General features: G+C 38.9%; 1 protein-coding gene across 1 annotated transcript; it reads right to left on the bottom strand.

Annotated features, from left to right (window-relative positions):
* Positions 1–36,004: 36,004 nt before the first annotated feature.
* TMEM229A (transmembrane protein 229A) lies at positions 36,005–38,137 on the bottom strand. The gene has a single exon (XM_050785065.1). It carries the CDS (start codon positions 38,071–38,073, stop codon positions 36,928–36,930), a length of 1,146 nt encoding a protein of 381 aa, XP_050641022.1. The 5' UTR covers positions 38,074–38,137; the 3' UTR covers positions 36,005–36,927.
* Between the last annotated feature and the right edge of the window lie 33,952 nt (positions 38,138–72,089).

Below are 72,089 nucleotides of genomic sequence, written 5' to 3'. Positions count from 1 at the left end.
ACAGAGCTCCTGATCACCTGTGTGCGTCCTTTGAGTGGATGGCAGCCGCATCTCTGCATTACAGCTAGTTAGAATGATGAGTCCTTGCTATGCCCCAAGTGCTGTTTCGGGTGTTTAGTGTCTATTATCTCACTTCATCCTCACCATGACCCATCCGAGGTAAGTTCTATTATTGCTATTTTACAAAAGAGGACACTGACACACACAGAGATTTAGTAACTTGCCCCAAACCACATAGTTGTTACTTGGCAGAGTAAAGATTTGAATCCAGGATTTCACTCCACAGCCTGTTTTAAAATTACATGAATTTACCTCTTTTCCTATCTGGATGCCCTGATGAAAGGAGAGTGTAAAGCCACACTCCGGTGCTTAGGGGATGGAATCTCCCTTGAAAGGGATAAACATGCTTAATGTTAATCCCTAACGAGAGCAGGGTTTGGGCAGGAAAGATTGGCGTTGGTTAGGCTGGAGAAGGAATTTCTGGCCCCACACTTGGCCTTTTCCTTTCTAGGCTAGACTTTTACTTTAGTTATTGAATGTGGGCTACCACAGTCAGCTCCTTTACATGGAAATAAGGCCTTGAGCACAAAGAGCATGAGGTATCCTGTATTGCAAATTAAATAGTTTCAAGTTACTTAGTGTATTAATTTCCCTTTTGTTAATCCCTGACAAAGTCTTATTTAAATATCCTGGCCTCATTTCACTTAGGTTAAGGGGTATCAAAGGGAAGAGAATGGTGCATACTGAACCAGAATATCTAAAGGGAGATGTCTCAGAGTCATCAGGGCATATGGTGCTTTAAAAAGAAAAAAACCCAAAACAAAAACAAAAACAAAAACAGAAAGAAACCTGGAAGATCTTCTAGGACATATTCGAAAGAAAGTTGCAGAGTCCAGTACAAGCTGTTGCAAATCTGCAAAAAGGAGGAACAGGAGAGCACAGTGCTAGGTGCTGCTGCTAGCCCTGCTGCAGGGAGGTCCAGGAAGATGAGACTGGTTGACCACTGATTTAGCAACTGGAGGTCATTTGTGGCAGTGAAAAGAGAAATTCCCTTGAGTGGTGGAGACAAAACTTTTCTTCAAGAGAAAAAGAACAGTGAGGAAGACTGTATGTGTGGAAATTTTCTTCACAGAGTTTTGCTATGAAGGCTAGCAGAGAAAAGCTGTAGGAGATTTGTGAAGACAGGGGAGCTTTATTTTGGTGTGTGTGTGTGTGTGTGTGTGTGTGTGTGTGTTTTAAGAAGGGAGGGAGCTATTAAAGTACAGTTGTTGGCTGATAAGAATGATCCAATGGAGAAGGAAATTTGATGATGCAGGCAGTAGTGAGATTAATGTAGGTACAAAATCCTTTAGTATGTAAGAAGTGATTGGATGCAATGTGCAAGGAGAGGTTGGACTTATATTGGAACTCTGATGTTTACTCTTTAAGTAAGAGAAAAGCCAGGATACATGAATTTGTAGATGCAGTGAGGTTGAAAGTTTGGTGGTAGGTAGATGAGGCATCTTCTAGACTGTCATTCTTCTATTTACTATATGCATCTAATTGCTTCTATTTTCTCAGTGCATAAGAAGTAGGTCTTCATTTGTTGTGAGAAGGGGTTAGCAGTATCAGAGATCTGAGGGAAAAAGAGAAACTGAAATAGTAAGAGAACTACTTGACTAGGGAAAACTATTTGTATTGCCTGCCAGCATTGTGGCCCAGGCTGGTTTTAAACTTAATATAAGGTCTCTTAGCTCCATTCTATCTCTCATTAGCTGCTTAAGTGAAAGTATGAAATAAGCAGACTGTGGACTTTTGAACGTTTGAAATTTTGGAAATGATTTATAACAAGAGGGAGAGACAAATGAGAGTGGTGAGGGAATGTATACATACACTAATTATAATGATGGATTGTGTCATCCAAGCTGAGTAGAATGCGGTGATGACAAGAATTAGAATGGAGGAGTGAGGTGCAAAAATAAGAGGTGATACCTCTCATGCTCACATATATCAGGGCCAGTCACCTAATTTCTGGGGCTTAGTGTAAAACAAAAATTTAAGGCCACTTATTCAAATATTATTAGGAATTTCAAGAGCTGGGCATGTTGGAGCATGCCTTTAGTCTCAGTTACTTAGGAGGCTGAGGCAGAAGGATTACTTGAGGCCAGGAGTTCGAGTCTGTAGTGTGCTATGATTATGCTTGTGACTAGCCATTGCATTCTAGCCTGAACAACATAGTGAGACCCCATCTCTAAAATGAAAAAGAAATGAAATAAAATAATTTCAAGACAGTAACAACTCAGCATTAAATGAAGCATAGAGACTGTAAGCATGGGACAGTGACTGCTGCACAGGCGATAGACCCATGTAGCTGGCCCCACATATGCACATCCATATATAAAAGTCTCTTTTTGAAAACCCGTTTTTATTTTTTAGGCCCCAATAATAAATGATTAATTATTAGTAGTTAAAGAAAAAAAAAAAGAAAAGAAAAGAGGAGGTAACTAGAGAGAGGGGATGATTAAAATTAGTTTGGGAGAGGCCAGCTGGTCTAAGATGTAATCATGTTAGCGATGGACAGGATTACTGACATTAAAAGGCCAACGGACAGAGAGGCTAGGATCTTGGTTGTATTAGTTATGGGGCTGTTATAAGTGCTAGGATTTGTGACTTGAGTAGCATTGAGGGTGATGATGGGGGACCTGGCAAGACAGCAGATGTCTACAGCAAGAGGAGGGATGGGAAGCTGCCCTGATGGCATAATCATCAAGGTTGCTGATAAAATGGGGAAGAATAAGAAACAAAGGTTTGGAAATACGAACAAGGGGCTGGGAGGTTATTATCACACTTTCAGCCAAGAGGCACACGAAATGCTGCAGAAAAACTGCCACATCCTGAGGCGGCTGCAGGGGAGGCTGTGTTTTTAGAGGGAAGTCAAGTTCAGTGGAGCAAGAAGGGGCATAGACTATTCAAAGAAGAGTTTGAGAATATGTGAAGTTTTACTTATGACAAATTATGTTTTCCAAAGGGTACAATGAAAGGGCTTGGGAGGTTAGGGATGGGTAGAAGGTGAAGTCAGACTAGCTCTATTAGGATGAGAATCCAGCAGATAAAGGAAGACCTAGAAACTTGGATTTCCTGTGAGTCACCAAGGAACATAGGAACATAGGGTACAGTAAGGTTTATCCTGATGTTTTCTTAGGTGTAGGTGACAATCAGGTATAAATTTTTAACTAAGTATACAAAAGCAATTGCAACAAAACCAAAAATGAACAAGTGGGACCTAATTACACTAAAGAGCTTCTGCACAGAAAAACAAACTATAACAGAGTAAAGAGACAACCTATAGAATGGGAGAAAACATTTGTAAACCATGCACCCTAAAAACGTCTAATATCCTGAATCTATAAGGAACTTAAATCAACAAGCAAAAAACAAATGCATTAAAAAATGGGCAAGGGGTAGGGGGGCGCCAAGATGGCTGAATAGGAACATCTCCAGCCTCCAGCTCCCAGCGTGAGCAACACAGAAGATGGGTGATTTCTGCATTGCCAACTGAGGCACCGGGTTCATCTCACTGGGGTGTGTTGGATAGTCAGTGCAGGACAGTGGGTGCAACCTGTGTGAGAGCTGAAGCAGGGTGAGGCATCGCCTCACCTGGGAAGCATAAGGGGGCAGGGAATTCCTTTTCCTAGCCAAGGGAAACCATGACACATAACACCTGGAAAATCGGGTCACTCCCACCCTAATACTGCGCTTTGCCAAGGGTCTTAGCAAATGGCACACCAGGAGATTATAATCTGCACCTGGCTCAGAGGGCCCCACGCCCACGAAGCCTCCTTCATTGCAAGCACAGCAGTCTGAGATCTAACTGCAAAGTAGCAGCAAGGCTGATGGAGGGATGCCCACCATTGCTGAGGCTTAAGTAGGTAAACAAAGTGGCTGGGCAAGATGCTCAAACTAGGTGGAGCCCACCACAGCTCAAGGAGGCCTGCCTGCCTCTATAGACTCCACCTCTGGGGACAGGGCATAGATAAACAAAAAGAAGCAGAAACTTCTCCAGATGTAAATATCCCTGTTTGACAGCTTTGAAGAGAGTAGTGATTCTCTGAGCATGGAGGTTGAGATCTGAGAATGGAAAGACTGCCTACTCAAGTGGGTCCCTGACCCCTGAGTAGCCTAATTGGGAAAACCTAACTGCGAGTAGCCTAACTGGAGTGGACCTCAAGCAAACTCCAACAGACCTGCAGCTAAGGGTTTTGACTGTTAGAAGGAAAACTAACAAACAGAAAGGACATCCACACCAAAACACCATCTGTATGTCACCATCATCAAAGACCAAAGGCAGATAAAACCACAAAAATAGGGAAAAAGCAGTGCAGAAAAGCTCAACATTCAAAAAATCAGAGCACCTCTGCCCCTCCAAAGGAACACAGCTCCTCGCCAGCAATGGAAAAATGCTGGACGGAGAATGACTTTGATGAGTTGAGAGAAGAAGGCTTCAGTCGATCAAACTTCTCAGAGCTAAAATAGGAATTACAAACCCAGTGCAAAGAAACTAAAAACCTTGAAAAAAGATTTGACAAATGGATAACTAGAATAACCAATGCAGAGAAGTCCATAAATGACCTGATAGAGATGAAAACCATGACACGAGAACTATGTGACAAATGCACAAGCTTCCGTAACTGACTCGATCAACTGGAGGAAAGAGTATCAGTTACTGAAGATCAAGTGAATGAAATGAAGTGAGAAGAGAAGTTTAGAGAAAAAAGAGTAAAAAGAAATGAGCAAAGCCTCCAAGAAATATGGGATTACATGAAAAGACCAAATCTATGTCTGATTGGTATACCTGAAAGTGACGGGGAGAATGGAATCAAGTTGGAAAAGGTTCTTCAGGATATTATCCAGGATAACTTCACCAACCTAGCAAGGCAGGCCAACATTCAAATTCAGGAAATACAGAGAACGCCACAAAGATACACCTCAAGAAGAGCAACTCCAAGACACAAAATTGTCAGATTCACCAAAGTTGAAATGAAGGAAAAAATGTTAAGGGCAGCCAGAGAGAAAGGTCAGGTTACCCACAAAGGGAAGCCCATCAGACTAACAGCAGATCTTTTGGCAGAAACTCTACAAGCCAGAAGAGAGTGGGGGCCAATATTCAACATTCTTAAAGAATTTTCAACCCAGAATTTCATATCCAGCCAACTAAGTTTCATAAGTGAAGGAGAAATAAAATCCTTTACAGACAAGCAAATGCTGAGAGATTTTGTCACCACCAGGCCTGCCCTACAAGAGCTCCTGAAGGAAGCACTAAACATGGAAAGGAAAAACAAGTACCAGCCATTGAAAAAACATGCCAAAATGTAAAGACCATTGACACTAGGAAGAAACTGCATCAACTAATGAGCAAAATAACCAGCTGACATCATAATGACAGGATCAAGTTCACACATAACAATATTAACCTTAAATGTAAATGGGCTAAATGGTCCAATTAAAAGACACAGACTGGCAAATTGGATAAAGAGTCAAGACCCATCAGTTTGCTGTATTCAGGAGACCCATCTCAGGTGCAGAGACACACATAGGCTCAAAATAAAGGGATGGAGGAAGATCTACCGAGCAAATGGAAAACAAAAAAAGGCAGAGGTTGCAATCCTAGTCTCTGATAAAACAGACTTTAAACCAACAAAGATCAAAAGAGACAAAGAAAGTCATTACACAGTGGTAAAGGGATCAATTCAACAAGAAGAGCTAACCTAAATATATATGCACCCAATACAGGAGCACCCAGATTCATAAAGCAAGTGCTTAGAGACTTACAGAGAGATTTACACTCCCACACAATAATAATGGGAGACTTTAACACCCCACTATCAACAAGAGACAGATCAACGAGACAGAAAGTTAATAAGGATATCCAGGAATTGAACTCAACTCTGCACTAAGCAGGCCTAACAGACATCTACAGAACTCTCCACCCCAAATCAACAGAATACACATTCTTCTCAGCACCACATCGCATTTATTCCAAAATTGACCACATTGTTGGAAGTAAAGCACTCCTCAGAAAATGTAAAAGAACAGAAATTATAGCAAACTGTCCCTCAGACTACAGTGCAATCAAACTAGAACTCAGGACTAAGAAACTCAATCAAAACCGTTCAACTACATGGAAACTGAACAACCTGCTCCTGAATGACTACTGGGTACATAATGAAATGAAGGCAGGAATAAAGTTGTTATTTGAAACCAATGAGAACAAAGATACAACATACAAGAATCTCTGGGACACATTTAAAGCAGTGTGTAGAGGGAAATTTATAGCACTGAATGCCCACAAGAGAAAGCAGGAAAGATGTAAAACTGACACCCTTACATCACAATTAAAAGAACTAGAGAAGCAAGAGTGAACACGTGCAAAACCTAGCAGAAGGCAAGAAATAACTAAGATCAGAGCAGAACTGAAGGAGATAGAGACACAAAAAACCCTCCAAAAAATCAACGAATTCAGGAGCTGGTTTTTTGAAAACATCAACAAAATTGATAGGCCACTAGCAAGACTAATAAAGAAGAAAAGAGAGAAGAATAAAATAGGTGCAATAAAAAAGATAAAGGGGATATCACCACCGACCCCACAGAAATACAAACTACCATCAGAGAATACTGTAAACACCTCTACACGAATAAACTAGAAAACCTAGAAGAAATGGATAAATTCCTGGACAGGGGTGTGGGTTGAAAAACTACCTGTTTAGTACAATATTAGTCAGTTCTTTCACTGCTATAAAGAAATATCTAAGAATGGGTAATATATAAAGAAAAGAGGTTTAATTGGCTCATGGTTCCCCAGACTGTACTGGAAACATGACTGGGGAGGCCTCAGATAATTTACAATCATAACAGAAGGTGATGGGGAAGCAGGCACATTTTACATGGCCAGAGCAGAAGAAGAGAGGGAGGGAGGAGGCACTACACACCTTTAACAACCAAATATAATCACTTACTGTCATGAGAATAGCACCAAAGAGGAAATCCATCCCCATGATTCAGTCATCTTCCACCAGGACCCACATCCAACACTGGGGATTACAATTCAACATGAGATTTAGATGGGGATAGAAATCAAACCATGTCATTCCACCTCTGGCCCCTCTCAAATCTCATGTCCTTCTCACATTGCAAAATGCAATCATTCCTTCTCAACAGTCCCTGAAAGGCTGAACTAATTTTAGCATTAACACCAAAGTCTGCAATTGAAAGTCTCATCTGAGAAAAAGAAAGTCCCTTCCACCTATGAGCAGGTAAAATAAAAAATAAAAAACAAGGTAGTTACTTGCAAGATACAATGGGGGTATAGGCACTGGGTAAATACTCTCATTCCAAAAGGTAGAAATCAGTCAAAACAAAGGGGTTGTAGTCCCCATGCAGATCTGAAACCCAGCAGTGCAGTCATTAAATTTTAAATCTCCAAAATAATCTCTTTTGACTCTGTGTGTCACATCCAGGGCACACTGGTGCAAGAGATGGGCTCCCAAGGTCTTGGGCAGCTCTGTCTCTGACGTTTCTCAGAGTACAGCTTCCACAGCTGCTCTCAAGAGCTAGCATTGAGTGCCTGTAGCTTTTCCAGGTGCATGGTACAGGCTGTCAGTGTATCTACCATTCTGGGGTCCGGAGGACTGTGGCCTTCTTCTCACAGCTCCACTAGGCAGTGCTTCAGTGGGGACTCTGTGTGGGGGCTCCAAACCCACATTTCCCCTTCATACTCCCCTTGTAGAGGTTCTCCATGAGGGCTCTGCCTCTGTAGCAGGCTTCTATCTGGACGTCCAGGCTTTCACATACATCTTCTAGGGTTTTTATAGTTTGGGGTTTTACTTTTAGGTCTTTAATCTATCTGGAGTTGATTTTTGTATATAGTGTAAGGAAGGGGTCTAGCTTCAGTCTTCTGCATATGGCTAGCCAGTTATCCCACTACTATTTATTGAACAGGGAATCCTTTCCACATTGCTTGTTTTTGTCAGCTTTATCGAAGATCAAATGGTTGTAGATGTGTGGCCTTATTTCTGGGCTCTCTATTCTGTTTCATTGGTTTATGTGCCTGTTTTTGTACCAGTACCATGCTGTTTTGGTCACTGTAGCCTTATAGTATAGTTTGCAGTCAGGTAACACGATTCTTCCAGCTTTGCTCCTTTTGTTTACGATTGCTTTGGCTACTGGGGCTCTTTCTTGGTTCCATAAAAATTTTAAAATAACTTTTTCTAGTTGTGTGAAGAATGTCATTGGTAGTTTGATAGAAATAGCATTGAATCTGTAAATTGCTTTGGACAGTATAGTCATTTTAATGATATTGATTCTTCCAATTCATGAGCATAGGATGTTTTTTCATTTGTTTTTGTCTTCTCTGATTTTTTTGAGCAGTGTTCTGTAATTCTCATTGCAGAGATCAAAGAGAAAAAAATGTTCCCTGTCTTTTTTGATCTTTGTTGGTTTGAAATCAGTTTTGTCTAAAATTAGGATTGCAATACCTGCTTTTTTGTTTTCTATTTTTATCCATCCCTTTATTTTGAGCCTGTGAGTATCACCATGTATGAGATGGGTTTCTTGAAGACCACTGGGTCTTGCTTTTTCATCCAGCTTGCTACTCTGTCCCTTTTAAGTGGGTCATTTAGTCCATTTACATTCAAGTTTAGTATTGATATATATGGATTTGATCCTGTCATTTGTGCTGTTGGCTATATGTTGGCTTGTTTGTGTGGCTGCTTTACAGTGATACTGGTCTGTGTGTTTAAGTGTGTTTTTGTATTAGTTGGTAGCAGCCTTTCCTTTCTATATTTAGTGCTCCTTTCAAGATCTCTTGTAAGGCAGGTCTGGTGGTAGTGAAATCCCTCAACATTTGCTTATCCGAAAAGGATCTTATGTCTCCTTCACTTAGGAAGCTTAGTTTGGCTGGATATGAAATTCTTGGTTGAAGATTTTTTTTAAGACTGTTGAATATGTTTGCAATTCTCATTGTAGAGATCTTTCACCTCCCTGGTTAGGTGTATTCCTAGGCATCTTACTTTTCTTGTGGCAATTGAGAATGGGATTGCCTTTCTGATTTGGCTCTCAGTTTGGTTGTTGTTGGTGTATAGGAATGCTAGTGATTTTTGTACATTGATTTTGTATTCTGCAACTTTGCCAAAGTTCTTCATCAGTTAAAGGAGCTTTGGGGCCAATAACATGGGGCCAAAATCTCTTCTAGCTTGTAGCATTTCAGCTGAGAGTTTCACTGTTAGCCTGATGGGGAACCCTTTGCAGGTGATCTGCCCTTTCTTTCTCTAGCTGCCTTTGACATTCTTTCTTTCATTTTGACCTTGGAAAATCTGAGGATTACATGTCTTGGGGAAAATCTTCTTGTGTAGAATCTTGCAGGATTTCTCTGTATTTCCTGAATTTGACTGCTGGCCTATCTAGCAAGATTGGGGAAGTTTTCATGGGCTATATTCTGAAATATACTTTCCAAGTTGTTTTCTTTCTCCCCTTCCCTTTCAGGGATGCAAGTGATTAGTACATTTGGCCTCTTTACGTAATCCTATACTTCTTGGAGGCTTTTATTTATTCCTTTTTTCTTTATTTTTTGTCTGACTGTCTTATTTCAGAGAAACAGTCTTCAAGTTCTGAGATTCTGTCCTCAACTTGGTTTATTCTGCCGTTAATACTTGTTATTGCATTATGAAATTCTTGTATTGTGTTATTCAGCTCTGTCAGATACATTAGATTATTTTTTATACTGGCTATTTTGTCTTTCAGCTCCTGCATTGCTTTATCGTTATTTTTATTTTCCTTGGATTGGTTTTTGCCATCCTCCTGAATCTTGATGTTTTTTTTCCTGTCCATATTCTGAATTCTATTTCTGCCATTCCAGCCAGTTTGGCCTGGTTAAGAACTCCTGTTGGAGAAGTGGTGTGGTCATTTGGAGGACATATGACACTCTGGCCATTTGAGTTATCTGAGTTCTGGCATTGATTCTTTCTCATCTCTGTGTGTGTTTGTTTAACTGCAGTGTAGATTGAGTACAGTCAATAGACTTCTGGATCTTTTCACAGGGTTGAGGCTTTATGCAGGGTCTTTATTTGAAGCTGACTTCTTGTCTCTGGTTTCAGAGGTGGGTATGTTAGTGAGGTAATTTTGATGTGGAAGTTTTAGGGTGTGATCCAGAAGGTGACACTTAGGCCTATTGGTCAGTTGGTAGATTCTTGCTCGGTTGTGTGGCTTCCCTATATTTCCTCACAGTAGCATCTGAAAGTGTGGATTCCTCTCCCCATTGAGTGCTGGCTGTAGTTCATGACTTGGCACTCCTGGGCTGCCCACTGCAGCTCTGGGGCAATCCTAGTTTTTAATGTTCCTTTCCCAGCTTAGAGTCAGCAGAGGAAGGGACCTTAGTAGTCATTGTGGCCAAGGGTCATTTCCTTGACTCCTGGGGCTCCACCCCAGAGAGATGCAGGTCAGGAATGACGCAGTGCCGTCAGTCCAGGATGGAGGGTTTGTGCTATGGACCCAAGCCAGGGGTTCTCTGTCTCGTGATGAGCCATGGGTGGTGGGGGGAGTGGCACCCACGGGAGATGAACTGGCCTCCTCTCTTTGGGTTGACTGGAGATTGTTGGAGGTGTAGGTGCCTAAGGATAAGGCACTTAGGGTCTTTGCGCCTTTGTTAGTCCAAAGGTGCCAAGGGCAGTTTCTCTGCAGAGGCAGGGGCCAAGAGGCTTTCAGTTGCCCCTGGAAGCTCTGTCCAGGGAGCTGCTGAGTTGGTGTTGGCTCAATAGCTCTGGCAGGGGGTGGCTGGTGGCTCAGGCCTAGAGGACCTGTCTGGTGAGGAGATATGGGAACAGGTACCCATGTAACAGTCTGATCACCTTTCTGTATGGCTGCTGTGGTATGCTTGGGGCCCACTCCAGTCTCTGGTCACATTGGATTTTCCAGAACCTAGAGGTGTCACCAGTGAAGGTTACAAAACAACAAAGAAGGCAGCCTGTTCCTCCCTCTGGGATTTTTGTCCCAGGAAGGTATGAACCTGTTGCCAGCCCAAAGGCACCTGTAGGAAGTGGTTGGAGACCCTTGTTGGGAGGTCCCACCCAGTAAGGAGGACTGGGATTAGGTACCTGCTTAAAGCAGCAGTCTGGCTACATTTTGGTAGAGCAGCTGTGCTATGCTGGGGATCCCTTCCACCCCAGGTTGACTCAGACACTCCAAAGCCCAAAGACTAGGCTTTATATACCTTTCCTAAAGGTATATACAGGAGTCTAACCTCCTAATTTCCACATTCTTAAGCTTACCAATTAGTCCCAAGTTATTTTTCTCTTAGAGAAACCACCTTCCTGGAACGTTCTCTCTCTCTCTCTCAATCTCTCTCTCTTTCTCCTTTTTTTAAAGTCAGGAAAACCTGTCACGCAGGCTGGACTGCAGTGGCACAATCACAGCTCACTGCAGCCTCAAACTCCTAAGCTCAAGTCATCTTCCCACTTCAGCCTCCCGAGTAGCTGGGACTACAGGAGGGTGTCATCACATCCAGCTAACATTCTGTTTTTATGCTCCAAGTGGAACAGGCTGTGAAAATGGGATCAAATAGATTCAATGTGCAAAGGTCATACAGCTAGTGTATGACAGAACTGGAACTGAAACCCAGGCAGGCTGTTCATTGCATTTCCTATTGGTGGTTGTATTGGTTATCTATTGCCAAAATAATGCTGTGTAACAGACTACCTCCAAATTCAGTGCCTCCAGAAACATTTACTTGTTATTTCTTATGTGTCCAGGCTTGTCTGGACTTGGCTGACGTAGCTCATCAGAGGCAGATCTGCTCCTTTTACCTCCAGTCTAACCCAGTCCTGTTCTCATGGGGATAGCAGGATGAAGGAAAACAAACAATTGTGCCAGTGCTTTTCCTTTCCAAACTTTGATCCTTACATCCTCTTAATGTCTCATTGATCAAAGCAAGTCACATGGCCACAGTCAAAGTCAAAAGGCAGGAAAATTCAGTCCATCCATGCAGTGGGGGGAGAGGAGGGAATCAATATTTACTGATAATAACTGAATCTATTACAACGCCTAACTAGCAAGATATATAAATGACATGCAACTCCACTAAAATGTCTAATGATTAAGAAATTAACTAACCTTAAGATTTCTCAATTAGTTACTTTTTGCTAAAGCATAAGCAGTTTCCTCAGTTCTAACCACAAATTCTTACATAAAATATGTAAGCATTAAAATCATATATTAATACAGTATTAAATGTACTTCAATAATATGTCAAAATATTTCAATTTGATTTTATTTGCTTTCTTCTCATTCTCCTTTATAGTTTCTGAATTTTGTGCCATATGTATGCCAAATGCATTTGAGAAATGAAATGTTATAAAAAAAAAGTTTACAAATTTATTTGAACCTTAAAACAGAGCACTAAAGTATCTTGCTCTGAGACCATATCTATATTTAAATGGTAAAAATACACAGATCAGTTTTATTCCAAATTAATATTCCTAGAGTTAAAACTATATCCATACTTTTTACATTTATAACAGGGCATATTTTAAAAATATATATTCAACTATAACATGCTAATGTAATCATTCCTTATGGGCCACTGAATAATAAGTATATCTGAGAAGAAAGCAAGGATATTTTAAAAGGTGAAAGACTTGCAAATTTCTGTTTGAAAATATTAAACTAATTACTTTAATATATGCTTGTCTGTGAAAAAAAGTGTAAAAGTTCAGCTGTATAAATCACTTAATATCCCATGCAAAGTAATAAAAAAAAACCTGGACTAAAACATGAAAGTTACTATTATACATTTATATATATTGTGTTTGTATACAACTGTAAATCCAGTAGGAAACAGTCTACTACTAAATCTTTTCTTCTTATTTACACTTCTACAGCCTATGGCTAAATGGGTTTTTCACTTTTTGTTTGGACAATGTGGAAGTACCAGGTATCAGGACTCTCACTTGTCGTAACTCCCATGTAGGTGAATGAATTGAGCACGGTCAGTCTCTAACAGGCTCTAGTACACATGCTCGGTGGGGTTAAAACAGTAGAGACCCGATGGAGGATTCTCAGCCATTAAACTTGGGATTTTACCCAGGATGTCTGTGCCCTACTCTAAAAGTATCCGTAACTTAGCTCTGATCACAGTGCTTTCCTGCAAGCTGCAATTAGGTGGGATGTCTTAGCTGTCTTGCTAAAAATATACACTTTGAAATCCAGTCTTCAGCAGCCTGCAGGAGGATAAGAGAGGGTGAGGCACAAACAGTCTGTGTACCTTGCTCAGGAGTGCTGCTTGTGCTTATTTTCTGACCCCAGGTCCTGGAACTTGCCAGCACCAATCTTTCAATTCTGTTCTGTCCTCCCAGGGAGAGCCTAAAATTGCCCAGACCTGCTTTTTGTTTAGATTACTTCTGAAGCCACTTAATTTTCAGTTGCCAATAGTTGCTTTGTCTTTCTCAATTAGGCTCTAAATTGGTGTGAAAACAGTAGGATTATTGTGCTAATTAAAATATCTTTTGCACAGCTGTACTTTCCCAGGAGTGGGTCAAGGAAAGCCCCGTGGGCAGCCCCAAAGCCCCTCCAGGGAGCAGGTTTGTGATCTCAGGTGGCCCAATGTGACACCTTGGGGGGCTTCTCCAATGCACCTCACCCTCAACCACTACCTTGTCAGGTTGTCTGGGACCCTTGGTCTTTAAATATCACACGATATATACAAAACACCTTAGAAGATGTGACAAACCAGCATCTGGCCAAGTGAATGTTTATTAAAATAAAATACAAGAAAAATAACTTATGCAAGCTGTCTAATATTATAGAATCGGAAAGGTCATGAGATATTTTTACATAAGGTAATTCTATCAGCTTTGACAGTACTATGTTTTAGGACAAGAAACTAGCTAAAAATGTGAAAAAAGAAAGGAAGAGACAGAACAAGAAAGAAGGAACAGGATGCGGATGATGCACTGTTTCATCTGTCACATACTTAAAGCTAAAAATCTTGAAGTCACAACCCTTCCTGTCAGGTCTCTGAGCCCAAGCTCAGCCATCATATCCCCTATGACCTGCATGTACACATCCAGATGGCCTGAAGTAACTGAAGAATCATAAAAGAAGTGAAAATGGCCTGTTCCTGCCTTAACTGATGACACTCCACCACAAAAGAAGTGAAAATGGCTGGTCCCTACCTTAATTGATGACATTACCTTGTGAAATTCCTTCTCCTGGCTCATCCTGGCTCAAAAGCTCCCCAACTGAGCACCTTGTGACCCCCGCCCCTGTCTGCCAGAGAACAACCCCCTTTGACTGTAATTTTCCACTACCCACTCAAATCTTGTAAAATGGCCCCACCCTTATCTGCCTTCACTGACTCTCTTTCTGGACTCAGCCCGCCTGCACCCAGGTGATTAAAAAGCTTTATTGCTCACAGAAAACCTATTTGGTTTTCTCTTTACACAGATGCGAGTGAAACTTCATATGCCTTTTTGCCATATCCAGGATGTTTCCAGAGCCTACTTTCCAATTAATTTCCTCTTCTGCTGTAACCTTAACTCAGGCTCTCAACATTTCTTACTTCCATATTACAGTGACTTCCTGGGTTCTCTTTCATTTACTATATCCCCCTGCTAATAGGTGTAATTTTTCTAAAACCATATCTGGTTACAGAGGGTTCACTTTCCTGTTTCAATTAATACCCAATGTACTCAGGATAAATTTGACCTCAGCATGGTAAACATATCTCTTCATAGCCTGACCCCTATGCCGGTCTCACCACTCCTACCTTGATTTCCTACCTCCCTGCCTCTGATTGGAATCAGAGGCATTACACTCCATTACACTCCATCTCTATGCTAGTTAAGTGTTTATCCATATGCTTGGTTAAAAAGAGAATCTGTGAAGGATTCTATTACTTATTTCCTTGTAGGTACAGAGGGGATACTCAATACATAGCTACTTCCATCAATCAACTTGGAATTATGGTATAATTCTAATCAAACTTTAAAAGAAGTCTTACAAGTGTAGAATTTTGAGATAAATGAGTGTGTTTATGGAAGCTAAAATGATTCCTGACTCCATTATAGTTTGGATGTCTCTTCCAACTCTTATGCTGAAATGTGATTCCCAGTGTTGGAAGTGGGGCTTGGTAGGAGATGTTTGGCTCTTGGGGGCAGATCGCTCATGAATGGCTTGGGCCATCTCCTTGGTGATAAGTGAGCTCTCACGCTGAGTTCACATGAGACCTAGATCTGGTTTTTTGAAAGTCTGTGGCACCTCCCCTCCCCACTCTCTCACTTCCTCCTGCTTTTGCCGTGTGAAACACCTGTTCCTACTTTGCCTTCTGCCACGAGTAAAAGCTCCCTAAGGCCTCCCCAGAAGCTGAACAGATGCCAGCACCATGCCTGTACAGCCCGCAGAAGCATGAACCAATTAAACTTATTTTCTTTATAAATTACCCTGTCTCAGGTATTTCTTTATAGCAATGCAGAAATGGCCTACTGCAACCCAGTAGATAAAAATATACTTAAAATTTTCTATTAAAAAGTGCCTGGTATTTAAATTAAATTAGATCTGGCCCATGGGAAGGAAGAGGGAAAGTGCAGTTTTATATACAACAGAGAAAACATGTTGTTAAAAAAAGGTAATGGCGGCCGGGAGCAGTGGGTCATGCCTGTAATCCCAGCACTTTGGGAGTCCAAGGCCGGCGGATCATGAGGTCAAGAGATCGAGACCATCCTGGCCAACATGGTGAAACCCTGTCTCTACTAAAAATACAAAAAATTAGCTGGGCGTGGTGACAGGCTCCTGTAATCCCAGCTACTTGGGAGACTGAGGCAGGAGAATCACCTGAATCTGGGAGGCAAATGTTGCAGTGAGCCAAGATTGTGCCATTGCACCACTCCAGCCTGGGCAAAAAGAGTGAAACTCTGTCTCAAAAATAAAAATAAATAAATAAAAAAGTAATGGCATTTTTTAGTGTGATTTATAAAATAAGTTTTCATCCCTGATAAATCATAGCTATGGATTTCATTAATTTAAGAGCAAATTTTTAATGGGAAGTGAATTAAAGAGTCAGCTTAAACACTTAAATACTTAATTTTAAATTAACCTACTTAATCTCTGTGTGAAAATTTGACATCACTATTTAATTGGCCAATAAAGAAAGAACTCAAAGATGGATTAATAGAAAGAGATAGATTAAATCTAATTTATCTGGATACCAACATGGACTGATCTTGGGGGAGAGGACTGTTCACCTTAGCGTCCAACTGGTTGGCACCACATCTGGGTGAGTGCATTCCACAGAGAAGACACAGGAGGGAGCAGGGAGCGTTAAAAGGCCTTCAACAGAGGAAAGCCTCTAACAAGAAAGAGAAGAAAGCGATTATGGACCTCTAAAAGGCACCATCAGATAGGGTAATACACATCCTATTGTTTCTGAACAATGGTAGGCTTTCTTTTCAGGGTCTCTCTCGTTTCTATTCCACGTATTCATTGATATTAAAACATGCACTTACACTCATTTCCTTCAAATTAATAATTTTGTTTTCATTTCAAAGTTTGGTCTCCTAAGGACTTTACTGTGTGAATACAGAAGACTCTAACAATGTATGAGGGTTTGAATTTCAGACTTACCCAATCAGTTTACATTTCTTCGTTCTTTTCATCTCCACTTTTCCAATTCCCTGCTAGTCTCATAAGGAGAATAAGAAATGCAGTGGTGTATTGAGTGGTGTATTAAGAAGAGTATTCTATAATGCCTAGTAAACGCCAGGCATGCAGATGTAGCCGAGTTTGAAAACATTTTAATGGGTTGTTTAAAAGTTTTATTCTGATAAAGTCACAGCTTGGGGTATGAAGCTCTTCCACTAATCAGATTATGTCAAAAACTGAAAGTTGCAAAACTGTTTCTGAAATTTATATCACATACTTCCATTAAAGAGAAAAAATTATTCTGGGAATAATATCTATCATTAATTTGCTTAAATAATAAAAACAGGGGCAAAACCTTGTGTTTATAGCTCTTACACAAATATAAAACTTAAATGAATCTATACATTAAGATAAAGCAAGCCATAAAGCAATAATGTTAATTTAACATGATGGATGATATTGCTTGCTGAAAGTCAATTATAGATATTGGGTGTAGAGTAGGAAGATATAGCTTCGGATATTGTCCTCTATTTGATCTGTTTCTATGCATTGGTTCACATAAATGTTGTATTTCCACAATTCACTAGTATTGGTGCCTTTGAGATGCTTATAATGTTGTTACTTCAGGATAACCAAATCCACTGAGTAATCGAAAAGGCCACTTTGAATGAGATGGTACTAGGCAACTCTGAAAAGCTGTTCTTTTGTTTACTTGAAGATAAATTTGCATGTAGTGTTAATTAAACTTACTTTGATCAGTGATCTAATTAAATTATTACCACAATTGAGAACAGAAAAATATTTTTGGTGCCAATAAAGTGAAGTGATTTGGCAATTCATCCTGTAGAATGAGTATGGTAATCGTTCGTCGGGTTCAATTTCCCTGTAATATCATGTATATTGTGATAAATCAATTTTCCTGTCGTGAACCTTAGTTCATCTAGTGTACCTTAAAGTCATTAGTTTTTCACTTGGCATAGCCTCAAGAGCGACCCCCATAATAACTAAAATTATAAACATGGGCAATAATATTATAATGCAAAATTATAAGATACAGGACTTAGTTACATCAATAAGATAAAAATGCAAAGATTAACAAAAAAAAAACCTTAGAAATGAGAAATAACAACCTTCAGATCACATTTTACAGTAAGCAAACTTCCAAAGTAATCCATCTTGGAGAGGCCTTGTGACTCTATGGTGACATTCTGTCTTCCAGTAAATAATAAATTTCTCAAATGGTTGTACTGATCAATGTATAACCTGCAGAAACTAAATAGGATGCTGATTTATTTTAAGATTTGCTGAAGCATGAAGTTCTGCTGATGATCCTGCATGTAGACACTTTTAGTCCATCTGATGTTATCTGTAGCTGATGATTATAACTTTTGTATTGTACTCTCTAATGAAGAGGGGACAATTACATTAAGAGGAGTTTCACTTTTTGCTTTAAAACTTTTTTTTTTTTTTTTTCTGGAGATAGAATCTCTGTTACCCAGGTTATAGTGCGGTGGCCTGATCTCGGCTCACTGCAACCTCTGCCTCCTGAGTTCAAGTCATTCTCTTGCCTCAGCCTCCCCAGTAGACGGAATTACAGGTGTCCACCACCATACCCGGATAATTTTTGTATTTTTAGTAGAGATGGGGTTTCACCATGTTGTCCAGGCTGGTCTCGAACTCTTGACGTCTGGTGATCCACCCGCCTTGGCCTCCCAAAGTGCTGAGATTACAGGTGTGAGCCACTGCATCTGGCCTAAAACTTTCTTATAAATATCTTTCACCTTGTGACAGACTGTGGAACACCCCCAGCTCTGCTGGTGTGTCTTCCTGGGTCAGTCCTCACATTTGGCTTCCTTTATGTGGCCAGGCGTGGTGGCTCACGCCTGTAATCCCAGCACTTTGGGAGGCCGAGGTGGGTGGATAACCTGAGGTCAGGAGTTTGAGAACAGCCTGGCCAACATGGTGAAACCCTGTCTCTACTAAAAGTACGCAAAAATTAGCTGGGCATGGTGATATGTGCCAGTAATCCCAGTTACCTAGGAGGCTGAGGCAGGAGAATCACTTGAACTGGGAGGCGGAGGTTGCAGTGAGCCGAAATTGCACCACTGCACTCCACCTGGGCGATAGAGTGGGACTCCATCTCAAGAAAATAAAAATAAATAAATAAATTTTTATGAAATTAATTCTACCTCAACAGCCTTAATTTCAGTTGACAGTAACTATTGGATCCCCAAGAATGTATCTGCATATTGGGGGAGAAAATACTATTAGAGGGGAATAGAAATGCTACTAAGGTAAGTTTTTGTGATATATACACATGTATTATGCAAAAAGATATCAATATATACAAATATTATAATTATTATAAAAATATATGATTACATAAAATATATATGATTTTTCTAGTGAGAAGTAAGCTTGTTGTAACTTGCCCTGAAAAAGACATTTTCTTTCATGGAAAAACAGCCACATGATTTGACTGTGGCAAACTGACCTTTCTTTATCTGGAAAGAGAAAAACAACTCTGAAGACATGGCAACTAAAATCCTTTGGAGACTTATTCAATTAAAGAGTTGTAACAGAGGACAGTTAGAGAAATGAATCCAAGCATAGCTGATTGTCATGTAATGCCAGCTTCAGAGGAGCCCTGGAGTTTAAGTGATAAAAAAAAGACATGATAAGAAATGGTAGGCTCATCATTTTAAGTGGTAACCACTGATAGTCCTCACAAAGAAAAGTCAAAATCAGACAGAAAAATCTATTTGGACCTCTAAGAGCTTTCCTAGGAAGTATTTGATTCCAAGCCAAATGATTAAGTTGCCTTTGTTCTACTCTAATTTGAGAATAAATCAAGAATTGAAAAAGCAATAATTCACAATTATTTAATGACTAGTTAGTTAATAGTGGCTAATCTAATTATTTTTCCACTAGACAAAATTTGATAAAATGCTGCTTTAATTTCTTCTACAATGTGATGACTGTGGTCATTTAAAGTTTTGTTTAGATAGATTGAATTACATAGAAATGGGCACAAGTAACACAAACTATATGATATATGATTTGGCTCTGTGTCCCCACCCAAATCTCATCTCAAATTGTAATCCCTATGTGTCAAGGGAGGGACCTGGTGCGAGAGGACTGGATCATGGAGGCAGATTTCCCCCTTGCTGTTCTCGTGATAGTGAGTTATCACAAGATCTGGTTGTGTGGTAAGTGTCTGGTGTTTCCACTGCTTCTTGTCTCTCTCTCCTGCCACTTTGTGAAAAAGGTGCTTGCTTCTCCTTTGCCTTCTGCCATGATTGTAAGTTTCCTGAGGCCTCCTGAGCCATGCAGAACTGTGAGTCAATTACATCTCTTTTATTTATAAATTACCCAGTCTCAGGCAGTATCTTTATAAGCAGCGTGCAAACGGACTAATACACTATAAAACTGTTGCATTAGATTCTATTCCTTCTGAAGACTGAAGGAATGAAAAGAAATGAATATAAACTATAATTTCAAAGACGTGATAAGAATTGATTACTGGTTGCATATATGGTAGGCTAGAAGGAAGACTTTTTTTACTCTTCAGTTTTGATACTTTTTGAATAAGTTTATGTCATGGGCAAAAGGGCTGTTTTAGAGTTACCAAGAGTAAGAAGATTAGAGTGAAATACAGGATAGGTAGAAGATTAGTTGATACATTTAGGGAATGTTTCCCAGAGCATATTGTGTGAGAGACCGAAACATAAGACAAAATGAAAAAAACTCAAGAATTTTTTTCTGTGCTCAAAAAGTTTGGGAAATAGTGTATGCTATATTAAGCTCTTGGAAGCTCACAATGAGCATTAGCTAAGATGATTTCTGGTAAGTTCTACAGTAAGGAAACTTCTTGATTTTTTTAAAATCAGAGTTTCTCAAATTTATTTGGATGTCAAACTTTTTTATTCCCAAGTGCTGATTTAGGGAAAAGCAACAACAGGTTCACAAAACTCCAAGAGGAAAGGAATTAAATCAGTTTTCAACTTAAAAGTTTGTAAGTTAAAAACAATCTTATATACTTGCTTTTTTGGTTTTTAGATGGCAAACACTATCTAACAATCTGGGTAATCCGAAGTTATTTAAAATACCGTTTGTTCTGAAATTCTTTTCTGAATTAATTTTGTTTCAACTGAACTGAATTGAAATATTTTGAATACAAATTGAAGTCAAAATTAAGGAGATCATAGACCTAAGTAAAAATGGTACACTTTCAGTAGCTTTAATGATAATGATTAACTTAAGAAAACATCCTTTTTTTTCAGTTTTTTATTTTTCAAAAGTATGGGTTTATGGTTTGAATTAAGTTTCCCTAAAAGGTATGTGGAAATCCTAACCCCCAGTACCTCAGTATGTGACCTTATTTGGGAATGGGATTGTTGCAGATGTAATTAGTTAAGATGAGGTCACACAGGAGTAGAATGAACCCTTAATCTAATATGACTGGTGTGCTTAGATGACGAGGAAAATTTGAACACAGAGTGCCTTAGTCCATTTGAGCTGCAATAATAAAATACCATAAGCTGGGTAACTTATAAACAACAAAAGTTTATTTCTGACACATCTGGAAGCTGGGAGGAACCATATCAAGGCAGATTTGATGTTTGGTGAGGGCTTACTTTCTGGCTGATAGACTATGTCTTTTTGCTGTGTCCTCACGTGGTGGAAGGGATGAGCCGGTTCTCTGAGATCACTTTTATTTGGGCACTAGTTCCAATCATGAGGGCTTTGCTCTCATGACCTAATCACTTCCTAGAGGCCCTACCTCCTAATACTATCACACGGGGGATTAAGATTCCAATATATGAATTTTGTGAGTACACAAACATTCAGCACAGCAACACACAGAGAGAAGATGACCATATGATGAAGAAGGCAGAGATTGGAGTGATACATCCACAAACTGAGATACGCCAATGATTGCTGGCAAATACCGGAGGCTAGAGGAGGCAGAAAGGATTCTCCCCTGCAGGCTTTAGAGAGAGCATGGGACTGCTGACACCTAAATTTCAGACTACTAGCCTCTAATAGTGTCAGACAGTAATTTTTGGTGTTTTAAGCCACCCAGTTTGAGTCACTTTTTCTAATAGTCCTGACAAACTAATATATATAGTCTAGAGCTGCAGAATTCAATACAGTAACCACTAGCTAGATGGGATAACTTCATTTTAAATTGGTTAAAATTAAATATAATTTAAGATTTAGCTCCTCAGGTACACTACCTCTATTCCAGCTGTTCAGCTACCACATATGGTTAGTGGACATTGAATAGTGCAAATGACATTTGTCATTACAGAATATTTTGGACAGAAGTGGCATAAAGTTGATTTTCAAATTATCTATCAACATTTAACTGGTTTAGTGAGTGGGTCTATTCAAGAAAGTTTGGTAATGGAAAACAAAGTGGCTTTGTATAAAGCCTTACTCCTTAACTTCAGGCACTCACCTTTTCTCTTTTGAGTTTTGATCTCATTAAACTACGTGGGTGCAGGTTGACCCCTAACAGAATTCCTTATCATTAAGATACCCATATTATCTCAAATATGCAATTTGTGTAGTAAAGTTAAAAATCTGGAATTTATTTATCTTCATAAGGTACCCATATTAAGGTACCTATACTTCCTCAAAGATATAATTTATATAATTTGTGTGGTAAAGTTTAAAAATCTGAAATTTATTTATCTTCATAAAATTCACCTCATTGCTTCCACAGAAAGCTGTCTTCATTTGCTAAGAAAGCCAAGTACCTTTTCATCTGTGTTATCTATTTTATGCCCTGAAAAGCAAAACATTGATAAGCACATTTGGACTTACGTATAGATCATCTAGAAATACAATTAGGAATTCATGCTTCCAAAATGAAAATAAATACCCTATAAACTTAATGGAAATGTAGTTACCCATTTATGATACACCATTTATAATGCATTGAAAATTGATTTTGTACTCCTGAATATCACTGGTCAAATATTTTAAACTCTCATCTCAAAACATGTTCCATGAAATTAAGGAAATTGGCTCTGAATATAGTTGCCCTCTAAGGCCTCTGTCTCAACTCTCAGAAAGGCCTGGAGACACAGTGTCTGTGATTAGATGTTTGCAGAGAGTTAATTTTATGAGTAACAAAGTAGATAGACTCAGAAGAAAAAAATAAAAATGGATGGGGGAGGGGGCTGATTTAGCAGTTTGTGTACAAATTCTAAGAGAGGTTAAAATTAGGCATAGACAGACTAGAGCTCCTCCCCAGAGACAATAAAAAAAGCAATGACAATGGGATTATATAACATGGTCCAAGGATAAAACTAAGAGGATGCTCCCTCTTTCCCTTTTTGAATGCTCTTTTCCTCTGCCTAGTGACACAGCCCTGAACTTTCTGAGGGACATATAATGTTGCCAAAAAAGAATGCTGAAATGGAGTGTTATTCCTGTCTCTTACAAACTGTGTGGCAGGGGAAGTCTCAGTGGCTTTATTCATGAGTTGTAGATAATAATAATTATGATAATAATTATATAATATATAAAATATGTAATATAAATATAATTATTATTATTATAATTATTATTATTATCACACAGGGTCTTGGTTGGAATTAAAAGAAAGAATTAAAAGTGCTATAAAAGGAATTGTGTTCCCTCCAAATTCATATGTTGAAACCCTAACCTTCAATGTGACTGAATGTGGAGATAGGGCCTTTGTAGAGGTAATGAAGATTAAATGAGGCCGTAAGGGCAGGGTTCTGATCTGATAGGATCAGTGTCCTTATAAGCAGAGACACTAAGGAGCTCAATCTTTTTCCACCATGTGAGGACTCAGAGAGAAGGTGACTGTCTGCACACCAGAAAGAGAGCCTTCACCAGAAACCAACTCTGCTGGACCTTGATCTGGGGCCTCTAGCTTCCAGAACGGTGAGAAAATAAATTGCTGTTATTTAAGCCACTCAATCTGTGGTATTTTGTTATGGCAGCCTAGGCTGACTAATAAAATAAGGAAGGCAATCAAGGTGTCATGTCAGCTTTGCTCATTTTTTATTCCTAGAGCATTCCTAGTGTCTGTTTCTGTTATATAGTAGGTGCTCAAGAAATCATTACTGAATAAATGATTGAATGAAAAATACAAAAGTTAGTCATTACTTATGGATTTAAATTCTCTTTGAGTAGAGCTGACTTCAAAAGCTTTCTCTGGATTCTGCATTGGATTGTATAAGATGGGCAGTGTGCAAATTCGGGGCAGTGCTAGCTCTCTACGTCTTTTTCCCCTTTCAATCCTATGTCGCTTTTCCGTCAACGTGGATGTTCAGAGAATGCAGCCTGGTATCCAGACTGCATGAGTCCAAATCCTCACTCTACCCCTATGGCCTTGGGAAATATGGTCAGTTCTCCTGTGTTCCATTTATAGCATATAGAAAAATGGAGATAATAACAGTGCCTACCTCATCAGATTGCTATGAGGATTAATTATGTTTAGAAGACAACTTGTAAACTCTCAATAATGTTAGTAGTTATCAATTATTCTTAAGCATGCTTTAACTGTGAGACTTTATGTCCTTTTTATCTTTTGTATCTTCAACTTCTATACTGGGTTACATTCTTTCCCACCAGCATTTATATTCACACAAATCTCCTGATTTAGGATATAGAAATTCTTCCTTGACTCCACACACATCTTGAGCTATAGGCCCCATCCTTTTTTTCCCGCTATATAATCAAACTTTCAAACAAATCATTTATGCCATTGTCACCATTTTCTCAGTCACACTCCTCAATACATTTCAGTCTAATATTCTCCCATCCCTGCCTGCAGTTTGCCTTTCTGAATACCCTGAAATATAATGATCATTGACCTTGGTCTTATTTTAATTTTATGCTGAATTTGATGATACTGAACACAAGCTCCTCCTCCTCCTTTCTTCTTGCCGTGGTCTGCATGTTTGTGTCCTTCAAACTTCATATGTTGAAATCCTAGCCCCCAGTGTGATGGTACTAGGAGGTGGCCTATGGAAGGTGATTAGATCACAAGGGAGAACCCCTCATGAATGAGGTTAGTGCCCTTCTAAAAGAAGCTTGAGAGAGCTTGCTTGTCTCTTTCACCGTGTGAGGACACAGTGAGAAAGTGCCATCTATAAATCAGGAAATAGGCCTTCACCAGACACCAAATCTGCCAGCGCCTTGATCTTGAAATTTACAGTCTTCAGAGCTAGAAGAATACATTTTTGTTATTTTGTTAAGCTATTCAGTTTGTGGAATTTTGTTACAGCAGCCCATATGGACTAAGATGCTTCCATTGTCAGTGACACTACATTCTCTTGGTCTTGCCCATCCGACTGTATTTATTACTGTATTTCTTGCAGTCTTCTTGTTTTCTCTTACTTTGGGAAGTCCTCAAGTTTCTGAGTCAACATTCACTGACATCGAGTCCAGGAGACTCAAAATGTCACTGTGGCCCTCCAAAGTAGAGGCTTATGGAGGTCAGGTGGCCGATAAAATTTTAGGTCAGGTCTGTCTTACAGTGGGTCCATGGGGTTGCTGAAGACATTCTGTGATTATTTCCCCAGTTCCAGAATGCATAATTGGAATAGACACACTTATTAGGTGGCAGAATCCCCTCACTAGTTCTCTGACCTGTTGAGTAAGTCATTAGAATTGTGTTTATCCAGAAAAATAGTGACTCGAAAACAATTCCATATCCCCGGAGGAATTGCAGAGATTAGTGCCATTATTGAGGACTTGAAAGACGCGGGGTGGTGATTCCCACCACATCCCCATTCAGCTCTTCAGTTTGATCTGTGTTTTTAGAGAATGCCAGTGGATTATCATAAACTTAGCCAAGTGGTGACTTCAATTGCAGCTGCTATACTAGATGTGGTTTTATTGCTTTAGCAAATGAGCACAGCTCCTGATACTTGGTATGTAGCTGTTGATCTGGCAAATGCGGTTTTATCCATACTTGCTGATAAGACACACCAGAAGCAATTTGCTTTAACCTGGCAAGGCCAGCAATATACTTTCACTGCTTTATCTCACGGGTATGTTAACTCTCCAGCATTATGTCATAATTTAGTTGTCAGGGATATTGATTGACTTTCCTTTCTTTGATGGATTTAGATATCACACTAGTCCATTACATTGGTGACCTTTTGCTGATTGGACCTAGGATCAAGAAGTAGTAACTGCTCTAGACTTGTTGGTAAGGCCATTTGTGTGCCTTAGGGTAGAAATTAAAACTAGCAAAATTTAGGAACCTTCTCCCTCATGAAATTTCTAGGGTTCCGGTGGTGTGGGGCATATTGAGATTACTCTCCTAAGTAAAGATTAAGTTGTTGTATCTGGTCTACAACTCCTACACCAAAAAGAGGCACAACAGCTAGTGACTCCATTTGTATTCCACATGTTCTAGTACGTTATTCTGGCCCATTTACTGAATGACCTAAAAAGCTGCCAGTTTTGAGTGGGGCCCAAGACAGAAGAAGGATTTGCAACAAATACGAGTTGCTGTGTAAACTGCTTAACTACTTGGGCCACAATGACATTTTGGGCCTCCTGGACTCAATATCAATGAATGTAGTCTCAGAGACTTGAGGACTTCCCAAAGTACAAGAAAACAGGAAGCCTGCAAGAGATACAGGAATAAATACAATCAGATTGGCGGGAGACTCAGAGATTGTGGTGTCATTGACAACTGCAGATCCAATGGTGTTTGAAATGTCAATGGCAGATAGGGATGCTGTTTGGAGCCTTAAGCAGGCTCCCATAGGTGAATTGTATTGTAGGGCCTTAGGATTTTAGAGAAAATCCCAGCAATTCTCTATGGATAGCTACTTTTTTTTTTTTTTTTTTTTTTTTTAAGAAATAACTCTTGACCTGCTACTGTGTTATAGTAGATACTGAATGTTTAACCATGGTTCACCAAGTTACCATGTGACCTGAGCTGCCCATCATGAACTGGGTGTTATCTGACCACCAAGTCACAAAGTTGGACATGCAAAGCAACACTCCATTATCAAATGGAAATGATATATATGTGATTGGGCCTGAGCAGGCCCTGAAGGCATAAGTAAGTTATATAAAGTGGCTCAAATGCCCATGTTGCCCACTTCTGCTACACTGCCTCCTCTCTCCCAGCCTGTACCTATGCTTCATGGAGTTTCCCTATAATGAGCTGACAGAGGAAGAGAAAACTTGGACCTGGTTTATAAATGGTTCTGAATGATATGTAGGTACCTCCCAAAAGTGGATGGCTGTACCAATACAGCCCTTATCTGTAAGGACTGTATGAAAGAAAGGACAGTGATGAAAAAGAAATCCTTCCACATAACTTTAAGTAGTGTACTTGGTTGTTCACTGGTTTGGAAGAAGGAATGGTCAGATGTGTAATTATATAACAATTCATGGCTGTGGTCAATGATTTGGCTGGATGGTCAGGGACTTGGAAGGAATATATTCGGAAAACCTGTAACAAGAAAATTTGGGGAATAGGTATGTGAATAAAACTCACTGAAAGGCAAAAAAATTAAAGATATTTGAGTAGCATGTGAATACACACCAAAGAATGACCTCAGCAGAGGAGAATTTTAATAATTAATGGAATAAGATAACCCACTCTGTGGATGCCAGTAAGCCTCTTTCTCTCACCACCCCTAGCATCACCCAGTGGGCTCATGAACAAAGTGTCTGTGATGGTAGGAATGAAAGTTATGCATGAAGTAAGCAATGTAGACTTCCATTCACCAAGGCAGGCCTGGTTACTCCTGCTGCTGAGTACCCAATTTGGCAGCAGCATAGATCAACATTGAGACCCTGGTATAACACCATGCCCCAAAGCAGTCAGCCAGCCAGCTATGGCAGGTTGATTACATTGGGCTGCTTCCATCATGGAAGAGGCAGCATTTTGCCCTTATTGAAATAGATACTCACTCAGGACATAAATTTGTGTTTCCTGCATGTAATACATCTGTCAAAACTAACATTCTTGTAATTACACAATGTCTTATCCATTGTCACGGTATTCCTTACAGCATTACTTGTGATCAAGGAACTCACTTCACAGCAAATAAAGTATGACAAAGGATCCATATTCATGGAATTTTCTGGTTTAACCATATTTTCCTCCATCTTGAAACAGCTGGCTTGATAGAATGGTGGAATGGCCTTTTGAAGACTCAATTACAGCACCGGCTAGATGACAATGCCTTACAGAGCTGGGACAAGGTTTAGCATCATATGAATTATGTGAATATTTCATAATATTTCATAGGCAGGATTCTTGGGTCTAAGAATCAAGGGGTGGACCTGGATTACACATGGTGACCCACCAGCAAAGTTTTTGCTTCCTGTTCCCATGACCTTATGCTCCACTGGCCTAGAGGTCTTGGATTCAAAGGGAGAAATGCTTCCTTTAGGAGACACAACAATGATTCTGTTGAACTGGAAGTTAAGACTGCTACTCAGTTACCTTGGATTCCTCATGCCTCTGAATTAATAGGCAAAATAGGGAGTTACTGTGCTAGCTGGGGTGATTTATTCTGACTAACAAGGGGAATTTGGACTGCTGCTTCACAATGGAGGTAAGAAAGAATAGGTCTGGAATACAGGATATCCCTTAGGGAGTCTCTTAGCATTACTATGCCTTGTGATTAAGGTTAGTGGAAAACCACAGCAACTGTCCAGTCCAATCCAGGTCTGTAATGACCCAGACATTTCAGAATGAAGGTTTGGTTTACACCACCAGGTAAAGAACCATGACCAGCTGAAGTATTTGCTGAAAGCAAAGTGAATACAAAATGAATAATGAAAGAAAGTAGTTATGAATACCTGCTGTGCCCACGTAATCAATCACAGAAATGAGAAATATAATTGTCATGAGCATTTTCTTCTTGTTCCATTCAGGAACACACAATATTGTGTCCTGAATGGAATCCTGGAAAAGGACATTAGGTACAAACTAAGGATTTCTGAATAACGTGCGGGTTCTTGTTAGTAATATAGGCACCTAAATAATAAGAAAAGATTCATACTAATGCAAGATGTTAATGGGCATATAAGAGCTCTGTACCATCATCGCAGTTTTCTTGCAAATCTGAAACTGTTCTAAACAATAAAATCTCTTTTTAAAAATAAAAAGATAAAAATAGCTTTAAACTGAACAAATCAGTCTTTAGAGAAGAGTCACATCATAAAACATACTCTTGCCAACTAGTTCATGTGAACATCAGTTTTTCTTTCTAAATTCATGGTTCAGAAATAATGTTTTTAAGGGTAGCTGGGTTCTCTGACTAGCCTACAAATTTAAAAGTCCACCATGTAGTTAAACTCTCCTAGAGGGTTAACCGAGCTTTTTGCCTGGGGAAAGAAGCTGCTGAGCAGAGGAGGGAAAAATATGAAAAATTAAAAACTTCCTACCTCTTTTTGTAGGCACAAGGTGATTCTTGTATATGCTCTATAAACAAATGTCCTATTGAAATCACATATGCCACCTGGTAGTATTTCTAAGTTCTGTTTCCATTATGTCTGACATAAATATTCAGATAAATTCACCAACAAAAAATTTCTGAGCATCTACTCTTAGCTATGTTCTTTGCTAAGTGTTGAGAAAACAGGGAAAATGACATTACATCTAATCACAGGAGAAGAGAGCAGGAAAATAGAAGAAACAAAATAAATGAAGATTAAATTCAATGGTAACTTTTCCCTTCTTCATTCCACTTGCTGTCACTTCTGTCTAACTCACTTTCAGGTCCTAGTCATGCAGTATTGGAATAACAGAGATCCATGTCCACTATCTTTATATGAATGTACAAATGCGTAAAGAGGACCAGCTGGCTTAATGATAGTTCACTGGAATGAGACTCAGGGTATTTCGAGAAATGAAAATTCAGTTGAAACAGTGGTAGGGTTGAGCTGCAAAAATAGCTAATCATGTGTAATGTTGTTTCCTATTTGCAGAGATGAAATGTCTAGACCAAGTTGGAAATAGCTTTATCATTATACTTTATTACATATTGCTGCAATATTTTGGGATATTTAATTCAGAGTAAGACAATTATGACACACTTGGAAACTTTCTTCAAATCTTTGGTTTTTTGGTTTGTCCATTAACTAAAAACTCTGAAAAATGACTGAGTTACAGATGTGGTCTTATTGTTTGGACCTTTCTAACAATCTAAGCTATAGAACAAAGAAACGCATTTTCTTGGGAGATCTGAATAAGTACAATGATCTCTGTCATTGGAAGTGATCATGAAGATGATGGGTGGACACATGTCCAAGATGATCTAGAAGGAATTACCGTATGGGCTGGGAGTTGAACTAGGTGACCATTGGTTATCTTCTTAAGCTCTAAAGTTCTGTGATTTTAGATTTTTAGTAAGTTGTGGTCTCTTTACTCGTGCATTGAGTAGACACTTCAATAACACTATTATTAAAACTTTTATAGCATGCCCAATAACATCATTACACAAAAAATAAACTCAGAAATTCCGCTGAATAAATATTAACTCAATAAAGTATACATTTGGTATTCTGTCAAACCTAGGGTGTGCAGTGTTTTCTGAACCCCAAATTTACTTCGGAATGCAAATCTTGCATGCTAGAAAGATACAGAATAACATTCACATATTCCAATTATTTTACCCATAGAAAATTAACACATGTGCTCTCTATGGCTATTGAATAGTACCCTTCTCAATTGATCTTCAATTTCTGCCTTAATTATTCTTTTGTTTCTGTTTTGTTTTGTTTGCTGTAAATATCAGCATTATGAGTAAGTGCTATGATGAATTTTATTAAACTCTTACTTTTAAGTATTTGGAATCTGACTGCTGTCTCTCTTGTACACCAGGGAACTCTTTTATTTATTTTTTCTTCCTGTTCATTCATTGCTACTAATAAAAGGATTAGACTAAAATAGTTCTCCTTCAGAAATGTACAAGAGCCTATTTAATTTTGTTTTTGTCCTAAGTTAGTAGGTAATCAGAACAAAATGATACAAATTTTCTGCATGTTCTCAATACTATTTTCCCACAGTAATGACTTTTCAATATGTGAAGTTTGGAATCTGAGATCCTATAAGGCTACTTTTGTTTTCATTATGGATATTAATAATATCCATATATTAATATAATATAGTATAAACATCTGTTGAAATCCCATGAAAAGTGGAGCTAATTTTCTCCTTAATATGGTAAGAACAATTTCTTGGATGGACTGTTGATCCATGGAATCTTTCCCCCTTCTTTGGCTAGCTCCTTGTCTCTGTGATACCTATGGCCTCTCCATTTCTTTCTAGGTACAGGTGTTTAGGTCTGCCAGGGTAAGTTACCAGGAAACTTCACCAGGTGATGTTCTGTAGGTTGACCAGAGCAGTTCGCCAAAGGCTTTTCTTGGCTTGAACCAGGTTGAGACTCCAACGACTCAAGCAGAGCGTCTAGAATTTAGTCTTCTAAACCTGCAATCAATGTATTTTTTATTTTCTGAAGTAATGTAATTACCCTAAAAGCTCTCAAAGACTTGCTGCTTAGACTCCATGAATGAAGCATCATTTGAAAAGGTACAATAAAAAAAATAAAGAGATCATAAGTATCGTGACAAAAGAATGAAACACTGATTTTTTTTTCTTTTGATACAGGGTCTCGCTCTGTCACCCAGGCTGGAGTCCATCATAGCTCACTGCAGCCTTAACCTTCTGTGCTCAAGGAATCCTCCCACTTAAGCCTCCTAAGTAGCTGGAACTACAGGCATATGCCACTGAGCCTCGCTAATTTTTGATTTTTTTGTGCAGATTGTGACTCTTTATGTTGCTCAGGCTGGACTCAAACTTCTGGTCTCAAGAGATCCTTCCATCTTAGCTTCCCAAATTGTTGGAATTACAGGCATGAGCCGGTGCGCTTGGCCTAATTTTGTCTTTTTAATGAAGAGAAAAACGTTCCTTAAGAAAAGTTTCATTGTAATAAGTAATCAGGATGAATAGCATATATTAGCTCCGAAAAACTTTGGAAGCCTTCTTACTTCACTGAAAGTGGGGTTTATCAACCAGCTGCCAACAGCTTTCCTCCCATTTAGTCTTTGTGTGAAAAACACAATTAATGCTTTCTTGAGTAGCACAAGCTGAGCTGAGAAACCATCTTTCAGAGGTGTAAATTCTTGCCTTGGGTGGAAGGCTGGATGTTATTAACTTTCACAATTTCTTTCAACATTTGATTTTCCTTAATCATGGTAAAGACATATTATTTATTTTTCTTTTTAGTTGGGAAAGTTGGTTCACGAGACTTTTGCATTTTATAGAATTTTTAAGAGGTAAGATGAAAATTAAACATTTCTGCGTGTTAAGGATCCATGTTTCTCTGTCAGATGTCTGGTAATTTGCTTGACGATTTTTGCAAAGATAATTAAGAAATTAAGGAAACCATTCTCTATGTTTTCTTTACATTAAAAAGAAAAAAGGTCTCCGATAAAAAATTTCTCTATCCACATCACAGGTTAATTTACAATTTGAGCTGCTGGTGGCTGGCTTGAGGCCTCCATGTTAAAAATTAGAATGAGGCTAGTTCTAGTGAATAGAGGTCCACACAGACAATTGCTATCTTTGTTAGGTCCTCCAGTACCAAGCCTAAGAATAGGAAAATAACTAAAAATACCCTGGAAATGTAACAGAATCTCATCTTTTGCTGCCATCTTTCACTTCATTATAAGCTGAGCATGTGTTTGATGCATAGGGGTGTGGGAACTATATCCTCTCTTCTTACTTTCCTTCAGTAAAGGAGCTTAGCTCCATTCAGTATTGTTCAAGACAGTATATTTAAAATTAACATAAAAGGTAAAAGATTTTAATGCCTTTTAATATAAGGAAAATTGACTTTATTAAAATGCTTTAAGATACTACAATACAATTACTTATTTATCACTCTAACTGTATTGTGAGTGTAACTTCCTTTCCAAGTATATTGATTTTTTTATGTGTTTTGGAAGTAGGAAACAAACCAAAGTAGTCTATCCAAATTCTCATTCATCATCTTCTTAAACAGAACCAAGTCCATCATGCCAATGGAGACTATTTCAAGAGCAGAAATTTTTTTTTATTCAAAGGGGTAGGATTATCCAACGTTTCTTAAACAATGAAAGACAGGTTATATTTTTCTAACCTGTGTTGTGCTGAGCTGAAGCATGAAATATTAAATATTTATAATAAAGTATTTATAGTTAAGTACACTGAATCATTAAAATGTTGGAAATGTTGCAATGGATGATCGATCTTATTGGAGTCCTTGTGTGATACAGGAACTTCTGTATTTACTGTTCACAAGAAAAACTCAAAAGGTTACATTCCTTTTTAGATTCAGAGCTCAAATAGAACTGATTTAAAATTTAAAGTGCTTCTAATAAGACATTTCAGCATTGCATAAGATAAACATGGAGAAAAAAATAAATTACATTTGTTTTATGTATTTCTATTAATAAATTCCTAGACTCTGAGGTATTTACTAGAACTCAGAATAAATATCTCTAAAGATTTAGTTTTAATTTTTGGCTGCTTAGCTCTTAACAATGACATTTATTCTGAGTACTATATTAAATGTGTAGTAGTAATTATATATATTTTTCCTAGCTTGTGATATGAGGTATCTTGTATTTTGGCATATTATTTTGATTTTAGAGAAAGGGTCTTGCTCTGTTGCCCAGGCTAGAATGCAGTGGTGTGATCATAGCTCACTGCAGTCCTGTACTCTTAGGCTTAAGGGATTCTCCTGCCTCAGCCTCTGAAGTATCTAGGATTACAGGCATGCGGCACCACATCTGGCTAATTCATTTGCTAATTTTTTGTAGAGACGAGGGCTTGCTCTGTTGTCAGTTTGGTCTCTAACTCTTGATCTCAAGTGATTCTCCTGCGTTGGGTTCCCAAAGTGTTGGGATTGCAGATGTCAGCCACCGTGCCTGGCCTTATTCTTATAAACTCAAGATTATCTGAATTCAAGCAAGGTACTGTATTTCAGAGCATCACTGAAATATAAAGATATATCATCTCGGGATAAGAACTAGGCTGATGTCAGCTATGCATCCTGTTATTAGCTCCCTTGTTACTTAATACCATGGAATAAAAAGGCAGCGTGAAAGTGTTTTTGCCACTTTTTGCCACTATTTGCTACTATTGCCTGGCTTTTATGCAGCTACTCTTGCATCTATAATAGTGGAGGGGAAGAGCAATATGGATTGTAAAATGAACTCCATAGAAGATCCATTGTGGTCAGTAGATCAAGGCATGACAGTATTGATGTTAAGAATGGACCCTGGAGTCCAGTATATGCGGATTCAAATCTAAATGATCAGTAGCTGTATGACTTGGGCAGTTATTTAAGTTATTTGGGTTTGAGTTTTCTTGTCTTCATTTGTAAAAGGAGGGCTGTTAGAGGTTTAAGTGAATATATGTACACATATGTCTATATATTGAGATATGCATTATATATAAACAAATAAAATATATATCTATTCCCTTGATATATATATGAATATATGTATTCCTCTAAGATATATATGAATATATATATTCCCCTAAGATATATACATATATATATTTACATATTTCTTTACACACACACAGACACACACAAACACACACCCCTTAGAAGAGTTCCTTGTAGGTGGTAAGTGCTAATTAGATATTAACTATCATCATAATGCTGTCTCATTTCTGTATTTGAATTTTTAATTAGTAACATAAGTGAATAATCTGATGGTTCCTTCTTTTCCCTGGTTTTTCCTTAAAGGATCAAAGGTTGCAGCAAAATGTCACATTTAAGAAGCTGAGTAAACACAGAATGAGAAGCCCTAAAACAAGGTGCTGAGTTAATAGACAGGCTAATCACTTCCTGAATATACAAGAACTAGCTCGCTCTTTGTAGAACTAGCAGAGAGACTGCTAACAGGTTTTTGTTTTAGATAGAGGGATTGATTTTCCAAGAACAGGCCTGATGACAGCCTTCATAAAAATTGCCTCTCATAGCCTATTGCTAATAAGTATAATCTTATATAAATCAAAGCACTAGTACGTAAGCATCCCAAGGACAGAGATTTTGTCTGTGTTGGTTCACAGCTATATCCACAGAACAAGCCTGATGACAATCTTCATAAAAATTGCCTCTCGTAGCCTATTGCAAATAAGTATAATCTTATATAAATCAAAGCACTAGTACGTAAGCATCCCAAGGACAGAGATTTTGTCTGTGTTGGTTCACAGCTATATCCACAGAGTTAAGGCAAGTGCCTAGCAAATAGTGGAGGCTCCGTAACTATCTCTTGAGTGAACTGAATGAATGAAAACCTTGACTTTTCCTTTAAATAGGATTAACATTAAAAAGCAACACAAAACAGCACGCTTTCCAACTTCTTTGATGGATTTCTGACCCTAAGAATGCTGTTAGGTGAGTAAGAAGGGCTGGAGAGCAGCATGTGAAGGGCACAGTGCAAATGTGTACATTTAGCAAGTATTTCAGAAATCTCGGATTTGGTGAAGTATTCGCTGGTGTGATGTCACACTTAATTCAGATTCATGTGTCACATTTGAATTACAAATATTCTGTTCAGCATCTCCCTAACTTGAGTGACTATGCTTATACTTTTTTCTATACAGGGTTTTCATAAATCTTTGATCTGTGACCAAGTGTCACAGAGAACTTTTCTTAAGTGAAACTCTCTGCAAACAGTTAGCTTATATTTCAGTTTCTATTTAGCTTTGAGTAAAGTATTTTGGCTAAAATAATGTTTTGCACGGTCCATTTCACAGGTGAGGTTGATTATATAGCATTACTCCTAATTTAGCTTACAACCTCAGATAGTGGTTTAAAATATATAACACTCATAACTATTCTAACTTAATAAAATTTAAATACATATTATTTTCTACTCTTGTAGCAAACATTTTTTAAAAACAGAAAAAAGTCCCTTTTTACAGCATAGGCTAGCTGATAATTTGAATAGAAAGCCACTTATTTCTATACATGAAATTTTCCTGATTGTCTTTGTAATAAAAACTGAGAGGATATTCATCATCCCTGGCTGAGCTGCATTGAATTCTACTCTTTTATAAATGTAATAAAACAGCAAACAACATCAAAATACATTATTAATTAGGCATGATTTCTTAAAATGGTTTACATCATCTCATTTAACTTCAGAGCTTGCAGACGTTAATAGTAAGTCACCACAAAGCTACGACTGATTTATAATGCACATTACCACATCAAGCCTGGCCCAAGGACTCTGGGCCCAGAAGGAAAAAGAGCCACGGCAGAAATATGCTGAAAACATATCTGTATTCACAGGAAACAATTAGGCTTAATGTAATTAAAGTGAACATTCAGGTTCATTTTATTCAAAGGTAATGTTCTGCCCTTGAAGTTCCATGTAGAAAAGGGTCCTTGGAGTTAGAACACTGTGGAAGGTGATATAATTTCACTTGGCCCTTGGCTATGTAAGGTAAACATTTTACATTATTGCACAGTAACAAAAATGTACAGCCATAGATAACACAGGATCTGATCAACGTTAACACACCTGGTGTTTAAGGCTTACCCACATTGGAAAGCAATCATTTCCAGGATGGAGATCAAATATCTTAACACAGTGTCACCTGTCTGAGTTACTAGAAAAGATCTCATTTAAAAATCTGTTCATAGAACGTGCTTTCGCATTTTTCAGCCTCTTTTCACCTTGTGTGCTAGATGGAGGCACTTTAAGAGCTATTAACTGTAGTTTCAAGAGTACAAGACATTGAGTTTCTTCAGTCATTGGTAAATATGGCAAGGATTTAAAATGAAATTAGATTAAAAAGAAAGTAAACAAATCATTGAATCAGAAAATTTAGCCAAATCTTGTAAAAATCACTGGTCTCTGATTTAAAGATCCTCCCCCCCCGCAAAAAAAAATTAGTAGTTATCACTCATCTATGGCCAGATGGGTAAACACTACTACACCATTCTGATGTTAAGGTATAACGGTTTTGCTGTTTGGGCTTGTAAACGTTTTAAAACATTGGCGAATTAAGTACTTTGAATTATGTTTCGAGTAATGTTTCAAAGTATATTATACACGGGTTTCAAATAGAAAAACTAAAAGGTGGAATAAAACATTTTGGAAGATTTAATAAAGTGTATAAAAATTAAAGGACTAAAAAACCCACTTCATTTTAAATGTGTAAAAATAAATCGCATCCATTCGTGGGAATCCAATGACTTTTTCCTTTTCTTTCTTTCTTTTTTGGTTTTAGTTACTTGGTACGTACTGCACCCTCCACAACACGTTGGAAATTAGGTCCTGGTACACACTAAGGAATATCCAGCCAGGTAAATACATCAGGGTGATGAGGCCCATGAAATTGAGCGGGTAGTGAGAATAGTCCCAGGAACAAGCCCCGCATGTGCGGAGTCCCAGACCCCAGGAAAGCTCCCACACGTAGATGAAGATCACGTAGATGGGCACCCGCTTCCAAGTGCCCCAACCGCGGCTGTAGTGGAGATGGAAGTAGAGTTTTTCCACCACGAAACTGCAGCTGCCATACATAAAGAAGGACCAGAGCGACGTGTGGCCGCTGGTTGTTCCGTCCCCCTGCCCCAGTACGTTGAAGAAGAAGGTGAAGAAGATCTCATCCAGAAAGCCGTGCATTCCGAAGAAAAGAAAGCGGGGTAGGTCGGGCAGCCCCTGGCTAGGGGCTCCCCCGGCGCCCCTGGGGCCACGGGGTCGTCGCCGCCGGACTCCGGTCGCAGTAGGGACCCGGGCGCCCGGAGCGACGGGGAGCGCGCCCCTCCGCTGCTGCTGCTGCTGCTGCTGTTGCTGTTGCTGCTGCCGCCGCCGCCTCTGTCGCCCGTACCGCAAGCGCAGGAAGCGCTTCAGGAACACTTGGCAGTGGTAAAGCGCCAGTACGTACTGCAGCGCCAGGTCCAGCGCCCCTGGCGCCACCGCGCCCCCGGCCCCGCCGCCCAGGCTGAGTAGTAGCGCCTGGCCCGCTAGGGTCTGCAGACCCACGTGGGCCGAGGGGTAGAGGAGGAAATTGAAGACGAAGGCGCTGGGACAGCGCCGCTGCTGCAGGTAGACCTTCTCCAGGGCGAAATGGGTGAGCGAGTGCAGCAGGCAGCTGTAGGGCGAGGAGAAGCCTAGCATCCGCAGGTCCGGGCTGCGGGCGAAGCGCCGGGCCGAGGACACCAGCACGTCCAGAGTGATCCCGTGCATCCCGTAGAAGTAGAGGCGCATCCAGGCGGGCAGCGTGGCGCTCTCAGCCGGCGCTTCAGCAGTGGACAGCAGCTCGGGGCAGCCGGCTGCCGCTTCGCTTCCTGGCCCGCCCGGGGCCCCCGGACGCCGCGCCGCGCCGCCCCTCAGTGCGGGGCCCTCGCTGTCCACGTCGCTCCCCGCCATGGGCTCGGAGGCTGCCCGAACGCCCGAGGCTGCACCGCCGCCGCTGCCGGCTGCGCGGAGCTGCAGGGCCGAGCGGCCGAGCCCCGCGCCTTCTCCTGGCCGCTGCTGGTCCCCGGGGGGCGCGCAGGGAGCTCCGTCCCGGCCGCCGTCCCGCTGCAGCGGGGGCTGGTGCACTCAGGTGACGCGCGGGCCGCCCGACTAGCGGAATCCCCCCGCCGTGGCCCCGCTGCACCCTCCCTTCTAGTCCCGGGCGAGGTGCCACCCGCCCGAGCCCGCTCTAGCTCTCACCCTGAGCGGCCTAACGGGCACCGCGGCCCAGTCAGGGGAGGCGGCGCCGGGGCTGTGAGGGAAAATGCAGAAGCTTGTGCAAGCCCCATCCTCTCCGCTGCTCAGCCCCGCGCCTCCGCCGCAGGCTCTGGGAACGTAACGCGAGCAGCGGCGGCCCTGCCCCCGCCCTGCCAATGCCTGCCTCGACCTCTCTCGCCTTCGCAGGCCGCCCCCATGCGCCTGCCCGCCCGCCCGCCGCACCGAGTCCCACAGGGTCTGCTTGGTAAGGCCTGGCCCTTCTTCCTCCTCGTGCGCCCGCTCAACACAGGGGCTCCGGCCGTGCGTGGGGCGCTTGCTGGGCGGAGGCACTGAGTGGAGAAATACCTAACAGGTGTGACTGCAAGTTGATGGGCATTCCCTGCATCGCGGCAATCAGGGCCAGGGCCTGGCTGGCAGAGAAGAATGGCCGGGTGCCACGGGCCAGAGGCTGGGCTCAAGACCAAAATATGGTGCTGTATACTTAATGTTCTTATTCAAAGCCAGCTGTGTCCCAGTCATGGAGAATAAACTCAAGACTCCACGCCTGCCCTCCCCTGCGTTACCCTCCATCTAAATTGCTGCCGCGGGGCCTGATCCACTTTTCCAATCTATTTCTTGGCCCATCTTCTTTCCTGGGTTTACTCAAGGCCAAGGACAGAGATTCGACGTCCCCCAGAATTTATAAAATGATTTCAGGCCAGCTGGGTTGGGTTGCGGTGTGAAGAGGAAATGCTTTGTTCTAGCTACTGTGGGGTCTCAGGTGGAGAATAGTACCTCGTCCTGGCACACTCTGCTGCTAGGTTCTTCTTTAGGCAGAACTAGGTCATCTCAGAAATGGAGAGTGACATAAAGGGCTAGGGTTTATCTTTTTCTATCTTTTCCCTCCCTCCCTTCCCCTCTCCCCTCTTCTCCCCTCCATCATTCCCTCCCTCCCTCCCTCCCTCCCTCCCTCCCTTCCTTCCTTCCTTCCTTCCTTCCTTCCTTCCTTCCTTCCTTCCTTCCTTCCTTCCTTCCTTCCTTCCTTCCTTCCTTCGTGGAGAGGGTGGAAGGGGTTCAGAATGTTGGTGTATCGGTTCCACCATTCTCTCCAATTTTGAATCAGTCTTGGAATTGGAAAGAGCCTCGGGATGAATTATACCGATTACCTCCCTGTTTCTCCTCCTTCCCCCAAAATTCATGTGCGGATAGATAACAGTTCTCTGTTAGAGTTTAGATCCTCCCTTGATGAAAGACTTTCTGGGGATTTTTTTTTTTCCTTCTGGCGAATAGACATAATGAGGCTGATCCTCTATTTCTAAGGCAACCTCCTCCTCACGCTGTCTCCTTGCCTATTTCAGCCCCTCACGTTCCAATCTGTGGTAGCTAAGTTGACTGTGAATTAAGAGAGACATTTTCATATCAGGGACAAGAATGTTAGGAAGTTTTCATGTCAGGGACAGAAATGTCAGGTAGCAGGTTCATCAAACTTGTTGCGAAACAGGTTTGAGCTAGTCGCCCAAGTGCCTGAGCAAATACAATGAAGGGGAATAATGTAAACATTTTTTGTGAGCACCTTGCTATGCTTACACTGGGAAAATAAAGGGTTATAAGATGCTGTCTTTAAGAGGTGTGTAATCTAGTTAAAATGATAATTATTATGCCTGCATAAAGCCTACTTATGATTATTGATAACTAATCGTGATCATCTAATAGTACATACTAGATGTTTGTACTACTAGATTAATGCTTATTTTGAGTTTTTATTTCATTAAATAAACTCAATCCTGGGCCCAATTTATCAGATACTACAAACAAATGCACTCTTTCTCCATAACTGCTGTTTAGACAAGGGAAAGCACTTCGTCATAATACCATAAATGTAGCCATTCAAACATGTATATGCTAACTTGCTATATTAAACCTGAATTATTTTTAAATAGCAAATTAAACTTCAAGGGTCCAAGTCTTCTATTTATTCTAAGTTTTCTTAAGGATGCAAGGAAAATCTTGAAAATCTGTAGTCCAGCCTAGAATTCATCCCAGGGAGTGTAGGAAAATCTTTTGGATTAAAAAAAAAAATTAGAGCTTTCATTTCTGTATTTTTAATTTCAGCATTTAAAAATTTCTATTTTGTATACCTTATATATTTTATAAATTACACAGTATAACAGAACATGTATAAAGTTTATGTGTGTGTATGTATATATGTGTGTGTGTGTGTATATATATATGTGTGTGTGTGAAACATTAAATTTTTTAATGAGGAGTATCCAATAAAAGGTTTGTTCTCACTACTATCCTCACAGTAGTTCTCTATCAAGTAGGTTAGACTACTAAAAATCTTCTCATTCTTTTTGGTCTTTTTCTAAAATGGTTTTCCATTTTTCTTAGGAGAAATCATGCAAAATATAAATGAACAGTTAGAAAAGCATAGTAGAAAGTGCAGCTATGATCTGTTATTCTCTCCATGTTTCTTTTATATTTTCATTGTGGCCTCTTCTTAGACCATTTCAGAATGTGAGTGAAACTAACTTAAAAAAAGTAAACAAACAAACAAAAAAACTAGGCAGAAGACAAAGTATAAGAAAAAATGCTCATGGTATATATCACCTTTAATTCTTTTTTTGGTCTCATTTAAATAATCAGTATTCTGTGCCATTCTTACCCCAGCAGTGATGCCAACCTTTATTTTTGTTTTATCATCACATTGTTCCTTTTGTTTTACATGCTTCATTGCTATATATCTAAAACTATTCTTCATTTTAAAATTGCAGGATAGCTTTGGTGATCAATGATCATTTTATAATTAAAAATCCTCACATTAGAGTCTCTATGAACATAAAAAGATTAAAAGCCAGTCTTGCTGGTCTTTGCTGCTGTATGCTATCAGGACAAAAGGAAAACCTTCCTCTTTGCTCTGTGAATGTTCACTGAAAATCATAGACAAGAGACAGATTAATTGGAGAAAAGGCGTACAAATTAATGTGTACATGGGGGCCCTCAGAGTGAAGACCTGAAGATACAGAGGGAACTATCTATTCTTTTGCTTAGGTTCAACAAAGTATGGACAGTTGTGTCCGTACATTTTGTCCAAATGTGATTGGACAAAAGAGTATGATCTAAGGCTAATAGACTGAGTGAGGAAAACTCAGCAAGTCCTTTCTGTGGAGAATCTTCTTGGCCTCCCTGAGCATGCATTCCCTTCTTCTGGGTATGAGGCAGGACACTCTCTGGAATGGGGATCTTATGACCATAGCCAAAGAAAGGTAGGTTGGATAACTTCTTGATGACCAGTTTTTACACAGAAAGGCAGAGGGAAAGTTAGAATAATAGTTTTAGGTTTTTGGCTGGCTTTGAGGAAAAGGGGTTTTGGTGTCTATGACCTGCTTCAGGGAAGAGGGATGCTAGTTGCTGTGGCTAGCCTGGTGGGGAATGGGACTGAGAGATAGAGGGCAGGAGAAGGTCAGAGAAAAACTTTTGTTTCTCAGGTTGCTTCTGAGGCTTTCATTGTGGGGTCTTGTTTTGTGAGTCCCAACGTTGCATTAGATTGCAAAGGTACATCTGTAAACCCAGCAACTTTGGGAGTTGGTGGATATGAGGATAAAGGGAGTTTAAATGTAAGAAACAGGAAACAACAATGAAACCGCATCACTGAGATTCCTTAGGTCTGGGGGCAGTCATTCAAATAATACTTTGGGACGTTTTTCATCTGTGGGAAACACAGGCGTCTTTGACCTCAGGGACTAAGAAGCTGTTTGGAAAACCATCTCTATAATGGTATAATAGTTCCTGTGGCATAAATACTGACTGGCCAAGTTGGCTATAAACTGGTACAACCCCTGGAACAGGGGTCATCAGTGTGACCAAGGAGAAATTTGAGAATTAGTACAAGGGCCCTTTGGAGGCTCACAATCATCTTTAATGAATTGTTGCCTGGTGGCCATAGGTTCAAGGTTGTCTTTTAGATATATGGCAAGCCTGAGATCTTTCATTGCATACCAGAAGAACAGAAGGCAGGTGCATGGATAACACAACATTAAGAAGACAGCTAAAGGGAAGTTCAATTGGGTGAGACATGAATATAGTGATAGAGAAAACAGCAGTCCTGTTAGCAGTAGATACACAAACCTACAAATCTTTCTTTTTCTTTTTCTTTTTTTTTTTTTTTTGACAGAGTCTTTCTGTCTCCCTGTGCCTCCCAGGCTGGAGTGCAGTAATGCCATCTTGGCTTACTACAGCCTTGACCTCCCGAACTCAAATGATCCTCCTACCTTGTCCTGCCAAGTAGCTGGGACTACAAGCATATGCCACCACACCTGGCTATTTTTTTATTTTTTATTTTTTATTTTTTATGGAGACAGGGTCTCCCTATGTTGCCCATGCTAGTCTAGAAGTCCTGAACTCAAGTGATCCTCCCACCTTGCCATCTCAAAGTACTGGTATTACAGGTGTGAGCCACTGTGCCCAGCCTCAGCCTTTCTTATTAAGAATAAAATTACACACACATGCTTATCTCTCATACACTGTAATCATCAAACTAAGAAGGAAGACATCTATCCAAGAAGGCTTTCAAAACACCACCTAAGTAACTAATTGATAAGGCAAAGCTAAGTTTGTGGCTTAACATGGTCAGGGAGCTCTCTACCTTGACAAAGTTTTAATAGCATCTTGGAAATGGAGGGTGAAGTTGGGCTATTTATGAGGTTTTTGATGCCTGGTTTAAGATGGGTTTTTCAATATGAGGGCTTGATGAGAATTGGGTAATGATTATGATATATTGGTTTATAATTGGTGGATACAGCAAGGACAGGGTTTTTTTTTTTTTTTTTTTTTTTTTTTTTTTTTTTTTTTAGATGAAGTTTTGCTCTTTTCTCCCAGGCTGGAGTGCAATGGCGCAATCTTGGCTCACTGCAACCTCTGCCTAATGGGTTCAAGCGATTCTTCTGCCTCAGCCTCCTGAGTAGTTGGGATTACAGGCACCCGCCACTGTGTGCAGATAATTTTTGTATTTTTAGTAGAGATAGAGTTTCACCACATTGGCCAGGCTGGTCTCGAACTCCTGACCTCAGGTGATCCACCCGCCTCGACCTCCCAAAGTGCTGGGATTACAGGTGTGAGCCACTGTGCCCAGCCAAGGACAGGGTTTTGAGGTGAGAATTTCAAAACTTTTATCTCCCTGGGCCAGGGCTTCTTGTAATAACAGTACAGTTGTAGTATTACAAGAATAATATTTCATGGATGATTACATGAAGCCCTGCCCCAAGGAAATAAAGACACTGTAATAGTAAAGTCATGTTGAAGAAGAGGGTCAGATTGTAAAGTAACATTCATGTAGACAATAAGCTGTGTGGGTGTAGGTGGTTTCAGATTTGCACAATCTAAGTCGACACCAGTTTGGAATTCAAGAGGAGAATAATTTGAGTAAGAACAGGAAAAGATAATTAAGAAGTTGGACTGACACTTTGAGTTTACCTAAAATAATATTCATTCCGGTGTGTGTGGTAGAGGGAATGACAAAGAGAGGTTTACTGACTGCAATAAAACCATACCTGCTAAAGATATAAAATGTTTGTATGCTTATATTTATAGTTTCATTTATTTTACTTACATCGTCTTTTTAAATTTCTTCTGTTATATACTAAAGTTGCAAATTAAAGAATTAATTTAAAGAATTTAAAGTTTCAAATTAAAGTTATGTTGCTTAAACATCAGGGAGGGCAAATGGACTGTCAGGAGGAGACTATTAGTGCTCGTGGTTAAATGCAGAAATATTATACAGGAGCATGTAAACTTTTTTGGATATGACACTGTTAGGGGATCATCTTGGAAATCTGCCCCATTGTTCCTATTGTATATCTTTACAAAGCTCTTCTTTTTACCATACTCCTTTTATTTCTTCTTCTGATAATTAATGGGGAGGCATGTTGATATCAGGGGTTTCCTTCCTTTTCCTTTTGTACCTTTTCCTCATGACTTCTTGTGCCCTTATAAAATTATTAATTTTTAACTTCATGCCTTCTCTTATGTTTCTCTTCTGTCCCTGGAATTTCTTGGAGCTCCTATTTTTCACCAGGAAACATTGCTTGCGTTGAGGGTTATTTCTGAGATTTCATGGAGAGGGGCTTCTAGGGAACAGATATTGAATAAATTATTTTCATTCATAGAGATTAAGAAAATGAAAGGTAATGAGTTGCTTTGGAAGAGTTTGCTTAAAAAAAAATTCACCTTGAGCAAAATTCAGATCGGAGCATTCTCTTTGTATAATTTCTGCCTGCCTGCCAGTGCCTCACCCTGAGTCTGCCAGGGAGATTATTTTCCCCATCCCAGTCAATTCCATTAAGTTTTCAAAGGAAGTAGCTTATTTGGAATAATGATGCTTTCTTACATTAGGGGTTTACTGGTAGCATAGAAGCTTTGTGAAGAGAGACTTTCACAGTTAATAGATACCACTTATTTGAATATCTACATATAGCTGTGCACTTCACATTAGTAATTCATATAACTGTTCTCTCTCTCCCTTTAAAGATGTTGAAACTGAGGCTCAGAAAAATTACTTGCCCGAAGTCTTATAGCTAATAAATCTAAAGCCGAAGCTTATGAAGCCATTTCCACTTGACACCAAAGCTTTCTGTGCTGTATTATGCTACCTCTTCACATCATATTGAAGTCATCTTGAATGAGTTGTAGAGGCATATTTGATAAGAAAAGAAATCAATTCTGTTTATAGTTATTCTAGGGTGCACTAACTTACTAACTTACCCCCAGCTCCTCCCCAGTCCCTCCCTTTCTTTTGTTATCATGAATTTATTTTATTTTATTTTATTTTATTTTATTTTATTTTATTTTATTTTATTTTATTTTAGAGATGGAGTCTCACTCTGTCACTCAGGCTGGACTGCAGTGGCATGATCTCGGCTCACCACAACCTCCGTCTCCTGGGTTCAGATGATTCTCCTCCCTCAGCCTCCCGAGTAGCTGGGACTACAGGTGCGTGCCACCATGCCTGGCTAATTATTTTTTGTATTTTTGGTAGAGATAGGGTTTCACCATGTTAGTCAGGATGGTCTCAATCTCCTGACCTTGTGATCCACCCATCTTGGCCTCCCAAAGTGCTGGGATTACAGGCGTGAGTCACCACACCCAGCTCATGCATTTTGTATTAATCAACAATATACGTAGTCATTTCATATTGTTTTCTGCACATTTACTTATTTTATTCCCTCCTTCCTTCTGGGTTTCTTCATAAAATAGTACATGGCTATGTGGAAGGGGTTGCTGTCTGCTACCAATGTGAGAATAAAAGATGTTGGAAATTAGATAATATGAAAATGAGTATGTAATGCAACACGTATTCCTGTCAACTATTGGTACCTGTTACTAGATAAGGAAGTTAAGCAAAACCATACCCTGCTGTTCCAGTTGTTAACACTCCTATTCATGGTTATCATCATTTGAGAAAGCTTGGCTGGGTTCAGTGCAGTGTCTTAAATACATTTGCATATGCTCTTCTATTTAACAGTCCATTTGTACCTGCTGAATCCCCAAAACATGTTAATATTTTCTGTATAGAAAAAGTATACAAGTAACTAAACATGATTGCTAATCTGGAGACGCTGGAAAAGATCCACCCAATTTTTCAAAGCCTCATCTGGCAGTGAGGTGTGATGGCAGGCAGATAAAGGTAATTGAACAAACACTTCAGTCAAAAATACAGTTTATGATATGGAAATGAAGCCTCATGAATTTTTGGACCCTGTCTTGTTTCTCACATTTATTAAGCCTCTACTGCATTCTAGTTATTCTGATGTGAACTGAAGATACAAAGCTGAGTACGTGGATCTTGCCTTCACTGAAATCACAGTTTAGGCTGATGTGTTGATTTTTTAATCATTATGAGCAAGATAAGTCTGGATAGAGAGAGATGTATGCAGCACAGTAGGTGTGCAGCTCTGGGGGGATCTGATTTGATGCCAGCATGCAAGGACTGCCAAGTCCCATTCTCATAAACGGGCCCAACAACCGACGTCATTAATACACAGAGCAGAACAGAGCACTCGAGGTTGGTTGTCAATCTTACCCCGGTCTCTTGTCTCATAGTCTGCTGTGGAGGTAGGTAGATAGGTAGGGCCAGTGGCATTTGTTTGCTGCTTCAAGTGGAACTACATTAACACCATCATGAAATATCTTTCTTCTGACACTACTGTGGTATGAAATCCAATCTTCTCTGGAGGCTGATTTATTTTATTTTATTTTGTTTTTATTTTTTTGAGACAAAGTCTCACTCTCTCGCCTAGGCTGGAGTGCAATGGCACGATCTCGGCTCACTGCAACCTCTGCCTCCTGGGTTCACGCAATTCTCCTGCCTTAGCCTCCTGAGTAGCTGGGATTACAGGTGCCTGCCGCCACGCCCAGCTAATTTTTGTATTTTTTTTTTTGAGACGGAGTCTAGCTCTGTTGCCCAGGCTGGAGTGCAGTGGCCGGATCTCAGCTCACTGCAAGCCCCGCCTCCCGGGTTCACGCCATTCTCCTGCCTCAGCCTCCCGAGTAGCTGGGAGTACAGGCGCCGGCCACCTCGCCCGGCTAATTTTTTTTTGTATTTTAGTAGCACGGGGTTTCACCATGTTAGCCAGGATGGTCTCGATCAGCTGAACTCGTGATCCGCCCGTCTCGGCCTCCCAAAGTGCTGGGATTACAGGCTTATTTTTAATAGAGACAGGGTTTCATCATGTTGGTCAGGCTGACCTCCAACTCCTGACCTCAAGTGATCCACCTGCCTTGGCTTCCCAAAGTGCTGGGATTATAGTGGAGGCTGATTTTATGGTAAAACTTAATGAATCACCAGGAATAAAAATAATATATTTTATAGTTTAACACCTAGTTACTGCATTTCTTAATTGTTTTAGTCATTTTCTCATTTTATCCTCAATCTTGTGATGACAGGGCTATTTTTATAATTCATACTTATCCGGTAAAGCCAGAAAATGTGGCTTACTAAAGTACACATGCACTGTTAGTGGCAGAGTTGTCTCTTATTTAAAATCCAGAAGCTCCTTCCGACCACAGTGCCTCTGTGAAAAAAAGTCTTCTGCCCAGTGAAGTGTTGTAAGTGCCCACGTTGGCTGCATGAAAGGAGCCCACTGATCAGGGTTGGCTTAATCTGTTGAGGCTGCTGTAACAAAGTACCATAAACTGGGTGGCTTATCAACAACAGAAATGTTATTTCTCGCAATTCTGGAGTCTGGGAGTTCCAAGGGCAAAGCAGCGTCGGATTTGGTATCCAGTGAGATCCCATTTCCTGGTTCGTAGATGGCACCTTCTAGCTGTGTCCTCAGATGCTGAAATGGGCTAGGGATCTCTCTGCGGTCGGATTTATAAGGGAACTAGTCTTAAACCTCATCTAATCACTTCCTATAGACCCCACCTTCTAATACCATCACCTTGGGGGTTAGGATTTCAGCATATAAATTTTAATGGGACACAAATATACAGACCATAGCAAGGGCTCACAGAAGAGGAGGGTTTTTTTTTAACTTAAATTTCAGAAGACAGGTGAAGGAAGGTTGAGTCAGTCTTACTGGCCCACAGCCTGGATTTCTTAGACCCTCAGGTGAGGGTGTAGCTCTTGCAGCTCAGTGTACTCATTGCCCTCCTTAGCTGAGTTACTGGCTCTATTTCCAGCCACCTAGTAATTTTCTTCCTTTAGCTGCAAGTTACTAGGCCCAACCTGTGTGAACATGTTTCTTCAGAGACTGGTCATGTTGGTGACATATTGCTACTTTCCGTAATTGTGATTGCCATAACTCTTACCTTAAATAATGTATTTATTATATTTATATTATATATTAATTGTATTTGACTTATAGCTAAATAGTAACATATATTTAATATATTTTCTTTATTCAACCATTATTGAACACTTCTGTGTAATGCTTGTACTATGTCTGGACATACAGAAGTAAATATAACAAAGTCTGTGTTCACTTGGCATTTAAAATATAGGTTGTTGCAAAAGATATAGTTGCTTATTGAAGAAACTGGAAAGAAAATAAAAAGTAAAACAAATACATACTACCCACGTAGACAACCCAGAGGTATCCACTCTTAATGTTTTACTATATAATCTTTTGACAATATTATAGTATCACCAAAAGGAGATTATATTGTGTTCCTTTTGTAGTTTATAATTTGTTCTTGTCACTGATTAGAGAGCATCTTTTTATTTGATAGTTTGCTACATCATCATTTGTAATGATTATAAAGAATTCCTTTGTATAGATAGTCTGTAATTAAGTTAGCCAATCCCCAGAACCTTTTGTTATTATGAAATTCTATGTGGTAAGCATTCCCTTAGTCATCTTTTTCAAGCAACCACATTTATTCACCTAGAATGCACTCTTTAACCTTCAGTTGGGGGATTAAACACATGCACATTTTAAGGCTTTAGTTATTGTTACTAAATAGCTCTCCAGAAGCCTTGCTGGGATGTTTGAACACATTAGTAAAGTAAATACAGGTTGAGTATTCCTTATCTGAAATGCTTTGAACCACGAGTGTTTGGGATTCTGGATTTTATTAGATTTTGGAATATTTGTGTTATATTTACCAGTTGAGCATCCCTAATCTGAAAATCCAAAAGCCAAAAGGCCCCAATGAGAATTTTCTTTGAGCATCATGTTGATACTCAAAAAGTTTCTGATTTTGGAGCACTTCCACTTTCCGATTTTTGGATTATGGCTACTCAACATGAATTTTCCTCAGATGGGACCAGGGAGTCATGACTGGAAAGAGATGGTCTTCTAGTAGAACCTTGGTATTGAGAATATATGTTTGGGTTATGCAGTACTATGGGTTGCACTGAATGGACAGTAATAAAGGTAACCTTTGAAAAAATTAATCAAGTTAAATAAAATATATATGTATTAGTTTGAATAATATACTGTTACTTCTATCTCTCCATGTATAAAATTCCATTTCTCATCTATCCCTCTAAAACAAATACTTCCTTTCCCTCCCTTTCTCTCTTCCTTCATTTCATTTTGCATGCATATGAACATTTTTGTACCAGCTATGCCACAAACAGAACATAGTCTTTAGGCTTTAGCAGTTTGCAGTCAAGTCAGGGACGTGGGTAAGTAAACATTGACCACAACACTGAATAATAAATATTATGGCAGACAAAAAGCACTGAGTGTATTTGTGCATGCAGGAGGGGTCCTGACTGCAATTGAGACAGCTTTGTTAGGCTTTTCTTATTTTCCTAATATACTAACCTTGACTCCTTAATATCTCTTAACTCCCATATTCAACAGTTGTTATGTCCTGTCTAACTTTATTCTCCAATATTTCTCTAAGTGCATTTTCATAATCTGTGTCTCCTTTCCATTTTCAGTGCTATCACCCTCATTCAGACCTTTATCACCTCAGCCAGAACTATTCCAACACCAACCTAATTGATGTACCCAGAACAAATTTCTTGATCCTCCTCCGATCTGTGTAGCCCTCCCTAAACCAGTACTTTGAAGATTTCATTATCTTGGTTAAAAATCTTCAAAGGATTTTTATGACCTATTGTGGAAAACCAAGCTCCTTAGCTCAACAATCAAGGTTAAATCGTGATCTATTTTTCCAACCTTATTTTTGTTTTAACTTATCTTCAGTAACCCCTTTGTACCCCTCCTACTTGGGCAAATCCTATCCATTCTCCAAGGCCTGTTCATATTGATACACTCTGTAAAGCTGGGTCTGACTATATGTATCTGGCTGAAGCATTCCAGTTGTTGGTGCATCATATTTAACAGTTCACTACGCTTTTATTGCGATTCTGAATTTTTCAAAGTATCTCATGTTTGTTTTGTCATATTGAAAGCTTACATGAGTCACAAATACTGTTGAGATCTCCTTTATCTCCTGGCACAGAAACTTGCACAAAGAGATCATTCACGTAATGTGGAATCTGATATTGATTTAAATGAGCTGCTGTTTGAACAGGTCTTGAACTTCCTTGATTAGATTATATGTAAATATGGTCTAGTTATATTGACATGAATTAGCTTGTGTTTTGTCTTTCCTATCCTCTCAAATTTTAGTTCAACAACCAGTGCTGAAAGCATCTAGCTGGTCTCCCAATGAGTTCTTCTTTCATTGCCTCATCCTTTCCTCTCACTAGGGAATTCCAAGGAAAGCAACACCCTTTCTTTCCCCATACCAGGCTGCCTAAACCTTCTATCATGTAAGCTCAGAAACATTTTTGTAGAACAGAAAAAATATGGCAAGGAAGGGCAGAAAGGAAGAAGGAAGGGGAAACGCGTGGAAACACATAAAGCAGGTACGACTGTTCCTGGCCCGTCTCACCATCCCTCACTCTCACGTACGTGGTACATGTAGTTATTGCAACATTCTTTCCCACAAAATCCAAACTTCACCTCAGAATCCTATTTAACAGTGATTCAAGCAGATATCATGAGTCAACAGTCATTGGCCAAAGAAATCCTACTAACATTCCCATTCTAGAATATATATGGGGTCTTTATCTCTCCTTGGACAAATCAGATGTATGCAAATTTGCATTTATTGTATATATTATCATGATTTGGATAACTGCTTATTTTATAAAAGTTCTCTCACTTGTAAGAAAATACAGTAGAGTTCTTTGAGACTGCAAGCTTTCTTAGTGCATTAAATGGATTGTTTGAGTTACACATAAGTATTTTTGAATATTGAGTAACAGTGAATTCCTATTTGTGACAAAAGTTAAACATCATTCTTAGGAACTAAAATAAACAATTAGAAAATAAATGGGTTAGAATTTGTGCAACATTCTTAAATTTTCAGCCTTCAGCATTGATTTCAACAAAAGTATTAGCATACAAGGTATATATTTCTTAGCAGAAATCCAGGCTCAGTCAATACTGTTTGTATAGACACAATTTCCTTTTGCATTCGTGTAGTACCTTATACAGGTGTCCTGCTATTCATTGTCTCATTGGTTCCCTGTAATAATGTGTGGCAGGCAAGAAGTATAATTTACTGATAGAGAAATTATAAAATAGGGAAATTTCAAGAATTAAAATTACTCTATAAAATAGGGAGTATTACAAGAATTAAAATAACTCTAGGGGAGGCTGGGCACAAGTGTAGATTTGTTTTAAACTTTAGTTTTTATTTAATTTGGAAAATATGCAGTACTTTTATATCTTTAACATTAAAAGGCACAAAGGCTATGCAGAGAAAAACCTCCCTGTAATATCTGTCCTCCATCCACCCCCATATTCCTTCTGGGATAATATTGTTAGTATAATATTAATTCCTTGGCTGTTCACGTAGAGACATTCTATGCAATATATGCTTGTATTTATTCCGTATACAAGTGAATAGAAGCCCCCTATATCATTTTGATGCCAGTACTCATATGCTGTATACTTTATTCTGCACCTTATTTTTTTCACTTATTAATTTGTGTAGAAATTATTTCAGATCTATACGTAAATAACTCATCATCAATTTTTTGAAAAACAGCTTAATGGTATTACATTGAGGGAATCATTACTTATCTAAACAAGGTCCCTACTGATAGGCATTGAAATGGTTTTAAATCCTTTATCATGGTAAAAAATGCTACACTATAAAAGCCTTAAACATAAGTCATTACTCATGTGGGAGTATATATGTTAAGGATACATTTTAAGAAGTGAGGCTGTTATGCTGTTGGGTAAAAGGATGTGTACATTTGTAGTTTTGATAGATATTGCCAAATTGTCCTTTTTGTAGTTTTAATTTTCAATGATCTGATTGTATTATGAGTGCAGTGGGGCATTATAGAGAATTTCTTATAGTGAAGAACTATTTTTGTTTTGTGGACTATCTGTTCAAATCCCTTTCCATTAGGTTAATAGTCTTTTTAAAATGTTTTTGCAGCAGCTGCGATTTATTAGAGAAATTTTTTCTTCTTTTTTTTAAAAATTATACTTTAAGTTCTAGGGTACATGTGCACAATGCACAGGTTTGTTACATATGTATACATGTGTCATGTTGGTGTGCTGCACCCATTAGCTATATACCTAATGTAAATGACTAGTTAATGAGAAAACTTTTCATTGTGTGAAGGACATGACTTCTGAGTCTAAAGGTTTTTTTTTTTTTTTTTTTGAGATGGAGTCTTGCTTTGTTGTCCAGGTTGGAGTGCAGTGGTGCAATGACAGCTCACTGCAACTTCTGCCTCTTGGGCTCAAGCAATCCTCCCACCTCAGCCTACCAAGAAGCTGGGACCACAGACATGCACCAACAAACGCAGCTAGGTTTTTGTATTTTGTAGAGACAAAGCTGAGTCTAAATTTCATCTTCCCACCACTATATTAAACAAATAAACAAAACATAATTTCTAATGATAGTGTCTCAGAACTTGCAAATCTTCTGCATTATTTATCTGTTCGCATGTAATGATACACCCTATTGTTTATTTACCTGTAAGGTTATTTATTCCCTGAAATTAGTTTACCGTGTTGATGAATTTCAACTTCCCTTTAATTTTCCTTATTTCTGGAACCTTCCAAAACTCCATTGAAAATAATTTTACCTCTAAGAGGAGTCTATACCAAAAGACGTTCTCCTTTTCTGAAACAAAGAAAGTAATGTGAAAAACTCATTGTCAAGTCATATATACTGCTAACTTTGCAACCACAGACAGTACTTAGGTAAAAGATTGGGAGAAGAATCTTAAAGATTCCCACTGCAAAGTGAGAATAATTTAATTGGTGTTACAGGTAGATAGGCATGAGCGGGACAGGAGAGGGCCCTCCACCAACCCACCGGGAATGTCTGGTGATGGTTCGGCAGCAGAGAGACCATTTCCTGATGGTCCACACCTGTTAACCTCAACACGTTAATTGAATACAGACCCAAAGGAGAAGCAACTTCTTGGGGATGCTCTTTAAGAGACAAAAATGGCAAAGTATGACATCCAGGTACATGCCACTGGAAAAGGGAAGAAAGTCTCAGGTGGGCTTTCATTTAACTTCCTAAACATACTGCTTGGCATGCCAGATCCAAAGGGTAAGGAAAGCACTGCGCATGCGGGAAGTCCACCCTAGGGGAAGAATCATGAGAAAGAGGAGAGCGTATAAAAGTCTTAGGATCAAGGCTAAAGACCCCTCTTTTAGCTCTTTTTCTCTGTTGGACCTTCAGGCATCTGATTGGTTTTCTTCCAAGTGAATTTTCCTTTCTTTCCTGTTCTAAAGCCTTTTTAATAAACTTCCACTCCTGCTCTGAAATTTGCCTTGATCTCTTTTTCTGCTTTATTCCCCTCAGTTGAATTCTTTCTTCTGAGGAGGCAAGGACTGAAGTTGCTATGGACCCATACGGATTCACCGCTGGTAACTCAGGGTAACTTGGATCTCTGCCACCAGTAACATTGGGATATTAAGACTATAAAGAAAGGCATAAGGATTCAGGGTTATGTTTGGCCTTCAAAAGACAATATCCAGAAATAAATTAAATTCTCTTAAACCACCTTTAGGATTTCACAATATCATGGATCTCTCTTTTGAAGCATTTTTGAAACTCATTTTTCTTGGCTGTCTGTAATAGTAAGCTATTTTGCCTCAGCTCATTCCTCTTCAGACCTAACCCATTGTAATCGTCTTGCTCTGAATTTACCTCTCGAGGATGGTGCATCCCTTCCTGTCTGCTGATCCACTGGGGCTGTCCCAGAAAGAGAACTATAACACTACTCTTTCCCATGCCCTCCTTGTCCACGGGTAAATTTTATTGGATTATGGCTAGCCAATAACAAATTCTGAAAACATAAAGAATAGATTGTAATTGACAAAACCTTTGTTTTCAAGTTATTCATGTCAGCTTTCAGCAATAAGACAAAGCTCTTTTGTCCTTGAAAACAGAAAGAACCTCTTAACTTATCAAGTATTTAGATCTTCCCAAATATGATGGGGGGTCTGATGCATGAATCCTGGCCTGGTACATGGAAAGTGCTGTGAAAAAACTCATTCTCAAGCCCCATATGCTGCTAAATTTGCAACCACAAATAGTACTTAGGTAAAAGATTGAGAGGCATTAAAGAATCTGCCAAGATTTACAGTGGGAATAATTCAGGGATTTGGGATGTTAAGACTGAAAGAAAGGCATAAGGACTCAGGGTTATATTTAGCCTGCAAAAGAGAAGTTGCCAGAGAACTTTAATAATGTTTCTAGGTCATAAAATAAACATGAAAAAGATTGTGCCTTATTGGCCTTTATCTGTGCATAAGGGAAAATGAGTACGTAAAACATGAGGAAGAATTTAGGTTGGAAACAAAATAACACTTTGATTGACTATGTTCCTAATTTAAAAATAAAAGTACACATTTTTCTACATATATTATACTCTAATAAAAAGTTAAAGACAAATTTTCACATGTGTGGGATTGCTTTGGAATGGTCAGAGAGCTAGATAGTTTCCTAAAGTTTGGTGATCACGAGTGTGGCCTCTTCTCTCAGATTGTTTTGACTAAATGCTAGCCACACTGCTTTCTGTTTGTATGACCTTGGGCAAACCTCTATCCTAGCTGCTTCTTGCCTCATTTCTAAAGTGAGATAATGCGAGTATTCATCAAATAGTATTGTTATGAGGATTAGATAACATATGTGTCATAGTTATAATTTGGTTTTCTTTTAAAAGGCAGAACATTCAAATATTAGTTGTCTAAAGAGACCAATTATTTTTCTCTAATGAATAAATTCTAGTACATGTCTTGAACTGGCATGGCCCCACTCAGTTTCTGGTATCCAGATTCTATCTCATCTGGTTGCTTTATTGTATGTGACTTACATTCCGGAGTACGTATATGCCTGTTCTAGCTGTCCAGTCATTGTCTGCATTCTAGCCACCTGGAAGGATAAGAAGGTTCTTTCTTGAGAATAGTACCTGGAAATTTCACTTTCATCCCCAGCCCATTGGTCAGAACTTAGTGGCATGGTGGCACTTAGTCACTGGGGAGGCTGGAAAGCATAGTGTTAATTCCAAGTAAAACTATATCCAGCCACTAATCATGGGTTTTATTAGTATAGATGAAGGAGATTAGTATAGATAAATGTAGTTGTTGAGGGAGAACAGATATTTAGGAGTTAGAAATTTCTGCTATAGTGCGCAAAATGCTTAGCACAGTATTTGGCAGTAAACGAAAACCCATGATTGTTATCATTGCAAACTTAGATTCACGATCTAGTATCCCATCAGCTGTTTTCATCTCGTTGTTCCACAGGCTCAGTCAACTCAACGTTTCTAAAAATGAAGTCATTATTTCACTCTGTATTCCGTCTCTTCCCCTGTTTACCTACTCAGAGGACATCCAAAAGCGTTAGCTTTCTGGGATAAAGGCTTCACCACCCACCCCTCTTGGAGTGTTTTCTCTACTTCCCCTTTAGTTTCACTCACTACATCTAATCAGTTTCAAAGATCAGTGGTTCTGTTTGGGAAATGTCCCTCAGACACATCCTCTTTTCTCCACTCTCACTGTCCATTACCTTCACGACTCTTTACAATGGTTCACGAGGCCCTTTATAGTCTGACTCCAATTTATTACTCATCTCAACACATCTCATACCCCAGCTACCCTGGGTGAAAAAGATGAGAAGCAAATATTTTATTTTATATTATTTAATTTAATTATTTATTTGATAGGTGTCACTCCAGTTGCCCAGGCTGTAGTACAGTACTGTGATCTCAGCCCACTTCAGCTCGACCTCCCCAGCTCAGGTGATCCTTCTACCTCAGCCTCCCGAGTAGCTGGGACTCAGGCACGTGCCACTACACCCAGCTAATATTTTTGTATTTTTTAGTAGAGACTGGGTTTCGTCATGTTGCCTAGGCTGGTCACAGACTCCTGAATTCAAACACTCTGCTCACCTCAGCCTCTCAAAATGCTGAGATTACAGCCTTGAGCCACTGTGCCCCTCCTAGAAGCAAATATTTTTATTTTGACTATTTTAGGCAAATTTTGAGCAAGATATTTACTTAATAAAATATTTAATTTTTAACAAAGATTGAGATGAAAAATTCAAGTAAGGAACCAATTTTATATTGCTATAGGCAATGCAACATCCAAAAACCTTTTATGAATAGGGGACTTCTACATGTCTCCCAAAATAGTGAAAAATCTGCTAAGGAAATAAAGATAATCTACATTCTATTCACGTGGGTCATTTATAATCCTCCCCTTAAAGCTAACAGACTCACATGAATGTGAGAACATTCGAGAGTTACCAGCTTCTTTTCCATGTTTTCTCCCATACTCTGTAAAAGATTTGCAAATGACCCATACATGAATTAATCTCTTGTGATAAAAATAAACTTGCTTTGTAAGCAGTTAAGCCCTAGCTATTTGGTTGTTACAACTTTTTTTTCTTCATTTTTTTCCTATATGATATTTATCTTAGACTGTTGTAAGTTTTTTTTAATCACTTTTCTTTCTTGTCTTTTAAATGTTGAGAATTTTTTTCTTTGCCAGTGAAGAAAAATCAATCTGTAAATGAAAACAGATTTTTAAGTCAAATTATTAATGAAATTTGGCTAATTTTTGTAGACCCACTTTAGTTAAACCTTTTACCTATTTCAGCTTTAAGGTGTGGTTAAATTAAAGTGATTCTGTTATGTAATCATGGAATTTGACCTGATATATTTCAGTTCAGTTACTCTATTTGCACTTCCAATCTCTTGATTTTATGTGTCACATAAAGCATATATAATTAAAAATATATCTTTGCTGACTAAAAAAAAAAGTTTCCCAATCTATAGTCTTATAAGCCCACTAACAGGTATACATTACTTATGCATAAAATAAATGAAGGAACTTATCATTTATATGCATATTTATTAAAATTTAGTGTGAAATTTAAGATATTAAGATAAATCTATTGTAAATAAAATACAATGCCTAGACCACCTTCTTTCTGTAGTCCCTACTGTATTTTAGATTATTCTTTTGCAAAATATTTTGGGAGGATGAACTCTTCCTATTTTAATCACATGGTAGTAGAACTAACATTTTATTAATTTCCTCTAGAACACATTCTTACTTGATTCTTAGAATTATGCATAAGAATTAGATTTTTTTCCTTACACAAGTTTGCTTACCTTTCTTGTATAGTATGTAGAGGGGAGAATTTGATTATAAATTTATCTAATTATCTTTTAAAATACAAGTAAGACTATTTCAGAATTACAACATTTAATGGAAATACATCAGTAAGCTTTAAGGGCTATTTGCAGTTTGAGATAATTTTTAGAAGACTCTTTCTCAACAGGAAACAAGTGGATCTTTTTGCAATAACTTTATCATTTAAATTATCAAAATGATTTCAAACCATATCTCTGTCAAAGATTTGTTAACTCATTTAATGTCTGCATTGGCAGATCATGAAACAATATAAATACATAGATACATGCATCTATATGCACATGTATATACATGTATATTTAATATGTATATTAAAACCAAATACACGTGCTGTTCAACAAATTGATTAAGACTAGCTGGGATTACAGGAGTGCACCACCACACCCGGCTATTTTTAGTAGAGACGGGTTTCACCTTGTTGGCCAGGCTGATCTGGAACTCCTAACCTCAGGAGATCCGCCCACCTTGGCCTCCCAAAATGCTGGGATCACAGGCATGAGCCACTGTGCCTGGCCCCCAGGTCACTTTTAAACAGAAGATCACCAAGTATGCTCAACTTGTTATTTCTGTAACTATCTCCTAAGCAGTTTTTTTCTATTTTCTTTCAATCTAAGAAATGGAAATTCTGTTCTCCACCTCTCCCTTTTTAAAACCTAGAGTGATCTAAATCATGAAAGCTAATTGTTGAGGAAAAAATGTCTGCTTTCACTCCAGCAGAAGAATCTCATGGGAAAATAAGTCATATGCAGATAAATTACAGTTGCCCAGATGAGTCCGGTGTTCACAACTTTACCTCTTTGTTAAGCCCTTTCCATGGAAATTCTCTCCTTTTCTAGTGGGGTCTAGGTTTCAGTCCTCTAAATTTATATTAGAATGCGTTTTCCAGGAATTATCTGGCCACCTTAATAAAGATATGGTTTTTGCCTTCTTTTTTTCTTACCGTAACACCTGGCACTCTCAACTTTCTGTAGGCAGGAAGTTTTAAGTTGTCTGCACTCTAAATATTAAATGTAGAAACAGAAGAAAAGAGGAGGAAAAACATATTCACTTATAGGTGACATGGTTGTCTACTTGGGAAACTCAGTAGAATGAATTTCAAAATACTATCAGAACATAAGATAATTCATGTGGTGAACTGCTATAAAGAAATAAACTGATATGTTTACATGTCAGCAACAACCATTTAAAATGTAATTAAGAAAAATCTCATAGAATACTGTAAGATATATATATTGTGAAATAATCACAATTGACAAGAAATGTGAAGGCAAGGCCCATAGTATTATAGTAAAACTACAAAAGTTAATTAAAAGACAAGGAGGAACATTTGAATAATCTGTGAATAAATGCTGAGTCATAACTGTTTATATATGTTGATATTGTAATGCCAATGTGGTGATGTAATTACGTTATTATCTCTAAATTAATCTTTATTTTTCTCCAAAATGTGACCAATTTATATTAAAATGTGAGATTTAGTGAAAAAAAACAATAAAAAATAACCAAATTGAATAATAAAATGTATTATAAAACTAAAGTATCTAAAACTCCTATGAATAGATTGATCAGTGGAAAATTAACAAAGTTTAATAGTAGGCTCAAAAATATTATAATAATGTTTGCCTGAAAGGACCTAGAAGCAATTACACTCCTCTAGCACACCTACCATTCTCTATCAAAAGAACTAAGGATTCAGCCAGGTGCGGTGGCTCATGCCTGTAGTCCCAACACTTTGGGAGGCTGAGGCGGGCAGATGGCCTGAGGTCAGGAATTTGAGACTGGCCTGGCCGACATGGTAAAACCCCGTCTCTACTAAAAATACAAAAATTAGCTGGGCAGGGTGGCAGGCGCCTGTAATCCCAGCTACTTAGGAGGCTGAGGCAGAAGAATTGCTTGAACCTGGGAGGTGGAGGTTGCTGTGAGCCAAGATCGTGCCATTGCACTCCAGCCTGGGTGACAAGAGTGAGACTTCGTCTCAAACAAACAAACAAACAAAGAAACAAAAAAATCAAAGAACTAAGGATTCTTGGAGAAACATCTGATCCTATGAGAGCCTGGGACATCCTGCCCCACAATGCATAAACAGTGTTCAAAAGGAGCTGGCTTGATGTGGCTCCCACTGGCCACACTGGGAAAATGTATACATCAAAAAGAGTAATGGTAATGTATTATAACACACTGAGTAATAATAATAATGATTATAATCCGTAGTGTTACTTAAAAGAAGAGAAAGGATTGGGGGAACTCTTCTTCGGAGAGCAGTGCAAGCTAATATGTGTTAACACATAGATGTAATTAGAACATGATCCTGCTGCAATCCTCTGAATAATAATTGATGCAAACATGGATCATTAGTGGCTACTAAAACCCTTGTGAGTGGTGTAATGAACAGAACATTCACACGGTCTTAAAAGTATCATGGCACAGATTACTTGTGAAGGAAAAAATGTACCTTTAAGTGGAGCAATCTGGAGGTCACCCCCATGCCACACACTCAAAGTTAACATCACCGATAGTGAACCTGCTGATGGGATGCAGTAAGAAACAGAGAGTATTGTCCATGAGCTGTTTTTATCAAAATATTTGTGTTGAATCAAACCGAGAAGACAGTGGCCTGAAATTAAAACAAAACAAAACCTCAAGGTAATAAAAACAAGGCGGGGGGAATGTTCTAAATCAAAAGAATTTAAATGCACATGTTAAATAAATGCAATATATGAATATTTACTTTTTTTTTTTTTTTTTTTTTTTTTTTATTTTTTTTTTAATTTATTTATTATTATTATACTTTAAGTTGAAGGGTACATGTGCATAACGTGCAGGTTTGTTACATATGTATACTTGTGCCTTGTTGCTGTGCTGCACCCATCAACTCGTCATTTACATCAGGTATAACTCCCAATGCAATCCCTCCCCCCCCCCCCCCTCCCCCTTCCCCCCTCCCCCCTCCCCATGATAGGCCCCGGTGTGTGATGTTCCCCTTCCTGAGTCCGAGTGATCTCATTGTTCAGTTCCCACCTATGAGTGAGAACATGCGGTGTTTGGTTTTCTGTTCTTGTGATAGTTTGCTAAGAATGATGGTTTCCAGCTGCATCCATGTCCCTACAAAGGACACAAACTCATCCTTTTTTATGGCTGCATAGTATTCCATGGTGTATATGTGCCACATTTTCTTAATCCAATCTGTCACTGATGGACATTTGGGTTGATTCCAAGTCTTTGCTATTGTGAATAGTGCCGCAATAAACATACGTGTGCATGTGTCTTTATAGCAGCATAATTTATAATCCTTTGGGTATATACCCAGTAATGGGATGGCTGGGTCATCATATGGTACATCTAGTTCTAGATCCTTGAGGAATCGCCATACTGTTTTCCATAATGGTTGAACTAGTTTACAATCCCACCAACAGTGTAAAAGTGTTCCTATTTCTCCACATCCTCTCCAGCACCTGTTGTTTCCTGACTTTTTAATGATCGCCATTCTAACTGGTGTGAGATGGTATCTCATTGTGGTTTTGATTTGCATTTCTCTAATGGCCAGTGATGATGAGCATTTTTTCATGTGTCTGTTGGCTGTATGAATGTCTTCTTTTGAGAAATGTCTGTTCATATCCTTTGCCCACTTTTTGATGGGGTTGTTTGTTTTTTTCTTGTAAATTTGTTTGAGTTCTTTGTAGGTTCTGGATATTAGCCCTTTGTCTGATGAGTAGATTGCAAAAATTTTCTCCCATTCTGTAGGTTGCCTGTTCACTCTGATGGTAGTTTCTTTTGCTGTGCAGAAGCTCTTTAGTTTAATGAGATCCCATTTGTCAATTTTGGCTTTTGCTGCCGTTGCTTTTGGTGTTTTAGACATGAAGTCTTTGCCCATGCCTATGTCCTGAATGGTACTACCTAGGTTTTCCTCTAGGATTTTTATGGTATTAGGTCTAACATTTAAGTCTCTAATCCATCTTGAATTAATTTTCGTATAAGGAGTAAGGAAAGGATCCAGTTTCAGCTTTCTACTTACGGCTAGCCAATTTTCCCAGCACCATTTATTAAATAGGGAATCCTTTCCCCATTTCTTGTTTCTCTCAGGTTTGTCAAAGATCAGATGGCTGTAGATGTGTGGTATTATTTCTGAGGACTCTGTTCTGTTCCATTGGTCTATATCTCTGTTTTGGTACCAGTACCATGCTGTTTTGGTTACTGTAGCTTTGTAGTATAGTTTGAAGTCAGGTAGCGTGATGCCTCCAGCTTTGTTCTTTTCACTTAGGATTGTCTTGGAGATGCGGGCTCTTTTTTGGTTCCATATGAACTTTAAAGCAGTTTTTTCCAATTCCGTGAAGAAACTCGTTGGTAGCTTGATGGGGATGGCATTGAATCTATAAATAACCTTGGGCAGTATGGCCATTTTCACGATATTGATTCTTCCTATCCATGAGCATGGTATGTTCTTCCATTTGTTTGTGTCCTCTTTGATTTCACTGAGCAGTGGTTTGTAGTTCTCCTTGAAGAGGTCCTTTACATCCCTTGTAAGTTGGATTCCTAGGTATTTTATTCTCTTTGAAGCAATTGTGAATGGAAGTTCATTCCTGATTTGGCTCTCTGTTTGTCTGTTACTGGTGTATAAGAATGCTTGTGATTTTTGCACATTAATTTTGTATCCTGAGACTTTGCTGAAATTGCTTATCAGCTTAAGGAGATTTTGGGCTGAGACAATGGGGTTTTCTAAATATACAATCATGTCATCTGCAAACAGGGACAATTTGACTTCTTCTTTTCCTAACTGAATACCCTTGATTTCTTTCTCTTGCCTAATTGCCCTAGCCAGAACTTCCAACACTATGTTGAATAGGAGTGGTGAGAGAGGGCATCCCTGTCTTGTGCCAGTTTTCAAAGGGAATTTTTCCAGTTTTTGCCCATTCAGTATGATATTGGCTGTGGGTTTGTCATAGATAGCTCTTATTATTTTGAGGTACGTTCCATCAATACCGAATTTATTGAGCGTTTTTAGCATGAAGGGCTGTTGAATTTTGTCAAAAGCCTTTTCTGCATCTATTGAGATAATCATGTGGTTCTTGTCTTTGGTTCTGTTTATATGCTGGATTATGTTTATTGATTTGCGAATGTTGAACCAGCCTTGCATCCCAGGGATGAAGCCCACTTGATCATGGTGGATAAGCTTTTTGATGTGTTGCTGAACCCGGTTTGCCAGTATTTTATTGAGGATTTTTGCATCGATGTTCATCAGGGATATTGGTCTAAAATTCTCTTTTTTTGTTGTGTCTCTGCCAGGCTTTGGTATCAGAATGATGTTGGCCTCATAAAATGAGTTAGGGAGGATTCCCTCTTTTTCTATTGATTGGAATAGTTTCAGAAGGAATGGTACCAACTCCTCCTTGTACCTCTGGTAGAATTCAGCTGTGAATCCATCTGGTCCTGGACTTTTTTTGGTTGGTAGGCTATTAATTATTGCCTCAATTTCAGAGCCTACTATTGGTCTATTCAGGGATTCAACTTCTTCCTGGTTTAGTCTTGGAAGAGTGTAAGTGTCCAGGAAATTATCCATTTCTTCTAGATTTTCCAGTTTATTTGCGTAGAGGTGTTTATAGTATTCTCTGATGGTAGTTTGTATTTCTGTGGGGTCGGTGGTGATATCCCCTTTATCATTTTTAATTGCGTAGATTTGATTCTTCTCTCTTTTCTTCTTTATTAGTCTGGCTAGTGGTCTGTCAATTTTGTTGATCTTTTCAAAAAACCAACTCCTAGATTCATTGATTTTTTGGAGAGTTTTTTGTGTCTCTATCTCCTTCAGTTCTGCTCTGATCTTAGTTATTTCTTGCCTTCTGCTAGCTTTCGAATGTGTTTGCTCTTGCTTCTCTAGCTCTTTTAATTGTGATGTTAGAGTGTCAATTTTAGATCTTTCCTGCTTTCTCTTGTGGGCATTTAGTGCTATAAATTTCCCTCTACACACTGCTTTAAATGTGTCCCAGAGATTCTGGTATGTTGTATCTTTGTTCTCATTGGTTTCAAAGAACATCTTTATTTCTGCCTTCATTTCGTTATGTACCCAGTAGTCATTCAGGAGCAGGTTGTTCAGTTTCCATGTAGTTGAGCGGTTTTGATTGAGTTTCTTAGTCCTGAGTTCTAGTTTGATTGCACTGTGGTCTGAGAGACAGTTTGTTATAATTTCTGTTCTTGTACATTTGCTGAGGAGTGCTTTACTTCCAATTACGTGGTCAATTTTGGAGTAAGTACGATGTGGTGCTGAGAAGAATGTATATTCTGTTGATTTGGGGTGGAGAGTTCTGTAGATGTCTATTAGGTCTGCTTGCTGCAGAGATGAGTTCAATTCCTGGATATCCTTGTTAACTTTCTGTCTCGTTGATCTGTCTAATGTTGACAGTGGAGTGTTGAAGTCTCCCATTATTATTGTATGGGAGTCTAAGTCTCTTTGTAAGTCTCTAAGGACTTGCTTTATGAATCTGGGTGCTCCTGTATTGGGTGCGTATATATTTAGGATAGTTAGCTCTTCCTGTTGAATTGATCCCTTTACCATTATGTAATGGCCTTCTTTGTCTCTTTTGATCTTTGATGGTTTAAAGTCTGTTTTATCAGAGACTAGTATAGCAACCCCCGCTTTTTTTTTGTTCTCCATTTGCTTGGTAAATCTTCCTCCATCCCTTTATTTTGAGCCTATGTATGTCTCTGCGTGTGAGATGGGTCTCCTGAATACAGCAGACTGATGGGTCTTGACTCTTGATCCAGTTTGCCAGTCTGTGTCTTTTAATTGGAGCATTTAGTCCATTTACATTTAAGGTTAAGATTGTTATGTGTGAACTTGATCCTGCCATTATGATATTAACTGGTTATTTTGCTCGTTAGTTGATGCAGTTTCTTCCTAGCCTCGATGGTCTTTACATTTTGGCATGTTTTTGCAATGGCTGGTACCGGTTGTTCCTTTCCATGTTGAGTGCTTCCTTCAGGATCTCTTGTAAGGCAGGCCTAGTGGTGACAAAATCTCTAAGCATTTGCTTATCTGTAAAGGATTTTATTTCTCCTTCACTTATGAAACTTAGTTTGGCTGGATATGAAATTCTTGGTTTAAAATTCTTTTCTTTAAGAATGTTGATTATTGGCCCCCACTATCTTCTGGCTTGGAGAGTTTCTGCCGAGAGATCTGCTGTTAGTCTGATGGGCTTCCCTTTGTGGGTAACCCGACCTTTCTCTCTGGCTGCCCTTAAGATTTTTTCCTTCATTTCAACTTTGGTGAATCTGGCAATTATGTGTCTTGGAGTTGCTCTTCTTGAGGTGTATCTTTGTGGCGTTCTCTGTATTTCCTGGATTTGAATGTTGGCCTGCCCTACTAGGTTGGGGAAGTTCTCCTGGATGATATCCTGAAGAGTGTTTTCCAACTTGGTTCCATTTTCCCCCTCACTTTCAGGCACCCCAATCAGACGTAGATTTGGTCTTTTTACATAATCCCATACTTCTTGCAGGCTTTGTTCATTTCTTTTTCTTCTTTTTTCTTTTGGTTTCTCTTCTCGCTTCATTTCATTCATTTGATCCTCAATCGCTGATACTCTTTCTTCCAGTTGATCGAGTCGGTTACTGAAGCTTGTGCATTTGTCACGTATTTCTCGTGTCATGGTTTTCATCTCTTTCATTTCGTTTAGGACCTTCTCTGCATTAATTACTCTAGCCATCAATTCTTCCACTTTTTTTTCAAGATTTTTAGTTTCTTTGCGCTGGGTACGTAATTCCTCCTTTAGCTCTGAGAAATTTGATGGACTGAAGCCTTCTTCTCTCATCTCGTCAAAGTCATTCTCCGTCCAGCTTTGATCCGTTGCTGGCGATGAGCTGCGCTCCTTTGCCGGGGGAGATGCGCTCTTATTTTTTGAATTTCCAGCTTTTCTGCCCTGCTTTTTCCCCATCTTTGTGGTTTTATCTGCCTCTGGTCTTTGATGATGGTGATGTACTGATGGGGTTTCGGTGTAGGTGTCCTTCCTGTTTGATAGTTTTCCTTCTAACAGTCAGGACCCTCAGCTGTAGGTCTGTTGGAGATTGCTTGAGGTCCACTCCAGACCCTGTTTGCCTGGGTATCAGCAGCAGAGGCTGCAGAAGATAGAATATTTCTGAACAGCGAGTGTACCTGTCTGATTCTTGCTTTGGAAGCTTCCTCTCAGGGGTGTACTCCTCCCTGTGAGGTGTGGGGTGTCAGACTGCCCCTAGTGGGGGATGTCTCCCAGTTAGGCTGCTCAGGGGTCAGGGACCCACTTGAGCAGGGAGTCTGTCCCTTCTCAGATCTCAACCTCCATGTTGGGAGATCCACTGCTCTCTTCAAAGCTGTCAGACAGAGTCGTTTGCGTCTGCAGAGTTTTCTGCTGCTTTTGTTGTTGTATAGTTGTGCCCTGTCCCCAGAGGTGGAGTCTACAGAGACAGGCAGGTTTCCTTGAGCTGCTGTGAGCTCCACCCAGTTCAAGCTTCCCAGCGGCTATGTTTACCTACTTAAGCCTCGGCAATGGCGGGCGCCCCTCCCCCAGCCTCGCTGCTGCCTTGCCGGTAGATCACAGACTGCTGTGCTAGCAATGAGGGAGGCTCCGTGGGTGTGGGACCCTCCCGGCCAGGCGTGGGATATGATCTCCTGGTGTGCCTGTTTGCTTAAAGCGCAGTATTGGGGTGGGAGTTACCCGATTTTCCAGGTGTTGTGTGTCTCAGTTCCCCTGGCTAGGAAAAGGGATTCCCTTCCCCCTTGCGCTTCCCAGGTGAGGCAATGCCTCGCCCTGCTTCAGCTCTCGCTGGTCGGGCTGCAGCAGCTGACCAGCACCGATCGTCCGGCACTCCCCAGTGAGATGAACCCAGTACCTCAGTTGAAAATGCAGAAATCACCGGTCTTCTGGGTCGCTCGCGCTGGGAGTTGGAGACTGGAGCTGTTCCTATTCGGCCATCTTGCTCCGCCGCCGAATATTTACTATAAAAGCATCTTTTAAAGGCATTTTGGAGACCATTGAAAAAATTTGAATGTGGATGCATATTAGATGATACTATTTATTTATTGTTATGTTTTCTTAGGTATGATAACAACAATGTGGTTACATTAGAGAATGTTTTTAATTTTGAAAATTCATACTTAAGTATTTAGGAGTGGGGAGAGAAGAGAGATGAAGAGAGCAAGGAGAAAAGAGGGTGCCGAGATGGCAAAATGTTAACTGGTTAATCTAGCAAAGGTTATTTGAGTGCTTATTCTACTATTCTGTTAGGTTTTCTGTGGATTTTAAAATACTCAAAATGTTGGAAACATTTTAATGTTTGACAATTATTGTATTTCAAATAAAAAGGATACATTAGTCAATTAATTGTATTTTGGCAGCTGGAAAAGAAAGTTATGTTCCTAATTGCTGTCTTACCCCAGATGATGGAATGTTGAATGACAGTCTAAGGAATGACTGAAGTTGACAGCACTGCCTTTGGAAACTATTACTGCCAGAAAGGAGAAGTGATATTACAGTTGGTGGGAAGGCAAAGGAAGGGAAGACAAAAAGAAGGAGAAGAAAGATTTTATAATAAATAACAATAGTACACGGTCATGCATTGCTTAGTGAGAGGGATACATTCTGAGAAATTTGTCATAAGGTGATTTCATCATTGTGTGAACATAATAGCATATACTTATACAAACCTAGATGGTATAGCCTACTATACACGTAGGCTGTATGGTATAGCTTATTGCTCCTAGGATACAGACCTGTGCAGAGAATTAATGTATTGAATACTGCAGGCAATTGTAACACAATGGTATTTGCTTACCCAAACGTATCTAAACACAGGAAAAGTACAGTAAAAATAAAAGATAAAAGATAATAAACAGTACACTTAGTATGAACGGAATTTGCAGAACTTGAAGTTGCTCTGAGTGAGCCAATGAGTGAGTGGCGAATGAATATGAAGGCCTAGGACATTACTGTATACTATTGTAGACTTTATAACCAATGTATACTTAGGCTTACTAGACTTACATAAAAAATTTATTTCTTCAGAAATAAATTAGTCTTAACTTACTGTAATGTTTTTATTTTGTAAACTTAATTTAAAAAAACTTTTAACTCTTTTGTAATAAGAGTTAAAAATACAAACATGTTGTACAGTCATATAAAAGTATTTTCTTCTTTTATATATTTATTCTACAACCTTTTTTCCTATTTTTATTTTTTTATTTTAATTTTTTTTTTTTTAATGAAGACATGAACACATTTATTAGCCCAGGCCTACACAGGGTCGGGATCATCACTATCACTGCCTTCCACCTCCACATCTTATCCCACTGGTTACTCATAAAACATCATCAACTGGAATGTTTATTATTATTGCCTAATTTGCAAATGAGGAAAGAGGGTCAGAATAGTTAGACGTTTTCCTAAGGTCTTGGAGCAATAAATGTAGAGCTGGGATTTGAATCCAGGTCTGTGTGTCTCCCAATACTGAACCCTTTCTACAAGATTAGACACTTGGAAATTAAGGCTTGAATTTAGTTTGATGTTCCAGTGGCTGTATGTTTATGAGACTAAAAAATAAAATGCCAGTGAGTGTGGAAATTGGCATCTGCTGAATTGAATGCTTTAAGTTATTTAGGTTTTCCTTACCTTCCCTGTCCCTGAAACAGGTGCAACCAAAAGCTTCTTATTCTAATCAAACTAATACTAAATTACGAAATTATTTTTCTTCTGAATGATGATTATACCTTTCCCTGACAATAAAGTCTTTAATTTTCTGTAATTTCTCATTCTTTCTTTTTATACAGTACAACATTGTTATTATTGAGAATTCAGGTCTATTAATAAAAACATTAAATTTATTCTGTACACGTTATATGTCAAGGTATGCCAGATTATTGATGTATATAATTTCATTTAACCCACATTAGCATCTAAATATTTAAACCTTTAAACCACTATTTGATAAGATTAATCAACAATCCTGTCAAAGAGTGGTTCTCAGCAATTTCCCCACCAGGGAACATTTGACAATGTCTGGAGAGAATTTTTTACGACCAGAGGATATACTGGCATCTAGTGAGTAGAGATCAGAGATGCTAATAAATATCCTGCAATACACAGAACAGCTCCTTATGGCAAATAATTATCTGATACAAAATGTTAACATCACCAAACCTTACTATAAAGTGTTACGGTCTCTGTATTATAGATGAAGAGGGTTCAGGGAGGCTTAGTAACTTACCCAAGATTATGTAGCCTGGGAATGACAGAACCAGGCTTGGAACCTAAGTATATCTTGATCAAAGTCCATGCTTTCCTTCATAGAGAGGCAAAGAGAATTTCAGTTTAGAGAAGGTGAAGATTAGTACACATATTCCAAAGCCATATAATTATGTGAGAGGATAATTAAATGAAAACATATCATTGTCAAATGGATTGCTTAGCGAAAGCTTCTGAGATGCCTGTAGCTTTAATTTGAGATTTTGATTTTGATTTAGAGAAATAAAACTGTAATGATGATAGAAAAAGTGGATTCATTTTTTTTCTTTCATTTAATCACTTCATTTTTTCTTTCTGAAAATGTTGTTACTGGATGTTAAAGCTTGGAAAAAAGACCTAGGCAATCAGATGAAATTATTCAGTCTTCTGGGAAAGAGGATCAACAAAAAATGTTTCATCGTGACTTCACTAAAAATAGATACATTATAATGGAACCAATTTGATACCAAGAAAGACTTAATATTATAGCGATAAACTGCCTGAAATGCTAAACAATCTTTTAAATGAGTTAATTGCAGTTTAGAACATATAAATAGAGCATTTGGCTTATTAAAAAACAAGGCAGCCAGCTTAATGGGCTTATCTTAAAGGAACCTCTTTGCATTTCATCCTCTATTCAGCTAAATATAATATACTAGGGGATATATTTACAATCTTATATATATCTCATGTAAGCAGTTTACAGAGACTGAACCTAAATATTTTAGACTTTTATCAGTGAAGAGGAAATAATCTTTCTTCTGAACCATTTCCATTATATTTTCATTGTAGAAAGTGAACAATATGGCAATTAATATATATGGAAAATGAAGGACACGTCAGATCTTATTGGTATATTTTGGAACTTGGGAGACAGGTGGAATAGTGATATTTCTAACTGCAGGGTGGGGTGTAGCTTTGAGATGAGGTATTTCAACCAAGAGGACTTACTCCAAGTGTAATTTCCTGATCTACCTATACCCGTTTATGGGAACCTACCAAACATTGATACGGTACTTGAAAGCTCACTGCAGAACATTTACAAACATTATTAATTTTGTTGTCTGTTTCCTCTAAATTCTGAACTTTGTGAAGGCAATATTTCTGTCTAATTTTTGCAATATTAGGTATTTCTTTAATGAATTCCTGGATGTACTGGAACATTCTTTTCAGATCCAAGGAATTAATCTAGTTAAGAGAGATCTGTAGATAATGCAAATGAATACCTAGATGGGAGAGGAGGTAGATGTGTAAGCAGTTTGTATACACAGAGAAACTGAAACGGAGAGAACAGAAGAGAACAGACATAGGCTGAAATCAGAAGTGAAATAAGAAGCTAAAGATCATTACTAAGAAGCATTAGTGAACAGGCCTAAGATAAACAAAGGCCCTATTTGAAGGTAGTTTTGAATCAACCGAAGTCTGTAGAATAAAAGATGAATAGGGATCTGAACATGTTCCTTTTCCTCTGCCTGGGTTATGCTGATCTCACCTCCTCTTGCTGAGATGTATTTAAGAACAAGTGAGCGCTTTGTGGCTATGGTGATTCTTATGTATACTGTGCCTTTCCATTTTGAAGTGAATGTACTTGGAATGTAAGTAGTTGTTTTGGGACAGGTTTTGATAGCTTTCACTGTTTGTAATATAATTTTTTAAACCTTTTTATTCATCAAGAAAATTTTGCTTAAATAGGCGATGGGCACATTTCTGCTTATTGATATATTTTAAACTTATTTCTTAAATTTTTGGTCATTTATTTATAGTGTATTATTAGAATAACCCAGTGCTTTGAAAAAAAAAGTATGAAGAGCTCAAAGAACTAAAATATTATAGTCTGTATTGCATTTATAGTCTGTCTTGCAAAAGAGGTCAGTGAGAACTATGTACTTGGAACTTCTGAAAAATGTGAGCAGAGATAAGTCATTGGTAGGTAAACTGTAATGAATAAATAGTTGGAATATCTTCATCTTAGCCTGCTCAGCAAATTAGAGTTGCCTAAGAAATTGTTTTCATTGACTGATTGTTTTTTGGGTTTGGAGAGAACAAAATGTGTCCAGGTAAATATGGAAGCAGCAAAGGCCTCCAGTAAAAGATAGAATCAGAGGATTAAACACATTGCTGTCGCTGAATTATGAATGGCACACGGACCTGGTGACTGGTTAATTCCTTTGGTTGGATTTTTGGTGTGACAGAGAGCCTTCTCTGCTCCATGGTCACAGACCTGCCATTGGCTATTGTAGATATCAGAATCTGAAAACCATTATTAATCTTGTCAAACCTTATATCGCTTAAGAAAAATTTTTGCTCTGGAATCATAAAGTGACTTGTCTAAGGCCATACAATTGATTGGTTGCCTAGAGCTACCTAAATTTTGTATTTAGACGTCTTGACCCCAGTTTAGTTCTCTTGCTACTGCACTGTCCTGCCTCTTTTATGTGCCAAAGACTAACTGACAGAAAGAGAGATGAATGGATGAATTCATTCCCACTCTCAGGGTTACAAACCAAAGTATTCACGATTTGGTGGGCTACAACATATCTATTTTGAAAACCTCAAAAATGAAAAACAAACCTTTCTGGGATTTTGAATACAGAAGAACAGTAAGATTTGAAGTCCAATGAACCTTCTTGGTGACACTATAGAACTATCCTGAAGTTACAGACGACACGTACTAATAGTGTAACAGAGTGTAGGTGATATAATTTAAAGGAGTGTATTTTAAAAATAGTGATTATAGATAAGGAATTTCATTATAAAGTTTACTTTTTTTTTTTGTATGTGTGTGTGTTTCATAAATGTGAACAGAAAATCAAGACCTTAACATATAACTCCACAAAGAATAGCTTCTGGAAATATTTTGAAATATTGAAGCATGAAGCCTTCTACTACTTGGAGTAGCTCATCTTTACCCTTAAATATACCCAGATGTAACTTACTTGAGACTCGGAAAAGGGAATATCAGAAACATTAGGAGTAAAAGGAAAGACAAGGCAGTGTATTCATTCTGTTTATCCCCCAAAATAGCAAAGGTCTGTCTTGCTATCGTTTGTTAAAGTTTTGATTAGATTATACAAAGGTGAAAGGAAAATAATTTCTTTTAGTCTAGGATGGGACACCACCAAAAGGAATTAATTCTTAAGTCTATGCAATAGTTTTCCTTTGCCGTTGTAGCAAATCACTGAAAACTCAGTGACTTAACACAAGAATGTATCATCTTACAATTCTGTGGGATAGAAGTCTGATATGGGTCACACTGAGCTAAAATCAGGGTGTAAATGGGACTGAATTTCTTTCTGGAGTCTCTAGAGGGGTGTCCACTTTGTTTCAT

The sequence above is a fragment of the Macaca thibetana genome, chromosome 3, assembly GCF_024542745.1.
Source record: "Macaca thibetana thibetana isolate TM-01 chromosome 3, ASM2454274v1, whole genome shotgun sequence".
NCBI classification, from domain to species: domain Eukaryota; kingdom Metazoa; phylum Chordata; class Mammalia; order Primates; family Cercopithecidae; genus Macaca; species Macaca thibetana.
Note: the sequence above shows the minus strand (reverse complement) of the source record. Positions and strands in the feature narration are given on the sequence as shown.

Coding starts and splice junctions, on each gene's coding strand:
- TMEM229A (XM_050785065.1), bottom strand. CDS start 38,073: ATGGCGGGGAGCGACGTGGACAGCGAGGGCCCCGCACTGAGGGGCGGC.